The 72089-nt window shown below is 42.5% G+C and overlaps 3 protein-coding genes across 5 annotated transcripts in view; 2 read left to right on the forward strand and 1 right to left on the reverse strand.

Annotated features, from left to right (window-relative positions):
- Nucleotides 1-669: 669 nt before the first annotated feature.
- slc36a1 (solute carrier family 36 member 1) lies at nucleotides 670-43787 on the reverse strand. The gene is made up of 12 exons (XM_030145413.1): nucleotides 43648-43787; nucleotides 39736-39855; nucleotides 35822-35936; nucleotides 34564-34654; nucleotides 33842-33930; nucleotides 32511-32600; nucleotides 27600-27684; nucleotides 26204-26431; nucleotides 22326-22424; nucleotides 22045-22211; nucleotides 18817-18986; nucleotides 670-2312 (listed from the first exon to the last, which is right to left on the reverse strand). The coding sequence occupies exons 2-12, from the start codon at nucleotides 39770-39772 to the stop codon at nucleotides 2035-2037; spliced, it is 1449 nt and encodes a 482-aa protein (XP_030001273.1). The 5' UTR covers nucleotides 39773-39855; nucleotides 43648-43787; the 3' UTR covers nucleotides 670-2034.
- Nucleotides 43788-44850: 1063 nt separating this feature from the next.
- On the forward strand, nucleotides 44851-51705 carry atox1 (antioxidant 1 copper chaperone). Its single transcript, XM_030145426.1, has 4 exons — nucleotides 44851-45010; nucleotides 47016-47091; nucleotides 49436-49568; nucleotides 50241-51705. Exons 1-3 carry the CDS (start codon nucleotides 45005-45007, stop codon nucleotides 49558-49560), a joined length of 207 nt encoding a protein of 68 aa, XP_030001286.1. The 5' UTR covers nucleotides 44851-45004; the 3' UTR covers nucleotides 49561-49568; nucleotides 50241-51705.
- Nucleotides 51706-69964: 18259 nt separating this feature from the next.
- Nucleotides 69965-72089, forward strand: part of sparc (secreted protein, acidic, cysteine-rich (osteonectin)) — a 21218-nt gene continuing 19093 nt past the window's right edge. For 2 of the 3 annotated variants that reach the window (XM_030145424.1, XM_030145425.1), the window contains exon 1: nucleotides 69966-70088. The gene's annotated coding sequence lies outside the window, so the exon portion shown is untranslated. Of the gene's footprint in view, nucleotides 70089-72089 lie in introns of all 3 variants that reach the window. The other variant, XM_030145423.1, reaches the window with a different exon arrangement.

Genomic DNA, 72089 nt, shown 5'->3' on the forward strand with positions numbered 1-72089 from the left:
ACATCGATGGAAACGTCTCAGTCTGACACGATCCAAACCAGGGCTGTCCAACATACGGCCCACGGGCCCAAACCGGTCCGATCCGGTCCGAGGGATGAAAATGTGAACTGGAAAAAATTACACTGAAGTTATTAACGATAAATGATGTTCAAATCAGTTTAGTTCAGGTTCTACATTCAGACCTGTATGATCTAAAGTGGATCAGAACCAGTAGAATAAGAACAGAATAAACTAGAAATAATGACAAATACAAACATTTCTATTTGTTTTAATGTAAAAAAGTTAAATTACATGAAAAAACCTGAATAATCTGAACCAATCTGACACGTTTGAATAGAATCAGTGTAATTGGACCAAAGGTTCTGCCTGTTATTACATGTGTTTATACGTTAGAATGAACATGTGAACAGATAAATGTACAAAAATATTATTAAAGTTATTGTGAATATTGTTAAAATTACACAGATTTTTCTAATTAAGTTTCAATTTGTTCATGTAATCCACATTTTCAAAGGATAGTTTTTAGATGGAATCATTTTCATCATGTAATAGTTTGTGTTAGTCATCATTTCTACTTTGTTCTGTTCTTTTTCTACTGGTTCTGATCCACTATAGGTCCTACGGGTCTGAATGTAGAACCTGAACTAAATGACTTTAACGTCCATTTTGTAAACGGGTGAGTTTTGTTCATGATTGTTTTACCGAGTCTTAAAGTGAAGCTTTAACGTGTCCGGTCTAAATATTGCACCGTTTCACTTCATAAGGCAAAAATCAAAGTAAAAAAAAAAGTTCTAGATTTGTTCAGAGATTCCGAGGGTTAAAGGTGATTTCAGCGTCTGTGAGGTAGAAAAAACACAAACACACGACACCATGAACGTGGATGGAAACCAGGTGTGTTCGAGTCCTACCTGAAGAACCACAGCACCCCCACCAAGGTCAAAGGTCAAAGGTCGGAATGAAACACGACACCGAGCGCCGTACGAGTCCAAACACGAAACAAACGAGAAAAACCACAAAACCACGAAGGAACGAGTTCAGCAGAGTCCAAGGTTTCGCAAAAACAGACAAATATGACGGGTCCATGAACGCATCACAGTTTATCTGGAGATTAAAGACGAGAAAGAAGGAACCGATGGAGTAGAAGAAAAAAAACGACGAAGTCTTTAAAAACAGGTTTAACGAAGACGATCAGCAACGAAATGGACGAAAACAAACAAAAATGAATTAAAATATGAACAAAAAACAAAAATAAACAAAAATATGGATGAAAACAAACAAAAATGAACAAAAATATGGATGAAAACAAACAAAAATAAATGAAAATATGGACCAAAACAAACCAAAATGACCAAAATGCTCCAAAGGAGTTTTATTTGTTCATTAAATCTGTAAAACCCACTGGTTGAAGGTGGATTTTAAAGCTGATGTTTTCATACTGGTTCCACCTTCAGTCACTTAAACTGGACTGAACTGGATTCAGGATCAAACAGGTTTGAGCTTGACTTCGATCACATTAAACAACAGGACGTTTAATAAACATCGACTCGAAACAAAAACCATCTGATTATTTATGTCAAAAACAGATGAAAACCAGTTCAGTTCAAACCGTTTCCAGGTTTGAATGACGTCTGTGCTTTGAATCGTCTTTTTCCTCAGTTTCATCGTCCTGTCGTCTCCTTCTGGGTCAAAGGTCAAAGGTCACTAAACACAGATCTGGTGGTTTACGCCGACGCCGGACATTCACTCTTATTTCAAACTGGTGTCTTTAATCATCTGCTTCATCTGATTAGTGGAATCAGCTTTTTCTGCTTAAATCGTCTATTTTGTCTTTAATCGTCTTTCTCATCTTAAATCGTCTTCTATCGTCTTAAATCCATCCCGTTCATCGGTTCCTTTCGTTTTTCTGTACCTCGGTTCCTCAGACCCGCTGAACCGCCTTCGCGTTCTTTCGTCCAACAGCAGTTAAAACATACAGAATGTGCGCGGTGGCCTCCCGGGTCCCGCCCCCTCCACCGGGACTCCGCCCCCTCCTCCTCACTGCACCATGAATGACGTGGACAGCGTGTCCTCGTGTTTGAGTCCGTTGCGGGCGATGATCTGCTCGACGGCGATGTACGTCCCGGTCAGGAACCCGATCAGACCCACCAGGCTGATCAGGACATTCTTGGCCGTAACCAACGGTGACAGGCCTTCGTTGTGGAACGCCACGATCTGCAGGATGGGCGGGAAGATGAGCGCCAGGAAGCTGCTGCTGACGGAGCCGACCAATGAGATGACCAGGTCCAACTCTGGGATGAGGATGGCAAGAGCGCCTGCACACGAGGGACAAGACCCAGATCAGAACCACAACCAGAATAAACAACAACAATAATAACAATAACAACAACAATAACAATAATTATAATAAGAATCAACAGGGTTAAACCAGTGTTTCAGGACACACACACACACACACACACACACACACTTGTCTCTGATTTTCAATATTTGATCAGATGAAACTGTATTGATCCTTCAGGACATTAAGGTTCCAGTATCAGCACAACTAATGTAAACAGAGAAGAAATATTAAAACAATAAATAATAATAATAATGTAAAACAATAATAACAGTAGTGAAAAAACATGTCATTACATATTAGAAAGTACTGGTAGAAATAAATATTACAGTAATAAATAACTAAATGAATATAGACAGATTAGATAGATTAGATAGATAGATAGATATCCCCAAAACTAGGTCTAAAACCAGGTCTATGTACACCAGGTCTAAAGCAGGTCCAAAACCGGATTTAAAACCAGGTCTAAAGCAGGTGTACAACTGGGTCTAAAACCCGGGCTGGAAGCAGGTCTAAAACAGGGTCTAAAACATGGTCTAAAGCAGGTCTATGTACGCCAGGTCTAAAAGCAAGTGTAACCCAGGGTCTAGAAGCGGGTCTAAGTCCAGAACCTGCATGGTCTAAGTCCAGAACCCTGATGGTTTAATTCCAGAACCCTCATGGTCTAAGTCCAGAACCCTCAAGGTCTGAGTCCAGAACCCTCATGGTCTAAGTCCAGAACCCTCATGGTCTAAGTCCAGAACCCTCCTGGTCTAAGTCCAGAACCTTCATGGTCTAAGTCCAGAACCCTCCTGGTCTAAGTCCAGAACCCTCATGGTCTAAGTCCAGAACCCTCCTGGTCTAAGTCCAGAACCCTCATGGTCTAAGTCCAGAACCCTCCTGGTCCAAACAGATGTACAGTCACGTGTTTAAAGGTCAGGTTTTCATGATGTAACTGGACTGTTTTCACTGGGTTTATTTTGCTGGTTCTGATCCACTTTAGATCATCTAGGTCTGAACTGGACCTGAACTAACATGAGTCTGATCTACAGAACAGAGTCAGTTTAAGGCCTGAAGAACCCAACATCCTCTAGGACCAGAACCTGTCGACTTAAAGGAACCGTTTCAGTTCAGAACTCCATGGATCCAGACGGAACAAGTTCTCATCAGAACAGAAAACACCTGCTTTATTATGTGACAGTAAACGCATCATGAAACCATATGATGAAGATGAGGATGAGGACACTGGGTCTGTTCTGGTTCTGGGTGTTCTCAGATAAGAACCCTCTCCGTGGTCAGACACATCAGGGCACTGTGGCATAACGGATCCGGATGAGGGGCGGAAAATGGAGGCGTCGCCGTGGGAGACGGCGGCGGAGGGAGGAGATGGATGAGGTGGGGGAAGGAGACCACGCACTGGGAAATAAATCACAGACGCCTGCTGGGAGAAAATAAAGCCGTGGTCCTGGGATTGTTTTTCACATGTCGACAGGACCGCGGAGATGGTCGCCGGGGATGCTGGTTGCCATGGTAACATCCATAAACAGCCGCGGGGAAACGCATTCGGACAAAGCAGGAGATAACAACAGAGGGGCGTGAACGTGTGCACCTGAGCAGAAGTTACACACATGACCGCACCTGAAAGGACACAGCGGAGGTCAAGTGTCCGTCTGAACGGAGAGTGGCCGGTACCACTGATGAAAGACGCTTTCAACCGACATCAGTCACTCACTGCTGCATGTTCATAAAGTCTGACCAATTAACTGACAACAGGGCGGCAGCAAGGACGAGAGGTCATGTGACAAAGCGGACTGAAATGACATCATCATGGACTCCAGTAGAAGAAACCTGACAGAACCAAAGAGAACCACCATGAAGGGCAAAAGGAGGAGGAGGAGGAATAGGAGCAGTAGGAGGAGGAGTAAGAAGAAGAAGAGGAAGAGGAGGAGGAACAGAAGGAGGAAGAAGAGGAGGAGGAAGAGGAGGAAGAAGAGGAGGAACAGGAGCAGTAGGAGGAGGAGGAAGAAGAAGAAGAGGAAGGGGAGGAGGAAAAAGAGGAGGAAAAAGAGGAGGAGGAGGAACAGGAGGAGGAGGAGGAAGAAGAGGAGGAGGAAGAGGAGGAGAAGGAAGAAGAAGAGGAGGAGGAGGAAGAAGAGGAAGAGGAGGAGGAAGAGGAGGAGAAGGAAGAAGAAGAGGAGGAGGAAGAGGAGGAGAAGGAAGAAGAAGAGGAGGAGGAGGAAGAAGAGGAAGAGGAGGAGGAAGAGGAGGAGAAGGAAGAAGAAGAGGAAGAAGAGGAGGAGGAAGAGGAGGAGGAGGAAGAAGAGGAAGAGGAGAAGGAAGAGGAGGAGGAGGAGAAGGAAGAAGAGGAGGAGGAAGAAGAGGAGGAGGAACAGGAGAAGGAAGAAGAAGAGAAGGAAGAGGAGAAGGAAGAAGAGGAGGAAGAAGAGGAGGAGGAACAGGAGGAGGAGGAGGAAGGGGAGGAGGAAGAGGAAGGAGAAACCTAAATGTGGTTGACAGTGATGGTTGGTTTCCATGGAGACGTAGCTGCAGGTGGATGTTCAGAGGCTGTAGGTGGAACCCTGGGGTTCGTAAAGGGTTCTGGTTCTGGTCTTGGTTCTGTGTTCTGGTTCTGGTCTTGGTTCTGTGTTGTGATTGGTTTCATTGTGTGCTGCAGGTGCACGTGTGTCTGAACTGTAATTATAAAGTCAGTTGGAGGAAGAGCTCGTCTCCACATTCTCTAATTAAACTCAGACTTCTGTTGGAATTCAACTGTCAGTTAAAGTCTGTGTCCTGGAGGAAGAAGAGGCAGACGGTCAGTACTACTATGAACACAGACTGATGGGCTGAGCACTGACACTGACACACAAACACACACACACACACAAACACACACACACTAACACAAACACACACACACACACACAAACACACACACACACACACACACTAACACAAACACACACACACACACACACTAACACAAACACACACACACACACACACTAACACAAACACACACACACACAAACACAAACACACTAACAAACACACACTAACACAAACACACACACTAACACAAACACACACACACACACAAACACACACACTAACACAAACACACACACACACACACTAACACAACACACACACACACACACACAAACACACTAACAAACACACACTAACACAAACACACACACTAACACAAACACACACACACACAGACACACACACACAAACACACTAACAAACACACACACTAACACAAACACACACTAACACAAACACTAGCACAAACACACACACTAACACAAACACACACAAACACACTAACAAACACACACACTAACACACACACACTGTAATGGTCAAAGTGTGGACCAGATGCATGTTGATCTGATGTTCTACAGGTGTTTGTTCCACACATCCACTGGTCTGTGTCTGCAGTAGATCAGAACATGTTCTAGGATAATCAGCCTGGAAAGGATTGGACTGAACAGTGTTGTCCTTTGGACTTCAACTGTCCAATCATTAATGGGCATGTTTTAGACAGACACATTTAGGGACACATTCTGTTCTGTTACTGTGGATGGTTTGGGTTTTACTGGTAGAGCAGTGTTCTTATGGAGAACACTCCTGTTTATGTGTGGAACACATGTGTGCTCTAGTGGGAGAACGTCTGAAACACTTCAGTCTGGTTTCTCCCTCCATGGACAACAGAGTACTCAAATTAAACGTCCACTAAGAAAAGACAGCGTCCATTATCCCAGGGTTGGGGATAAAGGGTGGAGATAAAGACTAAGTGGACAGTTCCTCTGAGCGCTCGTCTGAAATCAGATGGATTCAGCCTTGAACGGAGTCTGTGAAGAATAATGAGAACCTGAGAGGGAGAACCACGCCACGCCTTAAGGTGGAACGAAAAAAACGCCCCGTTCACCTTCCGCTCCAAACGCCCCCTTTACCTTCCGCTCCAAACGCCACCGTTTCAACACCACGACTGGACTGAAACGGTGGAGCTGCTATATAAAATATAAGAACCACCAGTGTTCAATATTCATTTACAGCTGACTTCCATGAATAAATTCATATCAATACCTTTGAAAACTAGGCGTTTAACATAATTCGCACAGCAGTGAGCAGCAACAGAGAACAAAACAATCATGTTCTAGGATGAGATGGAAGAGTTTACAGCAGATTACTGAGGAAGAGAAGGAGGAAGAATGTCAGAAATAACACTCAACAGAGTTAAACTAAAAAAAAAACAAATATGACAAAGATAAAGTTAATCCTCCGGTGTCCAGGTGAATATATTAAATGTACTTTACCCCTGTGGTGTCCAGGTGAGTATATTAAGCACACTTTAATCCTCTGGTGTCCAGTTGACTTTGGACCGATACTCACCTGGTCTGGCTCAAGTCCTGCTGGATGAGCTGGCAGCAGGACGCGGACGGGACCTGGACTGGACCGGGACCGGCTCCAGGGTTTTCCACAGAGATAAAGGAATGAAAACCAGAAAACCTGATCTGGAATAAAGGCCAGGGTCTAGGTGGAGGCGTGTCCTCAAACACAGGCCGGTCAGACAGAAGATCCAGACGTGAAGGTCTGAGGCTCTTTTCAACTATCTGTGGTTCCTATCAGGCATGTGTTTATTTTACATGGATGAACACGTGACTGAGCTGAAGAAAATGCTGAAGGTCAACACATGGACCTGAGCAGATCTGCAGACCAACACTAGGTCTATCACATCATCTCCTGATATTTGTACCGCTGTCTTCTACAGTCACATGATAATTCAAACGTCCACCAGAGCAGAAGGTGAATGTGTGCACATGCCATCGGTAAAAACATAAGGTCAGTATTCTTTACTGTCACTCAGTCAGTGCGCTAACATTTAGCATAAGGCCACCAATGAGCCCTTACAGATGAGCATATTCCTGCAGCTCCACCCCTTTGGTCCAAATATGGTCACTTCCAGTTTAACCCATACAGACCCAGGTCTACTTAAGTATCAGTTCAGTCATTTTTCTCTCTATCTAATCTATCATATCACCTTTTGTTGCCATATTATTCTCTGTGTGTTGTATGTTTCAGTGTAAGTCCTGTATTTTCTATATTTATTCAATTCTCTGATCATGTAGATAAGGGCTGCACAATTAATAGTTAAAAGATTGCGATCTCGATTCACACATGTATGCAATCTCATTTCCAAACACGGACGATTTTTAAGCATTTTATTTCACGGCTGCATTACGAACAAATGCCCACAAACGCAGAACCACCGCCACCTCTTCCCTCAACCAATGGGAAAGCGTCTTTCCAACACATGACCTGCTGCTGTCAGCTGCAGTTGAGTGAAGAAAGAGTGAGTTACAGCGGAGGGACGTCTGCGGTAAAGAGAGTGAAATGGATGAAAACCCCAGTGGTAGTGGTGAGTCACCCACCTGAACTCGTGCCCAGTTAAGGTTCACATGCATCTGTGTTAATCTAATGTCGGTCTTTTCTGTCATCCAGATCCAACTGTGTTTTCATTTTCACTTCTCTGACTTCTGCTGCTGTTCTTCTTGTTCTCCTTTTCTTTTCTTTGCCGGTGAGGATAACTCAGCCTTTAATCAAGAATCAAAAGTCTCACCCTCTCTAAAAATTATGTAATAAAAATATTCCATTGTGCTGGCTGGGAAGTTTCTTTGCGCTGCAAACTTTCACAGATCAGCTGACATCGCTTAGCAACCAGGACTATAAGTGCAGCATTACCGCTGGTAGGGTTTATCCATGCACCACACCAAACACTTCAGACAAAAAAACCATCACCGTCATATATCATACATATGTATAATACATAATAGGCCAGGACAGGAGGGGAGGGAAAAGAGAAAAGAACAGAAAGTTTCACTTTCACTTCTGCAGGGGGTATGGACCGCACCACCCTGTACCCCCATTGTATAAGTTGGACGGAAACCAACGCACGCATAACCGGCCAAAATGCATGCGCTTGCAACCCCCCGCCGAACCGTGCACGTGTGCACACACACACACACACCCATTCCACACAGCCACACCAACAGATCAATTCCACAGCAAACACTGCATAAGTGACTGGATTACTGCAGAGTGATATGAAAGATGCGAATCAGAGGTAAAAGAACCCATTATTGCGGTGCAATAAACATTTTGTGAAAAAAATCGCGCCAGAGAATTGTGATTTCAATTCTATGCAAAAGAATCGTGATTCACATTTTTGCCAGAATCGTGCAGCCCTAATGCAGATGTTCATTAAAGCTCAGATTAAAGTTGATGGTTATTATATCAGAAACAGAGTCTCTGTCCGTGTTCCTCATACGTGACAGTAAACTGAATGTGTTTGGTTTATACCAGGATTTATTTATTTATGTCTTTTACAGATTCAAAGGTGAACATGACAGTACAGGACTGTTGATACTTCTATATGCTCATACTTTCTTCCATTAAAACACACAAGGAAATAAGTACAGTGAAACAGAAACAGTTTGAATTAAAGAGTCATGATCCACTAAATGACAGAGAGAGAGAGAGAGAGAGAAAGAGAGAGGGGCAGAGGGAGGGAGAGAGAGGAGAGAGAGAGAAATAGATAGCGATAGATAAGGTGTGTCACAATACTTACAGAGAACCCCCCCCCCCGTCTTATGAACTGTTTTTTTGTTTGTTTTTTTTTAAAAAGCTTAGATGTTTTTCAGTCCTAGTGATGTGTCTGCATACAGATGTGGAAACTGACCAAGTGTTGAAACAATTCGATTCAACTGGCAGGACATGAGGGGGGGGGGGGGGGGTAGGAATGACTGTGAACGTCTCCTCCAACACATATGGGTCAGTTTGTCCCAGTACAGTTAGCGTTACCGCACATGAACACATGGTCAGCTGACACCACCGACACCAGTGGTCCATGTTGTAAAACCTTAAACTGTGCCACTGTAGTCTTTCAGATGCACAGGATCATGTGTAGGACAGGTGTTTGGTCTCAGTTGTAGGTTGTGCAGGTGCACCAGGGCAGAACCTACCAGCACAAACACTGGTGGAGGTTACTGTGTACCGTTTAAAACAGCTGTAACACGTGACTGAGCTGAAAGAAATGCTGAAGGTCGACCCATGGACCACAGGTGCAGGTCTCCATGTGTACAGCTCTGACCTCCAGGGAGTTTACTGTTGTGTTTGTGCAGACCAACACTAGGTTCATCACATCATCTGATATTTGGAAGGCTGTCTTCTACAGTCACAGGATAATTAGAAGAGTCCAAACAGATGCAGGAAGCAAAGGCCAAACCACCGAGGATGATATCGTCCATCAGAGCAAAGGGTGAAGGTGTGCACACGTCATGGTTCTGAAAGGGTCCAGATATGACAGCGTTGCAGCGGTCCCCAGTGGTTCACCACCTCTGGACTGCCACGCTCCAGAACCAAACGCAGAACAAAGACCAAGAAAAGGAGGCGCACACCACAGCCTCACGTCCTGTCACGTTCCCATCAACAGGTCGACTCCAGCCCGTGGCAAAGTGACTGAGACAACAGCGGAGGGACGGAAGGGACCGGAACCAAGGAACAGCAGAGACCAGATCACCACGAGAACCAGAGAGAAAACAGAAGTGACCACCGCAGATGGAAGAGCAGAACCAGCAGAACCAACCAGGAACGCAGAATTGCGTAGGGATGCTAGGGACCCGTCCCTACCAATATCCTGCCACTACTGTTTAGTCCCTATCAATACAACCACTGTCCGTAGTATTTAGTCAATGATTATGGCACACAAAGGGTTAACGGTCAGTCTCTGCTAGAAGTCCTGCCTCTAACGCAAATGTCCCTCTCTGATTGGCTCTTTGGTTTCACTACTGTACATGTGATTGGCTGTTCCTGCTGTTACTCCATCTACTTGTAAAAGGAACCTGCTAGGTGGACCGCTGACCTAAGTTTTCAATATGTTAGTATTTGTTCTGTCTGGGTCACATCAGCTAGACAGATTTGAATATCAGTGGTGTCATTTACATGTACATTTGTACATGTGTTTGTTTGCGTGCGCGTACCTGTGCGTGTGTGCTCGGTAATTAGGATGTAAAGGATGTCAAAGAAGAGAAAACTGGTCATAAGACTTCTTTAGGAGTCAAAGTGTAAGTTAGTTCAAGGGTATAGAACTGCAGAGGCTCAACACAGATATTGAATAAAAGACAGTATTTTATGCCATACGGATACACTTTTTAACAGTTACTTTACTTATTATTTTTCAGGCATTTCTTTGGAAGAGCAACTGTTTAAAAACACACAAAGAACATTTGTGGGGAAAATACAATAAAACCTCAGATTGTAAATTTGATTCTAGATGTGATTTTATCCATATTTGTGGGAAATGAATTACATGTAATAACTGAAATTAAAAGTCTTTTTTGTTCAGGCAAAAACTGTCAAACTCTATGATCACTGTACCCCTAATCTGTTCATATGTCATGCATCAACATATTTTTGTCAGGTGACAAACAGTAGAGAGGAGGGAGGAGGTAGAGGAGGAGAAGCTGTAAATTCACAGGTGAGGTTCAATAACAATGGATATGTTTGTCATGAGAACAACATTGCAGAATGCATTAAATTCTTGTATTGTCTTTAGATATTCAGACATGCATTATAAAAATGTCAATTACTGAATTTTTTTCTGACTATGATTGTTTGCTTGTTTGATCAGTTCGACACGATCGTGAAATTATGATTGCAAATGCAAAAAAAATATCAACTTTCTGGAGTGCTGCCTTAGAGCACTTTTGTCTCCCCACCAATGTCAAAATCAAACCTACTCCCTTGGAACCAACCCATAAAGATGGAAGAGCAGAAACAGCATGTTGGTCCTCTGGATGGAACTATGAGGAGAAACCCCCCCCCCCCCAAATATATTTAAGAGATATATTCACTTCTTTATCTGTTGATGCAGGTCTGTGTTTTATTCTCACAGCTCCGCTTCAACTTCCCACTTTCTTCATTTCATTTCTTTCATTTCATTTCTTTCATCTCCTTGCCTCTGTTTCCTTTGTCCTCCACACCTCTAACCATGTAAATGACTCAAATAAAAGTCTACTCTTTCCCACTTTGCTTTGGAAGCCTGTGTTGCGCTTGTGGAAGTGTGTGCTCTTTGTACCAGTGTGTGTCATGTCTGATGTGCAGCGCTGCCACTCACTGGTTCTGTGATCCACACCAGCACTGAGCTCCGCCCCTCTCAGCCCATCTAAGCTAAATTAGAATAGAGTGTTCACTTCAAAAGGAATCTGTCGCCATTGAAATGAACTGACCTTTACAACGGTGCCGGAATCGCAGCGGAGCGGAGTTTTCTTTAAACCGTTGTGTCTTTTAACTCTTATCAGTGTGTTCAAGCTCAAAGGGAAACAAATATCAGCCTAAAACCTCAACGTGTTGGAGCCGCAACAACATCAAAGTTGATTAGGCAGTTGTCGCAGTTAAAGCACAGAACGTTTACTCCACCTGTAGATGGAACTGAAACACAGCAGTCTACACATTTCAACACTTGACATTTTCATGGTACGGGGCCCTCCGACGTTAACAAACACCACAGAAACTAATATTTAACGCCATGAGGAGCTTCTGTTTAGGGGTGTAAGAAAATATCAGATCTGCAATATATTGCAATATTTAATTTCACAATACTGTATCAATATTAAAAAGTACTGTATCAATATTTTTAGGTATTTATTCAAATGCAGATACTGTGGAGTTTTATTTTTGTTTTTTTTTGTTTTTCTTTTTTGTTTATATTTTACTTATTATGTACCACTCTTATTAAATTATGTTAGTTCCTTTGTTAGGATTGAACTAAAATAATGTTCTGATGTTAGTTCTGAACTAATAGAATATGAACATTTGAAGAGGATCTTAAACTGTAATGTTTGTAAAACATCATTTAAGTTTTAACACAGGAACATTTGGTGATATAGCGTTAGATCCTGTTCTGATCAAATAAAAATGTCTTTAGTATTTGTGCATATTTCTGGTGTAATTCAATTCTTCCAGGAAAAAATTGCCTTTTTTTAAGAGTATCATGATATATCGTATCATGATCCTAGTACTGGGATTTGTATTGATCGCCAGATTCTTGCCAATACACTCCCCTACTTCTGGTCCAATTCCTTTTCATGCAGAACAAGGAGACATTAAAGTTTCATGACAGATTCACAGGAATATGTGGTTGTTTTGGGACAGGAAACACTTTCAGATGAGCTTTCTCCAGGCAGATGACGCTGCTCTTTAAAGAAAACCCTTAACTCTTACTCTAAGCACCGGCGGCAGCTTCACTGGATGGTGTGGTTGGGCTTTCGGTTTATGTTTCTCATGAATTTTTACTGTTTTTTGTTGTAGAAGATTAAAAAGCAGCTGAGGGGTGATGGACCTGCTGTGACTTTGTCTTTGTACCTTTGAATCCCCTGGTTCCATGTACACTTAGATAACCTTCCAGCGAACGCTAAAACAGCCCAACGCGCTTCGCTAAAACAAAGCAGCGAGTGCAACAAAGACTGAAGTGCGTCCCCGTGGGCTGCGGAGAACCCACGTGTGTTGTGGATTCAAAGGCGAACGTCTCGGAGGCAGATTTCCTCCACGCAGACGCGGGCCGTGCATTGATTCCATCTCATCTGGTATTCTGATTCTGAAACTACGGCGTTCTTGTGCATCACAGATGTGTCGGTACAATCCCGCAGGAAGCAGGTCTGTTCTTGGATCAACACCTTCTTCAACACTTGTGATGAACGCCACACATGAAACCACGGCCTGCCTCACAAATGACCTGCAGACTTCAAGTGGCCCGCACATGCATGTATTCCCTTTTATTAGCTTATAAACATGCATGTGCAGAAACCTGCCGAGCGTGGCTAATGTCATCTGCATAATTCTCTTTAGGCTCCAATCACAGCTAATAAAAGAAATGAAGACGGTGCGGCGTACGAGCCCTGTGGTTCTGCTGTGGATAGAGCCTGTGCTTCATGTGAAGAACAGTGTGTGGAAGGAATGACAATGAACACACACTGGACTGACTGGGAGGAGATGGCTTCCCTCTAACACCCACAATCCTCTGCTTCTATACAGGAGGATAATTCTAAACCCTACTGGGGATTCTGAGCTCCTCTGATTCCATTTTGTATTTGTTCTCCGCTGTATAAACACTTCAGGGTTCACAAGCACTTCTGTAGAGCGTACGAGTACTGTTCACATCCAAAGAACTACGGGACAGTATTGGTATTTCTGTACGAAGCATCGCTCCTTCACTTTAGACACAGTTCATTCATAAAGACATGGGAGTCCCAGATTTAGCGGCAGAGATTGGATCCAGGAATCAGCGACTGACGATAACCAGGTACGATCTGCAAAGGTAGACTTAATTCAGTTCAGTCCAGTCCAGTTTGATTAAATCCAATCCAGTTCCGTTCAGTCTGGTTCCAGTTTGATTAAATCCAGTCCGGTTCAAGTTTTATGAAGTCCAGTCCAGTTCTGTGTAGCCCGGTTCCAGTTTGATTAAATCCAGTCCAGTTCTTTCCTTCCATCTGTAGGTGAGGGCAGGAACGTAGATCGACCTATACATCGACAGCTTTCCCTTTTGGCTCTAGACCTCCAGATACATCCACTCCTCCACTCTTCTCCGACCCCCAGAGGGTGCTCCATCCTCTTCTGACTGAGGACCATGACCTTGGACTTGGCAGTGCACCCCCCCCCCCCCTTCTCTATATTTGCCTGTGAAATCATCAAAGGGTTCATTGATCCCACAGGAACCACAGACCAAACCCAGTAATAACCTCATCCAGTCCACAGTCACGTCTCCAGGTTTCATTTACTCCTTCTATCTAAACATCTAACCTCCTCATGTCCACGTCACAGTCGGACTCATTAAAGCCCTTCTCCAAACCCCCCGCTGGTCTTTAACTACATCCTTCTTCTTTTCATTGATCTGACGTTACCTCTGATTCCACAGGGATCTACGGTTGGACTCTAGTATCTGGTTTACCCCTCACAGATGGTTGTCTCCTCTTCTTCTGCCTCCTCATATTGGTTCTCTAGTGGTGGATCTGGTACCAGGATGGGCCCATCCCATTGGTTTGGAGATGCAGAACCTCATTCCACAAGAATCCAGTGTCCACTAACAGGACTCTGATCTTATGATTATGGACACATCTTCCACTGCAGACCCAAACCTCATCCTCCTACTAAAACATCCATGCATCCTTGAAGAACCAAAGCCCACAGAGTCCAGATCCACCACCCACTGAGCACAGATCCACATCAGCCCTCCTGAATCTGAGGTCTGGGATCTTACAGAGCCTCCTGTTGGGTCTCCATAGTCCAGGAATAAGTCCAGGTTAAAGACACAGAAACTGGAGCTTCAAACGTTGGAGAACTCCAAATCTACATGTTCCAAAAATATCACAAACGCAATGATCAGGGTAAACGTCCTATCATTATTTAGCTCCTGCTAAAAGGGTGGTTTTGGCCTCACCTACTTCAACTCACACACTTCAAACATCATAATAATAATAATAATTAAAGCTGCAAGCAGCATTGGGCGGGACCTCGCACCGGGCGTTCCGCCTCCCCCGCGATCCGCCTCCCGTGACCGTCCACACCTCAGCTCCACTCACACCTCTCCGTCCCCATACCAGTTCCCACCCTTTAGTGTCCGTCCTCCTTACATCTGTACAGAACACCAGCGACCCTCTGCTGAAACCACCATCACCTTTAAAATGACACTTTTATTTTGGAAAACCTACTGTGTGTATGTGCATTTGTTTTGTATGTGAGAGAAAGAATCAGTTTGAAAAATGAATTGAAGTTGTATGAATAATTGAGCATAAAAGTGATGATGTCTCACATTTAAGGCTTTTATTTTGGAAAAACCCTATTGTGTGAGCATGTGTGTCTGTGAGAAAGAGTACTTTTGAATGAAGAAACATTGTACAAAGAGTTGAGCGTTTGATCATAAAAATGAAAAGAAGTTATGTAATAGAAATTTTGTATTATTGGTATTTGGGGTTTTATTTTGAAAAAATGTACTCCGTGTACTTTTGAATGTGTGCAAAATTTCCAGTATCCAAAATACAATGCAGTAAAACCTGTTTTAAGATGGAGAAAAAAAAAAAAAAAAAAAAAAAAAAAGTTTGGATTGTCTAGGACTTGAACCCAGGTCCTCTTGCTCCATAGGCAGCTACATGAACCACTACACTAAGGACAGCCATAGACAGCTGCCCACCAAGAAGAATTTTATAGGGACTTTGTCATTGTTAAAAGTGAAAGTAAACATAGTCTTCAAAAAATCGCCATAATTCCATAACCATAGGTCGTATCTGAAAAATTCTTTCACTTTTGGATTCTGCAGACTTGTGGGAATTGAGTGAGGTATAACTTTTTATTCAAAAGTCTGGAATGACTGAGTACTAATTGCAGAAACGTAGAGTAACTTTCAAAGGCAGATTGCCAACTTCCTGTTGGAGTTAGCTCATGAGTGTCAGTGTATGATTTGTCGGGCTCAATCAGACCAACATTTTGGCATTTGTTTCATGTTTCTGTGACATTCCTACTGGCCGCTAGGGCCGATTTTGTGTGTTTTTTAGTACATAGGTGGCGCTACAGAGTCCATTTTAGCATGCAAGGGGTTAATTTTGATATTGTATGAAAGTGTTCACCAGTCATGACATACATGGCAAATTTGGTGAGTTTTGGAGCATGTTAAGGGGGTCAAATGGCAGTCTAAAGTGGAAAAAGTATGAAAAGAAACAAATTGTTATAAATCAATAACCGTACATCCTATCTCAAAAATTTTTGGATGTGAGAGTTGTGCTGAGTCCCGTGAACGCGTAGATACGTCACATGTGGGGAAAAACTCCAAAATGAAAAATGAGTTCCAAACATCGCAACTTTGCATGCTTGTAAAAAAGAAACTAAGACAGTTATGGAAAAGGTGTGAAATCGTTGTATTAAGGAGGGTTCACTCTATCTTTTGGCGCTATTTAGAATACCACAAATGGTGTCATCGGAGTTAGTTTTAGAAATTTTATTTTGAAAGGCATATTGTGAAGTTCCTGTTGCAGATAGGTCATGAGTGTCAGTGGATGATTTGTAGAGCATGATCCAACAAAAATTTTGGCACTGGTTTCATGTCTGTACGACATTCCTACTGGCCACTAGGGCAGTTGCTGTTTTTTTCACATAGGTGGCGCTAGAGAGGCCATTTTGGCACCTATGGGGTTAATTTTTTCATTTTATCAAATTTTTCGCCAGGCCTGACATGTGTGCCAAATTTGGTGAGTTTTCGTGCATGTTCAGGGGGTCAAAATCCAGGTCAAAGTGGTGTGTGAATAATAATAATAATAATAATATAAAAACGAACGAAAAACAATAGGGCCTTGCTTGCAGGCAAGGCCTCTCACTGTGTGAGAGGGCCTTACCTTTCGGCTCGGTCCCTAATAATAATAATAATAATAATAATATTATAATTATTATTATTATTATTATTATTATTATTATTATTATTATTATTATTATTACACACGATGTCCACAGACCCAGATGTTTTGAGGCTGACATCAGACTCAGTGTAACTCCAACTCTAACATCTGTATTCTTTGTTGATTCATGTTTGGTTTAAATACTGACTGTGATTCCTTTACTGACCTGCACTGTCACAGAAGGACAGAACCCACAGAGTATGACCTCATCAAATGGGGTCACATCAGTTCTGATGTCATTTATAGTGTTATACCCACGCATTTTACACCTTTCAAGTGTTATTCAACACCATTTGATCATGTGTCAATGTACTACAAGATCTCCAGCTTATATAACCCTTAACCCTAAACCCTAACCCTTAACCCTTGACGGACAGACAGACAAATGGACAGATGGACAAATGGACAAACAGACGAACGCGCATAAACGGGTGAATTCATTTATAAATAAACTGTACCACAGAGTAATTACACAGGAGGTGTGTGTTACAGGACATGAATTGGACTCAGAGGACAAATGTCTTCACCAAATAGCACAGACACACGTCTTCACCTGCAGACACACAACAACTGTCCAGTCCAGGGGTGTCAAACATAAGACACTTTCCCACCAAACGGTCCAATCCGACCCATGGGATGAGTTTACTAAGTACAAAAATGACATAATATTTCAGACTGATGACTACTGCCAACAGTAACAGATACTTATGAACAAACAGAACTGCAATAAAACCAAGTTCATCCACTAAACTGGACTCAAGTGTTTACAGCCAACAACTACAAGTCCAAGGAAAATGAGGTCACTTCCTGTTGTGTAGTCGACAGGTAAAGGAAAACCAGGAGATGGTTGGTGTTCAGAAGGTGATTGGATCAGATATATAAACCGCCAGGGTTAGACTGGTTTGGTCTGGACTGGTTTGGTGTGGATTAGACAGACAATAGTCTATTATATATAAAAAAACCCACACACATCACTGTATGCAGACGATACACTATTATATATATAAAACAACACAGATACCTCTGCATGTAGACTGTACACCATTATATAGAAGCAAACAACATATACCCCTTTATGAAGACAATACACTATTATATAGAAGAAAACCACACATACCCCTGTATGTAGATGATACACTATTATATAGAAGAAAACCACACATACCCTGTATGTAGACGATACATTATATAGAAGAAAACCACACATACCCCGTATGCAGATGATACACTATTATATAGAAGAAAACCACACATACCCTTGTATGTAGACGACACATTATATAGAAGAAAACCACATATACCCCGTATGCAGATGATACACTATTGCACAGAAGAAAACCACATATACCCCTAAATACCATTGTATACAGATGATACACTATTATATAGAAGAAAACATCATACACCCCTAAATACCCCTGTATGCAGATGATGTTCTAAACCCACATATAAGGTTCAGATTCTTTATTTGTCCGTATACAGATCACATATGAGGACATGCACCATACAGTGAAATTGACGTGCATTTAATCCACCACTAGAACACGGCACCACATCCACTGCAGACTAGGAGATCACGATATCAAGTCCCCGAGGAGCAAATAGGGGATAAGTGCCTTGCTCAAGTACACATCAGCCAACAACTTTTTGCCAGTCTGGGGAACTGAACCAGTGACCCTTCAGTCACAAGCCAACTCTGCAGCCTCCTAGGCCACGGCTGTCCCTATATATAAATATAAATATCCGTGTATGCAAATGACATTCTATTATACATAAGAAAACCACACATCACTTCTCAGAAAATGTGACATTTTCATTTCATTTCATTATTTTTTCAACAGCAAACATTCGACTGACGTCTGAAAATAGATACAAAACAGCAATGGCCGACGCTGTAAACATCCGCTGTGTCTGTTATTGTTGCTTCCATCCCCTCAGTCTTCACATACAGAACATCCTGCTGTCTTTGCATGATCTGACTTGTGTACTTACAGGTGAATATGACCAGGACAGTGCGCAGCAGCAGGTCCACCGCTGTCTCCCACCTCTCAGACACTCGAGCCACCACCGGAGGGATGAGGATCTCAGCTGGAACGTAGAACTGCAGGGCGAAGGTGATGAAAATACCAAAGCAGTACAGCAGCTTCACAGCCTGGTACGTCCTGCAGAAAACCACAAGACAGAGTCAGACTGCGGAGGAACAGAGATAAAGAAAGACCGGAGGGAAATCCAGGTGGAACACCGACCATGGCACAGCCAGAACAAACACCGCTCAAACACAACGAGCCTCCCACAGAACGCCAATCAGCCCCAGGAACAAACTCAACTGGACGTCCGTAAACTAAAATCAAACACTGTCTGACTTATTCAGGGATTAAAGCAAAAATTTTTCATCTGACTGAAAATTTTCTGGTCAAAATCACTGGCCACTATTAAAAATGATGCAATACAATACTACTATAGCGTACAAGTTTATATAGTCAAATTTGGCAATACTGTAAAACACACTGAATGGGAGAGTGTACAGGTGTAGAAGATTAGTAAGATGGATAGAAAAAATGTCATGAGTGGTAGTGGTGGGGGGTCTGGGGGTCCTCCCCCAGAAAATTTTTAAAGCTTCAGGTCAATTTTGGTGCTCTCTGGTTAATTTTGAAGGGTATGAAAACCTTTGAAGCAAGTGAAAATAACTAGAAGAAAACCTTACTGCAAAAAATGAGTGAAAAACTTTTTATTTAACAGTTTAGGAACTCCTAAAACATAACTCCAACAGCACATGAATTTTGGGGAAAATGTCTGTGTAAATGTAACCCTAACCAACTAATCTTTTATTTTTTCTGCTTTTTGGCACTAAAACCAAAAGTTTCAAGCTTGGTCATTCCGGATCTATTTTTACATCTATTTTTCACGCATCTCTCAATAGTTACCACTTCAGCACCTTCCTCTACAAATGTGTCCATGATGTCGTATATGCTAGCCAAAATAATCTGTACGTCGTCAAACCTGCGTCCACAACCCCCTCCCACCAATATCATGTTCTCTTTTGATTGGAAGAAATTACGTCAACTGAAATTACGTCAACTGAAACAGAAATTACATTCCGTTACAGATACTCTCTGAGGGTATTTAAAATACAGTGGCTTTGCAAATACCAAGGGTGTTACTCATTCATTCAATTTTATCTTCGTACTGTACCACACAGATAGAAATAAGATGCTAAACGGGTCAAAATAAAGCACTTATGAAGTCGGGCGCGTAACCACGTAAAGGCGGCCTTACACTGTGCGAGTTCAGAGACGATTTCTCACTTGTGCGACTATTTCTGGGATCGGGCCAGATGTGCCTCTAAATCATGTGTCGTACGTCGTGCAGTGTACATGGGGTAAAGAGAAGCGATTAGCACCTCACGACCACCTAATGACCAGCAATCGTGCGTTCGCAAGGAAAACGGAGCTGTTTGAAATCCTGCTCGCTCCTCGTGAGTGTATCGTACTGTCAAAGCAGTGCCACGAGCCGATGGGCCTCAAATTCTCACACTGTGCATGCGCGAACACAGACGCGTACAGTAGCGTACAAGCTAACAGTAGCTGGCTATTGTCCTAGTGCAGTTTAGCTTTTGCAGCTTACCTCTAATTCCTGCTGTAGGATTGACAGCCCATACTGTCCACGTCTGGACAACCAATTCCTGCACCAAACACATCGTTGTCTTTTCTTCTTTTTTGATTCCTCACAGATAATGGCACATATTGCCAAAGCAGCTCGTTGGTTTTTGTTCAGCACTACCATTTCGTGGCTCACACCAATACACAATCGTCTATGCACTTTTACGGATTCCTTGGCATTTTAACGTTGTATTTCCGGATACAACACTCGAACGTGTGGTGTGTCCTGTGGTGTATGGTCCTACAGTGTGAGCAGTCAGGTCGCATACGAGCGTCGGTCCGTGCAGTGTGAGAGCATGAATCGTGAGCCTGACTGTACGACTGATTCGCACAGTTTGAGATGGAGCTTAAGGCCGCGGCGCGCACAGCCGCACGCACGGGAAGGGCACATACACACACACACACAAGTCATATACCGGCAAGAGGAGATAAGCTATGAACCCAAACATGAAGGTACATGTAGATCCATTCTGTCTTCCTCCCTTTTCACTGTGGTTCTTTCATAATGAAAGCTACTTGTTAGCACTAAACTAAAGTTAGCGTCTGGAGGCTGAACTTCGGTAAAGCTGAACTTGTCCATGTGTTTCTGAGGCACAGAATGAGCAGCGTTTCCTTCCAAAGATAAATAGTCATCAATCTCTCCTCCCGACATAAAAATAAAGAAGTCATCTTATTATCATCACTGTTAAACCTATCAGCCCCCTGTGCGTGGCGTGCCTGTGTTAAACACCTGCAGACCCAGGACAGGATCGCGGTGCTGACTGAACTCCGCGAAACACGTGGGGAAGTTACTTCAATATGACTTTTTTCCCCCCTCAATTTTTCCATTTGACGGAAATCTGTCGTGGTGACGGAGAACTTTAATCCCTGGACTTATTTTATAGACACAGACGCTGGTCATTATAGTTTGAACCTGATTGAACAGCCAATCCAATCTATTCCATCAATTAGGAGAATCAGCCCAGTCACAGGAGCGTCTTCAAACACATCTGTCTGCAGCTCCATGTTCAGCTCCAGTTTGGTTTAACCGACTCTATTCTCCTGAAAACAGATGGAGCTTTTACACCAGCCTCACTTTAACACTAGCCTCACTTTAACACCAGCCTCACTTTAACACCAGCCTCACTTTAACACCACTTAAACACTTTAAGCTCCGCCCACTTCCACCCCTCCCCCTCAGCCAATGCAGACCTCTACCCTCATGTGTTCTAGACCAATAGAAGAATCCACCCTCAGATCCCAGCTGATGATTGGTTCTGTCTGTAGGTTCTGGTACCATCAGTTAAATGACAGCGTCACTGGAGACACGACCGTCCTTAAAGGGTTAAACCACTGGTCCAACAGGGACTGGACTACTGTGGAGTAGTATCCTGTGGTGTCCTGTAGTGTCCTATCCTGTCCTGTGGTGTCCTCTAGTGCCCTGTAGTGTCTTCTAGTGTCCTCTGATGTCCTCTAGTGTCCTCTAGTGTCCCATAGTGTCCTATAGCGTCCTCTAGTGTCCTGTGGTGTCCTCTAGTGCTCTCTGGTGCCCTCTAGTGTAAGTGTGGAGGTGTGTCCTCACCAACAGTTGGGCAGGTTCAGTGTGATGCTTCCTCCGATGTGTTCTCCAAAGCACATGTAGCCGATGGTTCCCAGGCTGATGTAGAGGAACGTGACGATGCTCATGCCCACGTACAGAACCAGGCTGAAGCTCTGAGGACGCTGCATCTTATTCTCCAGAGGAAGAACCTGCAGATGTCGATCAGAACCAGTCCAATAATAAAACAATGGATCTGAAGTGGATCAGAACCAGAACTCATCTACATTTGCGTCAGTGTCTGCGTCTGCGTTGTTGTCACTCACCACTCCGATGCCTTCGAAGGCGAAGATGGCCGTGCCAAAGAACAGGGGGTAGTCTTTGGCCCGTCCCACTGCGGGCAGGTTGATGGGGTAGGTGATGTGCTGGGGGTCAAACACAATGAACATCAAGTACATGTTTGGACTCATTCATGTCCTTATTCAAGATTTTACTCTGTCAACTGGATCCTGTATCCTGATCTTGTTTATAAAATATTTACACATATATATACAAATATACAAACATTTAGAGAATATTTACAGATAAAATACAACTATCAATCAACTATATAGACTGGAAAATATAGACAAAAACAACAAAATTGGACAAAAACACCTCAAATCACACCAGTAGAACACTAGTCGAACACTAGTAGAACACCAGTAGAACACTAATAGAACACTAATAAAGCACTAGTAGAACACCAGTAGAACACTAACAGAACACTAGTAAAACACCAGTAGAACACTAATAGAACACTAATAAAGCACTAGTAGAACACCAGTAGAACACTAACAGAACACTAGTAAAATACCAGTAGAACACTAATAGAACACTAATAAAGCACTAGTAGAACACCAGTAGAACACTAATAGAACACTAATAAAGCACTAGTAGAACACCAGTAGAACACTAACAGAACACTAGTAAAACACCAGTAGAACACTAATAGAACACTAGTAGAGCACTATTAGAACACCAGTAGAACACTAGTAGAGCACGAGTAGAATACCAGTAGTACACTAATAGAACACTAGTAGAGCACTAATAGAACACCAGTAGTGCACTAATAGATTACCAGTAGAGCACTAATAGAACACTAGTAAAACACCAGTAGAACACTGATAGAACACTAGTAAAGCACTAGTAGAACACTAGTACAGCACTAGTAGAACACCAGTAGAACACTAATAGAACACTAGTAGAGCACTGGTAGTACACTAATAGAACACAAGTAGAGCACTAATAGAACACTAGTAGAATCCTCCAAAACAGGACTACCACTGTTACATACAAGTATTGACAAGAATTCTTCACTAAAACACTGATAAAAGTCATAAAAATCTTCCACGTCTCTCTCACCGACTGCACTCTACTGCTCTAAGCTCCGCCCACTTCCACCCTTCCCCCTCAGCCAGTGCAGACCTCTACCCTCATGTGTTCTAGGCCAATAGAAAGAACCCAACCTCAGATCAAAGATCACGGTTGGATTCTGTCGACAAGTTTAGGAGTTACAGTCATTTAAATGACGGTGTCACCGGAGACACAACCGTCCTTAAAGGGTTAAAGGGGACTGACATTGGTCCTTAAAGGGTTAAAGGTGACTGACGTGGGTCCTTTAAGGGTTAAAGGTGACTGACGTGGGTCCTTTAAGGGTTAAAGGTAACTGACGTGGGTCCTTTAAGAATTAAAGGTGACTGACGTCGGTCCTTAAAGGGTTAAAGGTGACTGCTGTTGGTCCTTTAAGGGTTAATAAATCATCTTAAAGTGCAGTTGTTGTTCCGTCCGTCCATGAGTCGGTTCTAGATGTAGATAAATGCATTAAATCCTCATCAGCATGAGGGTCAGAACATCGGAGGTCAAATCAATCTGAGAAACCAAAGCCTGTTTAGTTTGGATGTGCAGCCTCTACGCTCCAGTTTTCCCAGAATTCCTTGCTCAGGTGATTCATCAGGTGCACAATTGCCCCCCAGGTCGCTGGATCCTCCTGATGCAACAAATTGCGGCTTCTTTTTTTTTTTTTTTTTCCCAGGTTAGACTATTTCCGTGGAGATAGATGTGTAAAGGACAGAATGTGCCTGATGAAAGCGTCTGGAACCAAACAGGTAATCTGGACCCTGTCAGGACCAGTGGACCACTTATCCATAACCATAACAACCACACCCACACCCCCACCCCCGTCCAATCAGCTGAGAGGAAACACAGACCATTCAACACCCACCAGACAAATGCACACTCTGAGAACACAGAAAAGGACACACCGGAGACTACCACAGAACACTGGACCAGAACCAGAGAATAGGTCCACTGTCCCTGTAGGTCCGAGTCTGTTCTATGTGGATCAGAACCAGTTGAATGTGTTCTATGCCAGGTTCTGGTCTATGTTCCAGTCCTGGTTCTGTTCTCTAAATCTAAATTTGTCAAAACTGTTACAAACTTTGTGGACATTGACCCAAAGAAGAAACAGATCAAATCTGACGACGAAAACAACAAAGATGAAGACAACGACAAAAACAACGGCAAAGACAATAAAGACGACGATGAAGACGATAAAGACAATGACAAAGACGATGACGATAAAGACGACAAAGGCGATAAAGACGATGACGAAGACGATAAAGACAATGACGACGATAATAAAGACGACAAAGGCAATAAAGACGATGACGAAGACGATAAAGACGATGACAATAAAGACAAAGACCATAAAGACGACAAAGGTGATAAAGACGATGACAAAAACGGCAAAGACCACAATGAAGACAATAAAGACGATGACAAAGACGATAAAGACAAAGATACAGACACAGGGTTAGTTGGACATGGGTCCATGCGCTAATGTCACTAATATTAATTGACAACTCACATAGTATAAGAAATATGAGCAGAAGTACCACAAGTGGGAGGGGCTAATCCATTCCCCACCACCGCCCCCTCCTGTTGTCATGTGCGTCTGATGTTACTTCCTTCATATTAATAGTGTTTGTTAACCGGCTCATTAATCTAACATGTGTTAATTATGTGTATATTTACCGCCCTGCTACATTATTCATTTTCTCTAAACCAATCAGAAGTTTCCTAACTCGAACAAGTGCTTGAACCTTCTTCTGTTTAAGAATCATGTTTGTTTGTTGTATGTCGACAGAACACCAGGTTATACACACACACACACACACGTCCGACTGCCTATATGTTCTATTCCATATGTTCTATCCTCTGTGTTCTATATGGTCTATCCTCTGTGTTCTAAATGTTCTCTGTGTTCTATTGTATGTTCTGCACTGTTCACTTCCCTTCCTTGGTTCCTCTCCATGTGTGTGAATCCCAGAGCGTCCATGTCCGTGCTCTGACACTGACGTCTTTTCCTTCTAATTTAATTTCCTGGTTTAATTGATCTCCTCTAAAGGCCTTCATGTAAATCCACTGGTACAGGAACGGTTCCATCGCACACATGTGACTCTTTGACCACGTTCTAATGTGTCATTTACATTCAAGTCAGTCCATGATGAAGTTCCAGGTCAGAGATGTCAGAGGAGCGTCAGTGGGAGTGCGATTAGAACAGGATTTAAATAAAGACTGTGTAAAGAACAAAATAAAACACAGTAAACTCCTGAGGGATTCAGATCATCAACCATCCGCTTATTTATCAACATATTTTAATTAACATATTGATAATACAATGTTTAGTAAATGCTGGACAAATTACTGTTCTGCGTTAATATATATTAAAAAAATAAATCAACATAAAATGGGGAATGTATAAGAAAATAAACAGAAATGAATATAATGACAAAGAAAACATGAAAAATAAAACTAAGCAAAATAATCACGAAAATTAACAAAATAACCAAGAATAAAAAATACAAATGGAAAAAAACAAACAAGAAATTTAAAGTAATCTAAGCAAAATACCAAAAAATAAACATAAAATAGGAAAAATGCAAAAAAACGAATAAAAATTAACACAATGATTAAGAGAAATGCTTTTGTAAATGAGGACAATCATCCAAAAATCAAAAAAAAAAAAAAAAAAAAAAATCAATAAAATGAACAAAAATAAGCAAAATAAATCAACAGCCTGACCAAACTAATCAACAGACAGACCAGTCTAATCCATATCCTGGTGGAAGGCCTCAGTAGTGCGTCGTGCATGTGTTCTTACTGTCAGTGAGTAGAAGTAGATGAGGAGCAGACTGGCCGTCATCACCAGGTTTGCCACCAGGGACAGGGGGGCCAGGTACTTCAGGTTGGGGGTGTACACCAGCAGGACGAACGCCGGCAGGAAGCACAGCATGTAGAGGCGGGAGTCGAAGCTGGGCACCAGCACCGCCGTCTGATTGGTGGAGTTCATCTGACAGCTGAAGGTGGTGGCGTTGGCTGCCTCCACCACCTGGAAACACAAACAGGACAACGGGGTCAAAGGGGTGTGTGTGACAGAGGGGTAAAAGGGGGGTCCTACGGGGTCACAAAGGGGTAACAGGAGGGTCACGGGGGGGGGGGGGGGGGGGGTCACAGAGAGGGTTACAGGAAGGTAACGGGGGGGTTCATGGGGGGTCACGGAGGAGTTACAGAGGGGTCAAAGAGGGGGAGTCACAGAGAGGTAATGGGGGATCATGGGGGGGGGTCACATGGGGGGGTCAGAGGGGGTCATCAGGGGGTCACAGATGGGTCACGGGAGGGGGTCATAGGGGGGTCAACAGGGGAGGTAACAAAGGGGTCACAGGAGGGGTCAAGTCCAACAGGTCTAGATAGGACTCCTTGTTGTCCTTCAGCTGGTTCTTCAGCTGGTTCCATGTGTTACAGTTGGACTATCTTCACACTGACCACATCTGGACGAGCCTGTCTTTACTTAAGAACAGAGGGGGTCAAACATACGGCCCAGGGGCCAAACGGTGCCCCCCAGAGGGTCTAATGTGGTCCACAGGATGAATTCCCTTGTGTCCATGGGGGGTTGAGGTGGACTGTCCTCATGGACTCTATACCAGTGACTGAAAAAACTACTGTTCTGGTTTTATTATTGTTAATGGAAAATAAAGGAAAAAAGTTCAATAAACATAATAGAAAAACTATAACATGACAATAACCTATAAATAATCCTGACTCCAAATACTGTCCTTGGTTTCAGGTGAAAAAAAGTTAAATTAAATAATGAAAACATTTACAAGCTATTAAATCATAATATGTGAATAAAATGTCCTGAAATAAACATTAGTGTTCTTTTCTAAAATCTTCATCTGTGTGTTCGATTCATCTGTAGATCCACTCATCTGTGCGTTCTGTTCATAATGAGATAAAACCTAATGTGTCGATGAAGAGTCAGATGAGGAGGATACTGAGGACAGGAGACACAGGTGTACGACATGGATAAACAGCACCATCTGGTGGATAGAAGGAGAACTACAGGAGAGGAGAGACAGGAGAGGAGAGGAGAGGAGAGGAGAGGAGAGGAGAGGAGAGGAGAGGAGAGGAGAGGAGAGGAGAGGAGAGGAGAGGAGAGGAGAGGAGAGGAGAGGAGAGGAGGACTGTCACCTATACATGGGTGTGTTTGGTTTCATCACCTGTTTGACGTTATCACTGAGGAAGACGAAGTAGACGCAGCAGAATCCAAGCTGAGTGATGATGAGGAACAAGTTCACTGTCCGTCTGAGACACAGAGAAGAGAGTGAAACACAAGTAACACATATGTGGAGAAAGGAGGAGGAGGAGGAGGAGGAGGAGGGGGGAGAGGAGGTGGAGGAGGAAGAGGAGGAGGAAGAGAAGGTGGAGGAGGAGGAGGGGAAAAGAAAGAAGAGGAGGAGAAGGAGAAGAAGATGAAGGAGAAGAATAAATACGAGAAGAAGAAGAGGAAGAAATAGAGAAGAAGAAAGCAGAGAGAGAGGAGAGGAAGAATAAGGAGGAAGAGAAAGAGAAGGAAAAGAAGGAGAAGAAAAAAAGAAGATGAAAAAAAGAAGAAGAAAAAGAAGAAGAAAAAGGAGAAGTATGAGGAAGAGAAGGAAGAGGAGGAAGTGGATGGATGAAAAGAAAGAAAAGAAGGAGAAGGAAGAGGAGAGGAAGGTGAAGAAGAAGAATAAATTAAGGAAGAGGAAGAAAAGAGAAGAATAATGAGAAATAGGAAAGAGGAGAAGAAAAAGGAGGAAGAGAAGGAGAAGAAGGAAAGGAAGAAGGAAAGGAAAGAAGAAAAAAGGAAAAGAGAAGGAAAAGAAGGAGAAGGAATAGAGGAAGAAGGAAAAAGAAGAGGACAAAGAGAAGAGGAATGAAAAGAAGTAAAAGGAAAAGAAGAGAAGAAAAAGGAAAAGAAGGAAAAGAAGGAAATGAAGAAGAAATAGAAGGGAAAGAAGGAGAAGAAGAAAGAGAAGAGGAAAAAGAAGAAGGAAAAGAAGGAAAAGGAGAAGAAAGAGAAGAGGAAGAAAGGAGAAGAAAAAGGAAAAGGAGAAAAAGAAGGAAAAGAAAAAGAAGAGAAAGAACAGTAAGATGTAAGAAAAGAAGGAAAAGAAAGACAATAAAGGAAAAGGAAAAGAAGGAAATGAAGAAGAAAAAAGGGAAAGACGGACAAGAAAGAGAAGAGGAAGAAGAAGAAGCGAAAGAAGGAGAAGAAGAAGAAAGGGAAAAGGAGAAGGAAATGAAGAAGAAAAAGAAGGGAAAGGAGAAGAAAGGGAGAGGAAGAAGGAGAAGAAAAAGGAAACGAAGAAGAAAAAAGGAAAAGAAAAAGAAGGAAAAGAAGGAGAAGGAATAGAGGAAGAAGGAAAAAGAAGAGGAGAGAGAGAAGAATGAAAAGAAGTAAAAGGAAAAGGAGAAGTATGAAAAGGAAAAGAAAAAAGAGAAGAAAAAGGAAAAGAAGGAAATGAAGAAGAAACAGATGGGAAAGAAGGAGAAGAAGAAAGAGAAGAGGAAGAAGAAGAAGGAAAAGGAAGAGAAGAAAGAGAAGAGGAAGAAGGAAAAGAAGAAAAAAAAGCAAAAGGGGAAAAAGAAGGAAAAGAAAAAGGAGAAGAGAAAGAACAGTAAGATGTAGGAAAAGAAGGAAAAGAAAGACGAAAAAGGAAAAGGAGCGGGAAATGAAGAAAAAAAAAGGGAAAGACTGAAAAGGAAGAGAAGAGGAAGAAAAAGAAGGGAAAGAAGGAGAAGAAGAAGAAAGGGAAAAGGAGGAGGAAATGAAGAAAAAGAAGGGAAAGGAGAAGGAGAGGAAGAAGTAGGAAAAGGAAAAGAAGGTAAAGAAAGAGAAGAGGAAGAAGGAAAAGAAGAAGAAAAAGGAAAAGAAGAAGGGAAAGGAGAAGGAAAAGAAGGAGAAGAAAGGGAAGAGGAAAAAGTGGGAAAGAAGGAAAAGGAGAAGAAAAAGAAGAGGGAGAAGGAAAAAAGGAGAAGAAAGAGAAGAGGGAGAAGAAGGAAAAGAAGAAAAAGGAAAAGAAGAGAAAGAAGGAAAAGAACGAAAAGAAGAAAGAGAAGGACAAGAAAAAGGAAAAGGAGAAGGAAAGGATGGAAAAGAAGGAAAAGGAGAAGAAAAAGGAAAAGGAAAAGAAGAATGAGAAGGAAAAGAAGGAAAAGGAGAAGAAAAAGGAAAAGAAGGGAATGAGGAAATAAAAAGGAGGAGAAGGAAAAGAAAAAGAAAGAGAAAAAGAAAAAGAAAAAAGATGACAAAGGAAAAGAAGGAAAAAAGACAAAGTAGGAAAAGAAGCATGAAAAGAAGAAAGAGGACAAGAAAAAGAAGGCAAAGGAGAAGAAGGAAAAGCAAAAGAAGACAGAGGAAAAGAAGACGGAAAAGATGGAAAAGTAGAAGGAAAAGAAGGAGAAAGAGAAGAATGGAAAGAAGTAAAAGGACAGGGAGAAGAAGAATGAAAAGAAAAAGGAAAAGAAGAAAGAACAAAAAGGAAAAGGAAATGGAGAAGAAATAGAAGGGAAAGAAGAAGAAAAAAGGGAAGAGGAAGAAGGGAAAGACGGAGAGGAAAGACAAGAGGAAGAAGGAAAAAAGGAAAAGGAGAAGAAAGAGAAGAGGAAGAAGGAAAAGAAGGAGAGGAAGGAGAAGAAAAAGGAAAAGGAGAAAAAGAAGGAAAAGAAAAAGGAGAAGAGAAAGAACAGTAAGGAGTAGGAAAAGAAGGAAAAGAAAGAAGAAAAAGGAAAAGGAGAAGAAGGAAATGAAGAAGAAAAAGAAGGGAAAGATGGACAAGAAAGACAAGAGCAAGAAGAAAAAAAAGGGAAAAAAGGAGAAGACGAAGAAGAAGAAAGGGAAAAGAAGGAAATGAAGAAGAAAAAGAAGGGGAAAGGAGAAGAAGAAAGAGAAGAGGAAGAAGTAGGAAAAGAAGGTAAAGAAAGAGAAGAGAAAAGAGGAAAAGAAGAAGAAAAAGGAAAAGAAAAAGGGAAAGGACAAGAAGGAAAAGAAGGAGAAGAAAGAAAAGAGGAAGAAGTAGGAAAGAAGGAAAAGGAGAAGAAAAAGAAGAGGGAGAGGGAAAAGAAAGAGCAGAGGGAGAAGAAGGAAAAGGAGAAGAAAAAGGAAAAGAAAAGAAGAGAAAACAGGAAAAGAACGAAGAGAAGAAAGAGAAGGACAAGAAAAAGAAGGAAAAGAAGAAGGAAAGGATGGAAAAGAAGAAGGAAAAGAAGGAAAAGAAGGAAAAAAGAAGGATAAGGAAAAGAAAGAGAAGGAAAGTAAAAAAAATGATGAAGGAAAAGAAGGAAAAAAGAAGGAAAAGAAGAAAAAGGAGAAGGAGGAATACGAGAAGAAAAAAGGAAAAGAAAGAGAAGGAAAAGGAAAAGGAAAAGGAGAAGGAAAAGAAGAAGAAGGAAAAAGAAAAGAAGGAAAAGGAGAAGGAAAGGAGAAGGAAAAGAGGAAGAAGGAAAAAGAAAAGAAGGAAAAGGAGAAAGAACAGTGAAAAAAAGGAAAAGAAAGAAGAGAAAAAAGGAAAAGAAGGAAATGAAGAAATAGAAGGGAAAGAAGGAGAAGAAAGATAAAAGAAGAAGGAAAAGAAGGAAAAGGAGAAGAAAGAAGAGGAAGAAGGAAAAGAAGGAGAAGGAAATGAAGAAAAAGAAGGGAAAGAGAGAAGTAAGAGAAGAGGAAGAAGAAGAAGGGAAAGAAGGAGAAGAAGGGAGAGAAGGAGGAGAAGAAAGAGAAGAGGAAGAAGAAGGAAAAGAAGAGGAAAAAAGGGATAAGAAGGAAATGAAGAAGAAAAAAAGAAGGGAAAAGAGAAGGAAAAGAAGAAGAAAGAGAAGAGGAAGAAGTAGGAAAAGAAGGTAAAGAAAGAGGAGGAAGAAGGAAAGAAGAAAAGGAAAAGAAGGGAAAGGAGAAGAAGAGGGAAAAGAAGGAGAAGAAAGATGCGGAAGAAGGAAAAGAAGGAAATGAAGAAAAGGGAAAGGAAAAGAAGGAAAAGAAGGTAAAGAAGACAAGAGGAAGAAGTAGGAAAAGAAGGAAAAAGGAGAAGAAGGAAATGAACAAGAAGAAAAAGGGAAAGAAGGAGGAAAAGGAGAAGAAAGAGAAGAGGAAGAAGGAAAAGAAGGAAAAGAAAGAAGAGGGAGAAGAAGGAGAAGGTGAAGAAAAAGGAGAGGAAGGAGAAGAAAAAAGATGACACAGGAAAAGAAGGAAAAGAAGTAAAAAAGAAGAGAAAGTAGGAAAAGAACGAAAAGAAGAGAAGGACAAGAAAAAGGAGGAAAAGGAGAAGGAAAAGAAGGAAAAATGAAGGAAAAGAAAGAGAAGGAAAAGTGAAAGAGGAATGAGAAAAGGAAAAGATGGAAAAGAAGGTGAAGAAAAAGGAAAAGAAAGAGAAGGAAAAGAAGGAAAAGAAGAAGGAAAACAGGAAGAAGGAAAAAGAATAAAGGAAAAGGAGAAAGAGAAGGAAAAGAAGGAAAGGAGGAGGAGAAGAAGAAGAAAAAGGAAAAGAAGAAGAAAAAGAAAAAAGAGGGACAAGAGGAAAAGGGTGAAGAAGTAAAAGTAGGAAAAGGAGAATAAGAATGAAAAGAAGGAAAAGAAGAAGAAAAAGAAGTGAAAGAAGGAGAAGAAAGAAGAGGAAGAAGTAGGAAAAGAAGAAAGAGAAGGAAAAGGAGAATAAGGAAAAGAAGGAATAGAAAGAAAAGAAGGAAAAGGAAAAAGGAGAAGAAAGAGAACAAAGAAGCAGGAAAAGAAGGAAAAGGAAAAAAGGAAAAGGGAAAGAAAAAGGAAAAGAAAGAGAAGGAAAAGGAAAAGAAAGAGATGAGGAAGAAGGAAAAGTAGGAGAAGAAAAAGGAAAAGAAGAAGAAGTAGGAGAAGAAGCAGATGATGAGATGTAATTGGTCCAAATGTAAATTCTGTTTGTTTGGATCCATGTGTGTTTAAATCCTTCCTTCAGACCCAGTTAAACACACACACACACACATGTGTATATATATATATATATATATATATATATATACACACACACATATATGTATATATACACATACACATATACGTATATATACACATATACATATATACATATATATATATAAATAAAACAGGTGGATGTTCTTACTTCCCCCACTGTGAATGTCTTCTGAGCCACGACACGTTCTCCATCCCGTACTGCATGGCCTCACCATAGGTCAGAGACGACCGGTCCACCCTGGACACACACACACACACATATATACATATATATATATATATATATATATATATATATATATATATATATATATATATATATATATATATATATATATATATATATATATATATAAACATATATACAGGTTCTGTTCTACCTCTGTATAAACTACCAAGTGTTTATATTCAGGTTTTCTGTGATACTGAAGGAATATTTACAGTTTTTAGAAACAAACTCAAACACTAAACTAATTCACTCATAGGTCCGTTTGAATCAGAAGAACCCACATTAAAAAGAGATTGTGTTCTCATGTTCTTATGGTTCCTTCTGTCTAAACACAGTATGTCAGTGTTTAAGGTGTAAACTGACGTCTGTGGTTCTATAGGTGGTCTGTGGTTCTACAGGTGGTCTGTGGTTCTACAGGTGGTCTGTGGTTCTACAGGTGGTCTGTGGTTCTATAGGTGGTCTGTGGTTCTACAGGTGGTCTGTGGTTCTACAGGTGGTCTGTGGTTCTGTCATAAATGTGTGATCCAGGTCTGACCCAGACTGAACTGGGCCTGTAGTAGAAGCTGCTCATTCATGTTCTCTGGTTCTAATCCTCTTTAGCAGGGGGAGGGTGGGGGGGTGGCTCTTTCTCAGTCAGAGGTCAAAGGTCAGGAGGATGAGCCAGGGTCACGTTCACCGACACACAGCAGTACTGAAGACTAAAGTCCACAGATAAGGACTGTTACATAACACACACTAGATTTACTGCACATCCACTGGAACCCACAGGACAGACACCAGAGGGACAGGGGGAGGAGTCTAATATGAGGGCGGAGTCTAATCTGATGGGCGTCGGCATCAGGGACGCAGACTAAAAAAAGGACCAAAGGCCTCGAAGAACCTGCTCCCAAGAGATGGAGGAAAAGACAAAGACCTCTGCACATTTACAGACTGGACACCAGATGTGTCCACATGTGTCCAAATGTGTCAGACACTTGGGATTTGGGATGAACATGAAGATATCCAATCAGAAACTAAAGACATAGAAGTTTATTTAATAAGATTTGAGTTTATTTAATAAGATTTAAGTTTATTTAAAAATACTTTGATGTTTTTAAATCCTCAGTGAATGAGCTGATTTGACAGTTTTCGTGTCATTTCCAGGTAAATAAAGGTTCTGTGGTTAAATGGATGGTTCCTCCTTTAATGAACCTCTGTTAGTGTTGCTGTGTTAGTTTTCAGGCTGCAGTGTGAACACAACATGGACTCACTTTGCACTGAGGTGATGAGAACATTTGACCAGGAGCCTCATGCAGTGGACGGCAATGATCCCCATCCCCAGGAGACTGAGGGGTCCGAGCTGCAACACAACGACAATGACGACAACAACACAGACACACACAAAAAAAGAGAAACAGACACACACACACACACACACACACAGACAAAAGAAGACAATCCAACAGTCAGTCAGGTGCAGAACACCAGTCCCAGTTACAGATCAGTTTCTGAATGTTAAAAACAGCTTCTCTAAACCACAGGGGTCCTATTTACTTTGACCTTTGACCTTAACATGTCTTTAACCCTTTAATTCAGACAATACAACATTTACGACACTAATTTACTGATGGTTTATACCAGTAATTGAATTAAAAGAGAAGTCCAGACAGTACTGGTACCAAACAAGACTGTGAACCTGGTCCAATGTGTCCAGACGGCACCGGCATCAAACAGGACCGTGAACCTGGTCAAACGTGTCCAGATGGTACCGGTACCAAACAGGACCATGAACCTGGTCAAACGTGTCCAGATGGTACCGGTACCAAACAGGACCGTGAACCTGGTCCAACGTGTCCAGACAGTACTGGTACCAAACAAGACTGTGAACCTGGTCCAACGTGTCCAGACGGTACTGGTACCAAACAAGACTGTGAACCTGGTCCAACGTGTCCAGATGGTACCAGTACCAAACATGATGAAGTGTTGTTCTCACCACCAGCCCGGCGTTCTTGACAGCCAGAGGCAGACCCAGCAGACCGGTACCGATGTTCCCCTTCAGCAGGTGGATCAGGGTCTGGAAGAAACTGGACACCAGAGAAGAACCGTCAGTACCCCTGAAGACCAGTGCGTACGAACAGAGAGTGGACCTGTTCTGTTCAGTTCCATGATGTAATGGAACTACTGTAAGGAACGATGTTCAAAGGGATCATGTGGATGAAGTTGTTTATTATTTTTCTTTTCAAGCCCAACAGACAAATCTAACCGGAGTTCTGAAAATGAAATGTCCGCATGTTACTGTTGTGCATCTGTCTGTCTGCATCTGTTTGCATCTACCCGTCTCCACACACGATGGGAGCTCGTTAGGTTCAAAAAGCCAACTGTGTCGGATCGGGTCCGGGCTGCTTTCACACCTCATATGAACCACACCAGGGTTCGTATGGAACCGCGCCAAGACCACCTTCAGCTGGGTCTTGGTTCGCTTGTTTGGTCCGGAACAGAGTTCGAGGGTTTTTATTCACACCAGCCAAAAAGGTCCAAACCAAGGGAGCAAACGAACTCTGGTCCGTTTTAAACAAACCAAACAAGGCAGGTGTGAATACACCCCTAATGGTACCAGAGGCAGGTTCTAATGGTACCAGAGGCAGGTCCTAATGGTGTTCTCAGACTGGGTTTGTGTCTTTTGCTGCGTTTCCACTATGTGGAACCGGCTCGACTTGGCTCGGCTCGGCTGGACTCTGGTACCAGGTCCTATTCCTGGTTGACCGTTTCCATTACAGGATACTACAGACTTTACAGTACCTGAAAGTCATAACGATGCGGCGCGTTACTTCAGTGTCGTCTGCTCAGAGTTGCTGATAAACTCACTTGTTGTGTGTTGTCTAATCAAGCTCACGCTGAATTTTTACGTCTGAACCTCCTCAACCAACCATGGTGTAGTTTTACAGACTGTCATCAAGTGGATTAAACTACCGACATATTTACTGTAAACTTCTGCATCTGTTTTTTTATAAAAGGGCGGGCCACAGAGACAACTCTGACCAATCAGTGGTCTGCAGTGTGTACACATCACCTTTTAGTATCTGGTCCCCAGTCCTGGAACCTCGGCAGAGGTGATACCAAAAAACTAGTGCCAGGTACCAGATTCCAGGCCCTTTTTCGTAATGGAAACGCAAAAAGGCCAAGTCGAGTCGAGTAGTGGAAACGCGGCATTTGTGAGTCTGCCTGTATTGAAGCGGCGGTTCTGTACTTACGAGGTTCCCGTGCGTCCTCCCATGCGCTCGTAGTTCCGCTGAGGTCTGGATGGACCCGGAGGTGACGGACACAGAGCATCCATTTCTGACGGGTTGTGGTCAGGAAACAATGAGCCTTAAGGAAGAAAAGAAGCAGAGGAGAACCCGGAGGTGCAGTCAGCTGATGTTTACGCAGCGTCTGAACAGAACAAACAAACCGACGCCTGAACACACCTCCGACGCTCCACCAGGACGCGCCGATAACAGCGGATCCATGGAGCGGTACTCTGATAAGAACAGCAGGTTCCATTTCAGATGAGACCACAAACACACTTTACATTAACCCTTTCATGCACATGCTCCATCCACAGCCTGAGTCCACATGTTTTACTAGAGTCATTTAAACCCATTTTCCATGGAGTTACAAATGTGTACGGACCGGTCTGGACATGACTCCAGATACAAGTAAAATAAATAAAATAAAAAGATGAATAAATCTGTTCAGTCCAGACCACCATTCTGCTGTTATGATACTGGACAAAACAGGTAAAAAAACAAGAAAAAGAAAAATCTGAATAAAACCTCCAGATCCATCCTCCATCTCCATCCACACACTTGGTTTTTTTAACTTCTCTCTGTCAAATATTTAGCTTGTTTTCATCTTCTTTGGTCAGACTTTTCCATATTATCACCTTAATGTTAGTGTCTCTGTGACCCATGCAGAGTTTTTAGCGTCTGCCTCCAAACTCCAGAGTGTTTAATTAGTTTTAGCTTTTCTTTAACCCATACAGAGCCAACCATACTTTTATAGGAGTTCCAAACTATGTGTTTCCTCTATATTTAACTTTTCTTAAGTGATTTATCACCATTTATTCTAATATCATCCTGTCTTTTGCATGTTTCATTAACTGGTCATGTAGATGTTCATTAAAACTCACAGTAAATTCAAAGGTTACTGTGTTAAAAACAGATCAAACTGAATAAACAGTGTCTTTTTCAGTCCAATCTGTCAGTAACTGAACATAAACCCCAGTGTGTCCATCCACTGTCATTGATCCAACTCCATGGGTTTTACTGGGGAATCAGTGTTGGAGAAGATGGAGAGAAGGTGTTTCCATGGTAACTACGGAGCCTCTGAACATCCAAATATCTGATGACAATGAAAAGATGAAGAACTGTATTTTACACCAGTTATTGACATGTATTGATAGGATTAGTGGATCAACAGGTATTAAACAGTTTAGATCAGTAGATGGTTTAGGTTAAAGGCCGACATTTGGGTCTTTAAGGGTTAAAGGCGGACGTTTTGGTCTTTAAGGGTTAAAGGCGGACGTTTTGGTCTTTAAGGGTTAAAGGTGGACGTTTGGGTCTTTAAGGGTTAAAGGTGGAACTTTAAGGGTTAAAGGTGGACGTTTGGGTCTTTAAGGATTAAAGGCGGACATTTGGGTCTTTCAAGGTTCAAGGTTCCTTTATTTATACCCGTAGGTAGATTTGTTTTGCATAGTGATTGCTTTTGGCATTAAAACAAAAACACACATTGAACCTGTTCGGCAGGTACTTGATCGAGCGTCTAGACAAGACAAAAAGTGCTCAGTGTTCCACCCTTCATCAGTATAACAGTGTAATACTTTAAAATTGTGAAAAGGAAAGTTGTCACTCACACAATAAAACTTCACCAACATGTGCTGCTGTACTTCTGAAGGATTTGACCCTTTCTAAATTCACATATGCTGTCAAAACATTTAATCTAAAAACAGAACAACTTTGTGCACATAAATCCACCATCCCCGTCACTTCTACAGAGTCATCACACTGGAGTCAAATGCAGAGGCACCTGTTCAGGTCTGACTCCAGCTGTCTGAGCGCATGCACATATAGAACACATATGTTTGTGCTTGTCCAGGATGTGAACCACTTTACTAATGCCTCTGCTGAAGCGCTGGTCTTGGTCAGTTTAGTGAACATGGACTGTTGTTTCTGGAGTTTAGTTTTCAGCTCTTTTACCTTCTCTTTACGGAGGCTGATTCCCACCGGAGAATCTCCAGAAAAGTTGCTGTGAACTTTGGTGACATTCCGCTCCACGTTGCATCTTTAACCGACTGCCAGGCTCCACCCACAGATCAGACACACACACTTGTCTTTCACATTTGTCAAACAGAAGTCCGTGTCTTGTTGGTGAAAATAACTCCCTGACTAAACTCCGCCCACATCGTTGTGGGGCTAAACCCATTTCCTGCCTGGCATCTGGCTCCTCCTGGGCCCCGCCCCTCTCCAATGACAGACAACAAACCAGCGCTAAAGTTTGACAGACAGCTCGCTAACCGTTTCATCTCGGGAGGGGGGCAGGACACGTGTAATTTTGATTGGGTGGAAATTTAGACTTGTTTAACCAAATGACGAATCAGCTTTGTGTTCTTAAATTATTGACCCTTGGTGAGATACCGGTAGATCGCGAGCAACGTGTTGGAGACATCTGGACTAATTCTATTTTTAGAACAGGCCTGCGGGCGACTCATGTGGTCCTTGCGGGCGACCTGGTGGTGACCCCTGTCCTAAAGGATGGGAGTCCTTATTAAGAACTGATGAAACCATCCTCTGGACCTGTTTAGTGTACAGGGAGGCGGGACAAGACTGGGACTCACCAATCAGGCGACTGGATCATCTGACTATTTGATTAAGTGAGTTTTTCTCTGCAACTGAGGTCTGACCGAACCACGGCACCAGGCAAAAAGATAAAACAGACTCAATAAAGAAACGATAAAACACAGTTCAATGGTTCGGTCAGTGTGGAAGTGTTCCAGTTTCCTAAGGCAGTGGAGGCGCTGATGGCCCTTTTTACACACAGATATGCAGTTGTCCTTAACTCAGTTTTTCATCGATTATAGTCCCAAGGTAATTTGTATGATTGGACTTGCTCTATAGTCTGACCTTTAATTAAAGTGACTCCATGCCTGTCCTGTTGTTTTCTAAAATCGATAATCATATCTTTTGTTTTGGATAAGGGTTAAAGGTGGACATTTGGGTCTTTAAGGGTTAAAGGTGGACATTTGGGTCTTTAAGGGTTAAAGGTGGACATTTGGGTCTTTAAGGGTTAAAGGTGGACGTTTGGGTCTAAGGGTTAAAGGTGGACGTTTGGGTCTTTAAGGGTTAAAGGTGGACGTTTGGGTCTTTAAGGGTTAAAGGTGGACATTTGGGTCTTTAAGGGTTAAAGGTGGACATTTGGGTCTTTAAGGGTTAAAGGTGGACGTTTGGGTCTAAGGGTTAAAGGTGGACGTTTGGGTCTTTAAGGGTTAAAGGTGGACGTTTGGGTCTGTAAGGGTTAAAGGTGGACATTTGGATCTTTAAGGGTTAAAGGTGGACATTTGGGTCTTTAAGGGTTAAAGGTGGACGTTTGGGTCTAAGGGTTAAAGGTGGACGTTTGGGTCTTTAAGGGTTAAAGGTGGACGTTTGGGTCTTTAAGGGTTAGACTCTGCAGTGTTTTTAAGCCTGTTTTTATGTAGAACTGTTATAAAACTGTCCTCTTCCACATTTAAGTCCCACAGGTTGAACCATAATCAGCTGTAGACCTTAAATATAAATACATTGATGTGGACATTCATTGGTTTTGTGGTTCATATGATCAAATCCAACACCAAAGTGGTAAATAAGTGGTTTTGTATTTGAGCATATTTGGATGTTCCTTTCATCCTGAGGGTTAGGGTTAGGGTCCCTTTGGTGGTACCCTGGTGCCATCAGAGGGTTTGGACAGGTGAAATGAGAACACCTTGGATGATTCACTGTCTACATGATGATTATGGATTAACACACATTCTAATCCCACAAGTCTGGAGGCTCAATTCTGACCCCTGCTCTGTCCCACTATCAAAACCACCTGGGTCTGCGGTACTGTACGGACCCAGTATCAAAACCACCTGGGTTTGCGGTACTGTACGGACCTTCTCCTCGGATGTCGACATCACTGGAGGCCATCATGGTGGATCAGGTGGTGTGGTGTTTTCCAGCCTTGCAGATCCTAATGCAGACGGATCAGAGAGTCCAGCATCGAAGGCTTCACTCTGAAACACACAGATGAGAGTGAACACAGGAGAACGGAAATACTGAAGAACGGAAACACAGGAGAACGGAAACACAGAACAACGGAAACACAGGAGAAAGGAAACACAGGAGAACGGAAACACAGAACAACGGAAACACAGGAGAAAGGAAACACAGGAGAACGGAAACACAGAAGAACGGAAACACTGAAGAACGGAAACACAGGAGAACGGAAACACAGAAGAACGGAAACACAGGAGAACGGAAACACAGGAGAACGGAAACACAGGAGAACGGAAACACAGAAGAACGGAAACACAGAAGAACGGAAACACAGAAGAACGGAAACACAGAAGAACGGAAACACAGGAGAACGGAAACACAGAAGAACGGAAACACAGGAGAACGGAAACACAGAAGAACGGAAACACAATTGAGAGTGAACACAGAACGGAAACACAGAACACCTGAGGTTAGGACGCATTCAACAGGATCCAAATACAGTCTAAAAAAACTCCAAAGGACTCCAGATGGACTCCAAAATGACTCTAAAAAGGACTCTCACATTCCAGTTTGTTCATGTCCGTCACATTTTTTAAAAGATACTGTGTATTTTTTCATAATATAATTTGACTTTTTTCATCCTAAACCACAGAGAAAAGTTCATATTTGTGATTCTTTTCAGGTTATTGTGTTCTTATTGGACTGGTCTGAACGTCCCTGGTTCAGATGAACAGGTGTGACTGGATGTGGACCTGGTTTTGGTCTCCTGGTCCTGGTCTCCTGTGTTCAGTCTGTAGTTCTTCTTGTCCCAGTGGGTTTGATTAGGTCTGTTCACAGCCTGTTCCTCTTTCTGAGGCTGTGGTTGGTCCACAGCAGAAGTGTGACCGTCTACATTATGAACTCGTCAGCAGCTTTTCACCTCACACTCACACTTCTGTCACTAGTTCATTAAAACCTCATCATAACGGAGGTCAAGAACATGTTCAGCTTCAGCTTCTCTACACCAACACAACACATTTACAAGACAGAAACACAAGGATCGACACTAAATACTAAATGTACACTCAGACAGGTGACAAATTAAAGGAAAATAAGACACCAGTGGGTGTGTTCTGAAGGGGTTGGACCTACATGAGCCTGCACTGAAGCAGCAGATACAGCTGAAACACAGACCTGAAACCAACCCTGGAATCAAAGCCAAAACATGTAAAGACACATCGCATTCAGCCTGAAACCAAAGAAGTGTCACTACAGAAATATGAACACCACAACCACTAAACTATCACCGATCGAACAAATGAAAGTTCATAAAAGACACAATAAAATAAAGGACAGAATATGAAACCACTGAGCCTTTTATCATCTCACAATATGAAATGGATTAAAGCCCTCAGGGAGGTTCATCTGAACTACAGCTCTGAACTAATTCAAATTAAATCAGACTAAACTAAATTAAATGCTACATATTCAGCAGGTCCAGATACACACCCATCATATCAGGTCCCAGCCATAATGAAACTGTCAAAGGTCATTAATGGTCAGATCTGTAAAAACTAATCTAGAACAAATACAGGTTTTGTATCAGCAAAACTAAACTAAAACACTTCCTTTCCCACAGAAATGTTCAGTACAGATTAGCTCATCTGGAGATCTGTGGTACTTCAGAAAAGATCCAAATGTGACATGTTTATTATTTACACCTTATTTTATTTACATGTATTTGTATTTTTAACAAAGCCGTACACACTGATCCACACGTTTAAATGCAGGTGTTGAGGTCAATAAAAGTCTAAATCCATCCTGAACGGTTCATAAAACTGAAGGATAATCCAGTAGATGTTTGGACCTCATGGTCCAGATCTAAATCCTTTCCCTTCAGTTGAATAGATCCCTAAAATCGAACACATGCATCAGGACTTGGATCCATGGATGGACAGTTTAGAAGTCATCTGTGTTTTGGTCAAAAATATCATCAGAATTTAACAGAATTTGGGACATTTTAAACTTAGAAAATGATGCCAAACCCAAACCTGCACCAGTGGACTGGAACCCATCAGTACATGTGAATAAATTCAACTGGGATAATTCTGACCTTTGTCGAAAACGGCTTCAGTCCAAACACCTGTGAACATGTCCAGTGTTGAAAAGCCTCATTACTGTACACCTACAGGACAGAGTTCAGTGTTAAACAAAGTGTGTGTCTGAGCACAGGATCTGCATGTCCGGAATATTCTGGGTCCGTCCTCCTGTCCTCCACATAAACCACTGGACCAGACTAACCCTGACCCTGTTCATGTGTCCTATTCAGTCCAAACACATCCAGCCCATAATACACTGGTGTCAAACATGGGGCCCAGGGACCAACACCGGCCACCAAAGACTCCAGTCCAACCCCTGGGATGAACGTGTGAAACGCAAAAATGACACTGAAGACACGAACAAACAAGGATTTTGAAACCATTTTAGGTTAATTCAGTCTGAAGTGGGTCAGAACCAGGAAAATACAAACTGTTATAGTAAAGGAGTGTCCCACCTGCTCCACAAACAGACTCAGGAACTGTTTCAACCCCCAGGACATCAGACTGTATGGGGGGGGTCTCTGTCTCAGTGATAATGATAACATCAGCCTGCCCAGGGACTACAGGTGGAAATTAGCACTAGTGCTAGAACCTGGCACACTACATCTCTCCTTTTTAAGGTTAATGTATATTGTGCATTGTCCCTGTCTAAATAAATAAATAAAATGAAAAAATGAAGTCATGTCCACATTAGGACTGATCCAATGAGACCGTCAAATGTCCAAATACCTTCTGTAGTTGGACTGACCCTACCTTCAAACCACCACAGGTCCCTTAGATCAGTTTCACTTAAATCACTGTTTCACTTAAATTACTGTTTCACTTTATATCACTGTGTCCTGAACTGTGTAAATACCATCAGAGGTCTTCATTTACAGAACTGTACAGGAAGTTCTTTAGAGGAAGTTCTTTAACAAGTGTCTTTTACAGTAAATATACTAACCTGATTACTAACCCACCTATTTGGTTTGGTTTTGGTCTTCATGTGCCGGATGTAAAGCTGATGAATACTTGAACTACCCTCAGGATTAATATTTATCTATCTATTATCGATTGGACAGTTAAAAAGGTCTACATTTATCAGAACTGTGCAAATACACACACACACACACACACACACACACACACACACAGCCCTTCCAGTATTATGATCTAGGTGTTATCCATTGGACCGGTTCGGCCCACTTCAGCTCATATTAGTCTGACATCCGTGCTATAATCTGTCCGCTACTGTCACACTAATCTTTGTCCCGGGTCGTGTCGGTCACAGTAACAGGTACCCGGTAAACACCCGGACCGAACATCAGACCGAGAAGTGTCCCGTGAACACACATACACACACACCATTCAATGAGCTTAAGCTTAATAGTGTTAAATAGGTCCTATAAACAGAGCTAAATGTAGCTTAAAGTGACAGAACCGGAACCAGCCGAACACACGGAGCTACAGCTGTACTATCTGGGGTTAGCCGAACTAGTCAGGACTGTCAAACACACGTAGCCTGGTCTGGAGCCTGGTTTTTAGCCCGGGTTTTAGCCTTGTTCTTAGCCTGGTTTTTAGCCCGGTTCTTAGCTTGTCTGTGGCTCTGAATCTCCGTTTCCATCCTCCTCGGTCCATCCGTACCGTGAAGCTAACCTAGCTAAACACCTAAACACAGCCGTATTTATGTGTGTCACTACCGGGTTGGAGCTCCGTTAGCCCTCGGTCCGAGCCGCCGCAGACTACACCCACCTCGGTCAGACGGTGTGTGGCGTCCCGTGTGCTGGGCTCCGGGTTCGGTATGTCCGTGGCTATCCCCGCACGGCCGCTGTTTTCATACCGACGGGCTCACGTCAAAAAAGACAGCCACACGGAGCCAGCCGCACGTCACGTGACCGCCCAAACGCTGCCGTGCCGTCCGACGTGGCGTCACCATGGAGACGGATTATGACAGTTTGACACTTACGGCCGTTAAGTACCTTTAAAATAAATCATTCTGACAAAAATAACACTAAACTGGACCTAAATACAACTGGAAACCACAGATATATAAAAATACCGCGGGTTAACGTCAGCTAGTCCAGAGTTTGGACAAAATACTGCCGTTATTTAGACATTCTGTGAGAAAACTCTTCAGTATGTGAAGGAAAAACGTGTTTCATGTTTTACTTCTTGTGTTTTATATTTGGTTCAATAGCTGAGTACAACAACGCAACGGGTTTTTTTCCCCCCAACTTTATTAATCAAAATCTGGTTATACATTCAATCACTTTCATAGAAAAATACATATCTTTTTCCAGACTGAGCAACAATATCTAACTTAAGTGAACAATATTAGTAAAGAACATCATAAAATAAAATAAAATAAAATAAAATAAAATAAAATAAAATAAAATAAAATAAAATAAAGTCACAGGTCTAATCAGGAATCAATACATGAAATTTTCATAAACAATCAAAGCTCGGTCGTTTTTCACATGTCTCAGTGTCTATTTTGAACTTTGTTATTTCATTCTTGTTAAATAAGAACAGTGGGGAAAACAATGCAACGTAATAATGTCTGAATCTTCTGCCTTTTAACAGTGGGGTTTCGTCGAGTTACATAAAATGTCACAGGAATCAAAACGGAAGTCAACTTTAACAGAAAAGGTAAAGTCTCTAGTTCCTTGGAAATTAGTTATTTACATTATTTATTTATTCATTCATTTATTTTCTGATTATTTTGTTAATTTTTATTCACTTCGTAGTTATCAAAGATGGAATATTTTAGCATTTTTGATCATTGTATTTTTTATTGCTACAATTTTTCTCGCTCTCTTGATTTATTAGTTCGTGTTTGATAGTTTTATTCTAATTTAATAATATCATATATGTTTATCTTACACTCATTTTATATTTCTGTACTTTCACTTTACCCTACGTCAATTGGTGAATTTTATTGTGAAAGTTTGCCACCGGAAGTGCCTGTGAGTTCCTGTTAGCATTAGCTTGACTCCAGGTAGTGATCGATCTGCCGGTGTTTCTCCTGATCCGGTTGGTGTTTCCCATCAGCTGGAAGTCAAAGTTCACATCTGGACCGACCGCCGGGTTTCGACACATCTCATTAAACATGACCGTAAGTAGTTACAGCTCATTTTAACGTGTTTTGAAGTTTCCGCGATGTTCACACGATGGTCGTATTGCTAAGTAGCCGGTAAGCTAGCTCTATCAAACTAGGTTTAGTTTGGATTAAAAAGTGCATTCTTAACAGTTTCCTTTTGAACCAGTGGGCTGTGGAGGTCACAGGACGATCCATTCTGCTGTTTGACTTCATTGAGCAACACTAGTAAAATGTTGGAACATTTCGTTGAGCTTCAGATCGTCCAGTTTCATTGTATTAATTCGACTATTATTTAATCTGCGCAACAGTGAAGGAGCTGATGACTTTATGGACTTCAGACTAATACAGTTTATTTTACAGACTCAACAGCCTGTGTGTTCATCTGCTCTGGATAGTTTCTAACATGTGACACCTGAACTGTAGTTTACATACTGCTGCCTACTTAAAGTGTATGTCTGTAAATACTTCACATATCACAGGTCACATGTGTACACTCTCCTGAAAAGAGGAAAAAAGACTTGATCAAGAATACACGTCGGCTTGAAGCAGAGGTTATAGTAGTTATTCCATTATCATAATGTATTTTTCCAGTTAAACCTGTTGAATACCTGCATCCTTTAATGGACCACCAATAAACGAAGACGGATGCGAAATGAATAAAAACATAGGAACAGTTTAAAGCTGCACGATTTGGTCACATACTCATATTACAATTACACTGGTCTACAATGTCTTATAAACAGTCTACCTCAGGTTAAATGTGTCAAATCTTACAGACTTTAATAAGATAAAGTGAAAACAAATGACCAAAGTGATGTTTATCGGATGTTTTCAATGTATATGATAAAGTGTTATTATTATAGATATTAGTTTGTGTCCATTTATCCAGTTGATTAGTGAATGTTCCAGTGTAAAAGACCTGTAAACTGAATATACTGTCATGTACACACAGTGTTTTGCTCTGACACAAACATTCCTTTGGACTCAAACCCATTCTATCATTAAGTGATATCTCAGTTTTAGTTTTTTCACTACTTGTGTATTTTATTTTATTTTATTTTTTTTACATGCAGACCAGTGCTTGTCATCTTTCCTGGTTATAACTGAAAATGCACGGATCACTCATTTAAAGGTGTATTTTCAACTCAAACATAAAAACACCAGCTGATCTACTTTTGACAGTTCTAGTTCAGTTATCTGTGCATCAACTGCATCCATGTGTCTCCCCCCACTTCCCCTTTTCTCCCCCTCTCCCCCAGTCTATCTCTATCACTCTCTCTTGTCCTCCTCCTTTACCCTCTATCTTTAACCCTAACTGGTCAAGGCAGATAGCCATCCTCCAGGAGTCTGGGTCTACTCCAGGTGTCTGCCTGTTAAAAGGAAGTTTTTCCTTCCACTGTCACCAGTCTCAAACATTTGCTCCTGGAGGATTCTGTTGAGTTTCTGTAAATTGGCTTAGAGTCTGGTTTCAACTAACTCGATATGTAAAGTGTCATGAGATAACTTTTGTCATGATTTGGCATTATATAAATAAAATTTGATTGATTGAAAAACATACATTTGCATTGAAAATGCAAAAACCCAAATAATACAATGTTCTACACAGATCCACAAAATATGACCAGATGTCACAATTTCCATCATTTTTTCCTCCATCACCTGAAGTTCTCCTAAATCCAGACTAAAGTGCAGCCTCTTGTCATTATGTTATTGGGAAGCGATATTTCAATTATAATTGAATTAACTGCACAGCTCTTATTTTGTTGGATATAGGGAACAGTTGTAAGCTGTCAGTCTATGTTTGGACACATGGAATGAATGTTTTCATCAACTTTAAAGGCTTAAGATGCTTTTGTTGATGCAGAAAACGCCCTTAAATGACATCTATGATCAGTTCCAGTATCGCTCAGTTGTATAAATGTGTGTTGTTCTGTCAAACTAGTGTGTATGTGTACGTTTGGTGAAATAACCCTGTCTTGTACCTGATGGCATTACACATGGTTTGATCTCATCTGAACAGAAACACGAGTTTGAGGTGGCCATGACATGTGAGGGCTGTTCAGGAGCCGTCACCAGAGTCCTCAACAAACTTGGAGGTAAGACTCCCATTGGTTCAAGGCTGCTCTTACACCTGGACTCAGTTCAGTTTAGAGCAGTGGTTCTTAACCTTGTTGGAGGTACTGAACCCCACCAGTTTCATATGCGCATTCACCGAACCCTTCTTTATTAAAAAATAAAATATGATTTTTTTCAAATGCAAGACACAGGTATATGTTTTACTGGTGCACAAAATGAACCGTGCATTAACATCACTGTGTTCAAAGTACAAAACCAATACAGTGCATGAACTCACAACAAATTCCATACCTTTTCACAGACATGACCTTTTTTAATACTACCACACTGAAATGGTTTTAATTTTTAACCTTATGTATTCCATTAATGAACTTATTGTATTTATGCTATTTATCATTTTTAACATTTTAACACACACCCATCACCTAATTTCCATCAGGCTACAATAATAATGAATATTTACTGTAAATCAGTGTGACTTCTGCTGTTGCCTTTGAGAGACCAGTTCAGAAATGCGTGGCTTCACCTTGGCAAGTGCCACTCTCTTTCTCCATCCGCGATGGTGCGTCGGTCGTCACATGATTGTAACTGACCAGTGCGGTGACCAAAAAATGTAAACAAACGCTACACATGGCTGCCTCCGTGGTTAACAGGAAGTAGCAAAAGTCATAACAACAATGTGGAAAATAATTCATCGTCAGACGAGTGGAAGAGATTATAAACACTTCTGGATGTGTTGTAGTGCTATAAGCAACAACAATACTCCGCATATATGGGATGTCAATCAGAGAAAGAGTCTCCGAAGCCGTTTGTTTACATATACGGACCTAGCCCGACACACACACCCGACTAATGAGTCGAGTGTGTGTCTTGACCTCCGCCGAACCCCTGAGACTGACTCACCAAACCCCTAGGGTTCGATCGAACCCAGGTTAAGAACCACTGGTTTAGAGGAAGTGAAGCCGACCGAACTGGACATGTGCACTTTACAACACAGCTCCTGTTCACGCACAACGCCCTCATACTTCTAACTACAAACTAACTCTGTTGGTTGACCTTCAGCAGTTCCTTTTAACTGAGCGTTCTCCAGTAACTTTGGATTTGTCTGCATTTAAAACTAGGTTGAGAACCTGCAGTCCAGAATGAACAGTATTAAAAAACATATTGTAAAAACTTTAAAGCCTGTGCAAGTGTGGAAGCCCAACATTAGATGACCGTGTCATCGGCATAGAAGTAGCACATGGCATTTGACAGGTGATCACATAGACTGTCGATATAAACGGGGAATAAAAAGGGTCCTAGGACAGAGCCCTGTGGAACACTTTTAGCAACATCAAGGAAAGAGAGAGTGGAACCAGCCCTGTGGACACACTGTGACAGATAATCAGCTGACCAAGTGGGTTTGAGATGAGCGTCTGAAGTCGTGTTTGGAGCACAACGTCATGATCCGCAGCATCACATGTCTGATCAATAAAAAGGCCAGAGCAATATTTACTACCATCTAGTCCCTGAATAAAACCATTTTCAACCTTAACCCATACAGACCCAGGGCTGCTTTGGTGGCAGTTCCCAAATTATTATTCCTCTATATTTAACCCTTCTTCAGTGATTTATCACCATTATTGTAATATTATCTTCTTTGTGTTTTTTTTTTCAGTGAAAATCAGGTATTTCCCCATATTTAATTCACTGATCATGTAGATTTTTGTAAAAGCTCAAATTAAAGTTGAGGATTATTATATCAAAAGCAGAGGAAACTGTTTAATCAATGTTGGAGAAGATGACAGTGTTTCCACGGTAACTACAGAGCCTCTGAATGCCCAAATATAGTCATATCTGATGACCATGAACAGATGAAGAACTGTATTTTACACCAATTATTGACATGGATTAATAGGATTAGTGGATCAACAGGAATCAAACAGTTTAAATCAGTTGATGGTTTAGGTTAAAGGTGGATGTTTGGGTCTTTAAAGGTGGACGTTTGGGTCTTTTAAGAGTTAAAGGTGGACATTTGGGTCTTAAACCCCTTTAATTGGTCAGTGATTAAGGTTTTTTCCAGGACACATAGTTCAGGTCCACTCAGACGGAAAAGTCCCACCCATGTCCACCCATGTCCCTTATGGGACTGAGCAGAAGCTGCAGATGAACAGTGTTAAATATGAACATGTGACACCAGGGAAGTGAACACTGTCACAGTGAAAATAGTAAAAGTGCAGTTTGGTCTCATGACTCGTTGGCTCCGGCGGTGGAATCATCCAACAGGTCACATGACCAGCAGCTGATGTCAGTAAAATGCCAACGGCCTCAGGGACACTTGTGTTTTTGTAGAAGTCAGCGTCTTTGTGTTTCCTGTTCTCTCAGATGTGAAGTTTGAGATTGACCTGCCCAAGAAACTGGTGTGGATCGAGTCGGACAAAGACGTGGATGTCCTCATGGAGACGCTGAAGAAGTGTGGGAAGGAGGTGAAATACAACGGCACAAAGTGAACCAGCAGGTGATGGAGGCAGGTCACATGACCCGGGTTAGCCCACAGTCAGCTTTATTATCCTCATAAATGTTCATCCACAGAAGAAGTACGATGACACTGGTCTGAACCCTTTAACCCTTTAAAGGTCAGGACTGGGGGACCATCGTCATTGGGCCTTAAACAGACATGTGAAACAGTAGCCACTGTTTATTTTAGTCAATATTTAGTGTGTTTTACTATTTTCTTTATGTGTTTGAGTATATTTGAAGCCTATTGTTTGTGTATTTTTGTGGTTCTTTTGATGGTGTTGCTTAAATGTTGATCGTCCACTTGTCGTAGTTTTTCTTCTTTTCTTCCATTTAACACATTTTCCAAAACCCAAACCCAGTAAATCTGGTGTAAATGGAATAAACCCATTCACAGACACCAACCTGGAGGGAGAACACAAGTGTGGAACGCCGACAGTGGGTTCCACCTATCAGAGTTCTGCAACACACAGCCCCGCCCCCAGGGATTCCAGGGATCTGACAAGTCCCACCCCCTTTTAGGAATTGTAATCAGGGAGGCTTGGGTGGAGGGGAAGTTTTTATCGGGTAATTTCAGCGTAAATGGAGCTTTGAAAACAGAAGGAGGAGGTCCCTGCAGGTTCTTCGAGGTTCCCTGTGTTTAATGGACCTTCTGTCTTTGTGTTCTCTCCAGGTTTCTGCTGATGGTTCTAAGGGCAGATTCTACTGGAGTTGAAGTTCTTCACCCGTTGGAGGAGTCTGATCCTTGGCTCCAACACACAATCCCCACATATCCCCGCATGTCCCCCCGGTCTTCATTGTGTCCTTCTGGGTTTAGGGTCTATGTACCATTACATTTACACATGCTTCTACTGTTGGAATAATGGGATCATCTGTAGGTTCATGTGTCGTCCATCAAACAGACCTTCTGTACCTGCCACAGGTGGACCTACTCCATGTAGCTCCAGCCTCAGGTTCAGCTGCTGTTCCAGGTTCAGAGTAAAGATGTCCACAGTCTAGGACCTTAACAAAGATCATGAAAAGACACTTTGAACATCCATGTGAAGGTTTAATCTGACCCAGGTATGAACCGTATGTGACTCTGCAGACATTAGTTTATGTTTTTACCCCTTTGGTCAACTTCAGACTGAAGGAGTATTGGACTGGTTTTGTCCTCCATCTGTCTGTCTATCTGTCCATCTGTTTTTCCATCCGTCTGTCCATTCATGGTCATAATCTCATCCTCTGTTGAATTCATTCATTTATCTGCTCCTCATTTCTCCTGTGTTTACATCTGGAACAGTAGAAAATTGAACAGGTGACCTTTGACCTCCTGTTTCCAGGTCACATGACCTTATACAGTTCTATTACTCAGTACTTTCACATATAAATGTGGATGGAATAAGTTTGACTCAAAGACAATCTGATATAAATTAGAGGAACTTTAACAGGATCTGATACTGATTTAACTTCTTTAAACCTATTCAAATGTGAGAATAAACCATTTAGATCAGGGACGTTAAAGTCCAGGTAGTTCAGGTTCTACATTCAGACCAGTATGATCTAAAGTGGATCAGAACCAGGAACAGAAGAACACAAACTAGAAATAATGACAAGCACAGATTTGAACTGGGTGTGGTGAAGGTCACAGAGGGTTTGTGTCTACGAGAAGATCAGCATCAGGTCTGCAACTGGAACACAAACAGCAACAAACACAAACATGGATGTAAGCATAAACATGAACATACAGGCTTAGTGCCATGGTTCTGTCTTGGATCTCCTCTGTCCAGTTTCAGTGTATTTCCAGATGTTTCCAGTGAGCTGTGCTGCGTTCACTGTGTTCACTGTACTGCGTTCGCTGTGTTGTGTTCACTGCGTTCACTGTGTTGGGTTCGCTGGACTGCATTCGCTGTGTTGCATTCACAACCTGCGTTCGCTGTGTTGCGTTCACTGACCTGCTCCTCCTTGGACCTGGTGGACTTGAACCTGTACAAACAGCTGCTGTGTCTTCTGTTGCCAACACCATGTTGTCGTCTGTGTCGTCTGCGCCTTCATTCTAATCCTGTTTTTAATCCTGTTTCCACCTTCTGGGTTTTTCTACTGATCCGTCTCCATTTGTTTAACATGTGCACGGAGGAAATAAACCATGTTTACCTCTGTTTACTGGGTGGTTTACTTTGGATCAGCTGTTCTGGGACTGACCCTGGAAAACACGGACTACTGTGAACGTGTACTGTAATAATGGATTATGGATTATTATGATTATGGTTTATGGATCAAGTTGATGAAATACATAAGAAAGTAAAAACAAACTGAAGTAAATGTGGACACTGTGGTGGTGTTTAGATGATGAGTTTGAAGGTTAGACTTGACTGATCCAACCACAGGAAGCTGAACAGATGAAAGGAGCAACAAACAAAGAAAAAAAAGACAGGAAGGAAAAAAGTACAAGTGAGAAATTAAATGGAAAAGACAATGATAAATGTTTTTATATAAATATAGACGTTACCAGTAAAAGTTATGTTTTCATTTAACTCAACACTGAACTGTTCTGACACCACAGTTCTGTTACATTTGACAGATTTAAGTAAGCGTCCAGTTTCTTCAACTCTCAAAAAAAATAATCAATTTGACATTTTTCATTATTACTGAAAACTGACCTGAACATTTTAGATTAAATTTGATAATAGTATAATTAGAAAAAATATAACAGCAGGGAAAAAAAGTAGTAAAACAGGAAATTATACATCAGAAATAATCATAATTATGATAGTAATAATATCTCTTATATATCTCTAATATGTCTTTTATTTATTTGTTGTGTTTGAAAGTTCTTGGTTTATTGTGTCTTTTTGTTGTTATAACTACACTGTAAAAAAAAATGTACAAAAATAAGAAAATTCAACTCATTATTAGGTTCAAATGTCTTATTTTAGGACATTTATGTGACAGCGCAGGAAGAAAAAAATACACTTATGTTTTATTAAAATCAGAAACTAGTATCTAAGGATTATAGAATGGAAACATTTAAGCAGAATTTACTTGTTTCACATCTGCACAATAAGACTTTTATTGTACTAATAGAGTAAATATTAAAATTATATTAAATATTATTTTAAATTAGTGGTCATATCTCAGTGGGTTCAGCTCCAGATGAAAATACTTGGAACAAATTAAATAATCTGAACCAGATTAAGTCTAAATAAATAAATAAATGTAAAATCGGACCTGTCGGATAAATATTCAGGTCCGTTTAGCTACGTCACAGATTCATTTTTTACAGTTTGTATTTGTTATGGAGCAGGTCAGTGAAGATCATCTGGTGAAATACTGGTGAAAATATATAAACAACCACTGGAACATGAACATGATGGTCAGATGTTCCACCACTGGGGGGTGCTGCACCACCAGGTGATTCTAAGACTAATGGTTTAGAACAAAAAACAGCTTCAGACTTTTCAGTTTTTAACAGAAGATTTTGGATCCAAGACCCCTGAGAAAAGAGACACCTGTGTCCAACGGCTCCACAGACTGGTGGACAGACTGATGGACACAGACTGGTGGACAGACTGATGGACACAGACTGGTGGACAGATTGGTGGACAGACTGGTGGACACAGACTGGTGGACACAGACTGGTGGACAGACTGGTGGACAGACTGGTGGACACAGGCTGGTGGACACAGACTGGTGGACAGACTGGTGGACACAGACTGGTGGACAGACTGATGGACAGACTGGTGGACACAGACTGGTGGACAGACTGGTGGACACAGACTGGTGGACAGACTGGTGGACACAGATTGGTGGACAGACTGATGGACAGACTGGTGGACACAGACTGGTGGACAGACTGGTGGACACAGGCTGGTGGACACAGACTGGTGGACACAGACTGGTGGACAGACTGGTGGACACAGACTGGTGGACAGACTGATGGACAGACTGGTGGACACATAGTGGACGTTGGACAGATTCCATTCTCCTGTGTTTATCTGGAGCAGATGCTGAAGTGTTGAGGACATCTGAGACGTAGACTCAGCTATTGTCCAATCCCACGTCAATAAAACCCAGATGTTGAACCAGTGTTTCCATGGAAACGGACCAACATGACCCTCAGACAAATGTTCAACCAGAACACACTGACTTTCACATCCACTGGTTTTATTGGAGTGTTTAGAACCATCTGGACACTGACGTGTCCTCCCCGTCTGACTCCTCCCCTGTCTGTCTGTCCCTCCGTCTGACTCCTCCCCTGTCCATCCCTCCGTCTGACTCCTCCCCCGTCTGTCTGTCCCTCCGTCTGACTCCTCCCCCGTCCGTCCCTCTGTCTGACTCCTCCCCCGTCCATCCATCCTTCTGTCTGACTCCTCCCCCGTCTGTCCGTCCCTCTGTCTGTCTCCTCCCCCGTCCATCCATCCATCCATCTGACTCCTCCCCCGTCCGTCCGTCCCTCTGTTTGACTCCTCCCCCATCCATCCGTCTGACTCCTCCCCTGTCCGTACGTCCCTCCGTCTGTCTCCTCCCCCGTCCATCCCTCCGTCTGACTCCTCCCCCGTCCGTCCATCCATCTGACTCCTCCCCCGTCCGTCCATCCGTCTGACTCCTCCCCCGTCCGTCCATCCATCTGACTCCTCCCCCGTCCGTCCATCCGTCTGACTCCTCCCCCGTCCGTCCATCTGTCTATCAGGCAGCGATCACAGACACGTCCACAGCTGCTCCTCTTACATCCGGTTCCACTCGAACACTGTCGCCGCGGACGACAGAGAGTAGGACGGACACAGCAGCAGCGTAGACCAGAGTGGAGCAGCAGATGTAGAAGGTCCAACCAAGGTGTTTGAGAAGGTCTGGTTCCACCTGAGCCACCGACGTCAGGAAGGAGATCAGACAACAGGCACAGAAGACGACTGGAGATGAAGAGGAAAACAAACAAACAAATAAGGAGACAGAGAAGAAAACAAACTTCATGTAAGATCATCGAGTCCATTATCAGAACAAACTGAACTACTTCTTCTTCTTCCATGGTCCATGTAGGTACATGTAGGCCAGTGTAGGTCAATGTAGGTCAGTGTAGGCTCGTGTAGGTTCATGTAGGTTAGTGTAGGTCCATGTAGATCAGTGTAGGTCCGTGTAGGTCAGTGTAGGTTCATGTGGGTCCATGTAGGTCTTGTACCTGAGGTGATGTTCATGAGCAGAGCGCTGATGGCCTTCTTCCCACTGTTCAGAGCAGGTCGAACAAAAACCAGAGTCAGAAGAGACGACAGACTGGACAGAGACAGAAACATCCAGGACAGACTGTATGGACCTGAAAGACAGCAGAGACAGACCACTACGGACCAGAACAGACCAGTACAGACCAGAACAGACCAGTACGGACCAGAGCAGACCAGTACGGACCAGAACAGACCAGTACGGACCAGAACAGACCAGTACGGACCAGAACAGACCAGTACAGACCAGAACAGACCAGTACGGACCAGAACAGACCAGTACAGACCAGAACAGACCAGTACAGACCAGTACAGACCAGAACAGACCAGTACAGACCAGTACGGACCAGAACAGACCAGTACGGACCAGAACAGACCAGAACAGACCAGAACAGACCAGTACGGACCAGAACAGACCAGTACGGACCAGAACAGACCAGTACAGACCAGAACAGACCAGTACGGACCAGAACAGACCAGTACAGACCACTACGGACCAGAACAGACCAGAACAGACCAGTACGGACCAGAACAGACCAGTATGGACCAGAACAGACCAGAACAGACCAGTACGGACCAGAACAGACCAGTACAGACCAGAACAGACCAGTACAGACCAGTACGGACCAGAACAGACCAGTACGGACCAGAACAGACCAGTACGGACCAGAACGGACTAGAACAGACCAGTACGGACCAGAGCAGACCAGTGAAGACCAGAACAGACCAGTACAGACCAGAACAGACCAGTACGGACCAGAACAGACCAGTGCAGACCAGTACAAACCAGAACAGACTAGTATGGACCACTACAGACCAGTACAGACCAGAACAGACCAGAACAAACCAGTACAGACCAGTGCAGACCACTATGGACCAGAAAAGACCAGAACAGACCAGAGGAGGAGCGCCAACCTCTGGAAACAGGATTCACACCGTTAATGGGTCAGAAAAAATGAATAAATACATAGATAGATTGATTGATTGAGTGATTGATTGATTTATATTAAATGTGTTCCAAACAGAAGTGTGTAATGTTGGTTTTTCCATTCAATCCCAAATGTACTGATGAGTTTCTTCATTCTGGTAGATGTCAGTCAAAGTCATTCCATAAACATGAACATAAATCTGTGTTGTTTTGAATCTAGAATGCTCGTTCCCTCTCTATCTCCTACTAAATTCTAAAATGATTGGGTTTCCTGGTGTGTCCACACATACACACACACGTTTGGTTTAAACTCTTCTTCTCTTGTTCTAACATCCATCAACATCTGTTTGTTGTGGTCATGTGACTCTAGTTGGACTCAAAGGTCTTTCCATTACAGTTTTGTGTCATATACCAATTTAACTGTGAAAAACCACCTCTAACAACAACAACTATTCAGAAAAAAAAATAGCGTTTGGATGAAATTGTTGTTTTCCATTAGACACATTTATATGAATCAGTTCTATTCACACAGTTTAAGGGTCAGTGGAAAAAGCAGTGGTGTTCTGCTTCGTACCGAGCCAGGCCGGGAAGGTGGCGCAGCTGGAGAAGCCGTGGTAGGAGCTGCAGAGGCTGAACAGACCCTGGCTGGCCCCGCCCACCTCCACCAGCCACTGAGGCGAACACAGGCTCATGGTGTAGAGGACCACCTCCACCGATAACAGGGTGGACAGCACCGTCACCGGGTTCCTCATGTGGGTTAGTCCTGTTGGGTTCATAAAGGGGTCTGAGCTGCTGTAGAAGTCCAGACCGCTGGTGGAGGTCCGTCCACAGCTGAACCGTGTCCTGGTCTGCCTCCACAGCTGATCTAATCCAATTAAAGCCCGCTCCACCTGATCCGCTCATGGACGGAGCCGATGGTTCCTGACAAACACCGGCGTCTGCTGTGCAACTGTTGATAGGATTAATGTGAAATAAAGGAGTGTTTGCTTTGACCTGAGGCTGATGTTTACTGACACGTGAGCAGCGACGAACAGGCTTCAGGTGGACCAGTCCACTGGATGAACACACCTGAGGGTTAACACACCTGAGGTTTAACACCTGAGGTTTAACACACCTGAGGTTTAACACACCTGAGATTTAACACACCTGAGGGTTAACACACCTGAGATTTAACACACCTGACATTTAACACACCTGAGGTTTAACACACCTGAGATTTAACACACCTGAGGGTTAACACCTGAGGTTTAACACACCTGAGGTTTAACACACCTGACATTTAACACACCTGAGGTTTAACACACCTGAGATTTAACACACCTGAGGTTTAACACACCTGAGGGTTAACACCTGAGGTTTAACACACCTGAGGTTTAACACACCTGACATTTAACACACCTGACATTTAACACACCTGAGGGTTAACACACCTGAGGTTTAACACACCTGAGGGTTAACACACCTGAGATTTAACACACCTGAGGTTTAACACACCTGAGGGTTAACACACCTGAGATTTAACACACCTGAGGGTTAACACACCTGAGGTTTAACACACCTGAGATTTAACACACCTGAGGTTTAACACACCTGAGGGTTAACACACCTGAGGTTTAACACACCTGAGATTTAACACACCTGAGGGTTAACACACCTGAGGGTTAACACACCTGAGATTTAACACACCTGAGGGTTAACACACCTGAGGTTTAACACACCTGAGGGTTAACACCTGAGGTTTAACACACCTGAGGTTTAACACACCTGAGGGTTAACACCTGAGGTTTAACACACCTGAGGTTTAACACACCTGAGGGTTAACACACCTGAGGGTTAACACACCTGAGATTTAACACACCTGACATTTAACACACCTGAGGTTTAACACACCTGAGATTTAACACACCTGAGGGTTAACACACCTGAGGTTTAACACACCTGAGGTTTAACACACCTGAGGGTTAACACACCTGAGATTTAACACACCTGACATTTAACACACCTGAGGTTTAACACACCTGAGATTTAACACACCTGAGGGTTAACACACCTGAGGTTTAACACACCTGAGATTTAACACACCTGAGGGTTAACACACCTGAGGGTTAACACACCTGAGGTTTAACACACCTGAGGGTTAACACACCTGAGGTTTAACACACCTGAGGGTTAACACACCTGAGGTTTAACACACCTGAGGGTTAACACACCTGAGGTTTAACACACCTGAGGGTTAACACCTGAGGTTTAACACACCTGAGGGTGAACACACCTGAGGTTTAACACACCTGAGATTTAACACACCTGAGGGTTAACACACCTGAGGGTTAACACACCTGAGGGTTAACACACTTGACATTTAACACACCTGAGGTTTAACACACCTGAGATTTAACACACCTGAGGTTTAACACACCTGAGGTTTAACACACCTGAGGGTTAACACACCTGAGGTTTAACACACCTGACATTTAACACACCTGAGGTTTAACACACCTGAGGTTTAACACACCTGAGATTTAACACACCTGACATTTAACACACCTGAGGGTTAACACACCTGAGGGTTAACATACCTGAGGTTTAACACACCTGAGGTTTAACACACCTGACATTTAACACACCTGAGGTTTAACACACCTGACATTTAACACACCTGAGGGTTAACACACCTGAGATTTAACACACCTGAGGTTTAACACACCTGAGGTTTAACACACCTGAGGGTTAACACACCTGAGGGTTAACACACCTGAGATTTAACACACCTGACATTTAACACACCTGAGGTTTAACACACCTGAGATTTAACACACCTGAGATTTAACACACCTGAGGTTTAACACACCTGACATTTAACACACCTGAGGGTTAACACACCTGAGGTTTAACACACCTGAGATTTAACACACCTGAGATTTAACACACCTGAGGTTTAACACACCTGACATTTAACACACCTGAGGTTTAACACACCTGAGATTTAACACACCTGAGGTTTAACACACCTGAGGTTAACACACCTGAGATTTAACACACCTGAGATTTAACACACCTGAGGTTTAACACACCTGACATTTAACACACCTGAGGGTTAACACACCTGAGATTTAACACACCTGAGATTTAACACACCTGAGGTTTAACACACCTGACATTTAACACACCTGAGGGTTAACACACCTGAGGTTAACACACCTGAGATTTAACACACCTGAGGTTTAACACACCTGAGGGTTAACACACCTGAGGTTAACACACCTGAGATTTAACACACCTGAGGTTTAACACACCTGAGGGTTAACACACCTGAGGGTTAACACACCTGAGGTTTAACACACCTGAGGGTTAACACACCTGAGATTTAACACACCTGACATTTAACACACCTGAGATTTAACACACCTGAGGGTTAACACACCTGAGGGTTAACACACCTGAGATTTAACACACCTGACATTTAACACACCTGAGGGTTAACACAGCTGAGGGTTAACACACCTGAGATTTAACACACCTGACATTTAACACACCTGAGGTTTAACACACCTGAGGGTTAACACACCTGAGGGTTAACACACCTGAGGGTTAACACAGCTGACATTTAACACACCTGAGGTTTAACACACCTGAGGGTTAACACACCTGACATTTAACACACCTGAGGGTTAACACACCTGAGATTTAACACACCTGACATTTAACACACCTGAGGGTTAACACACCTGACATTTAACACACCTGAGGGTTAACACACCTGACATTTAACACACCTGAGGTTTAACACACCTGACATTTAATACACCTGAGGGTTAACACACCTGAGGTTTAACACACCTGACATTTAACACACCTGAGGTTTAACACACCTGAGGTTTAACACACCTGAGATTTAACACACCTGAGGGTTAACACACCTGAGGGTTAACACACCTGACATTTAACACACCTGAGATTTAACACACCTGACATTTAATACACCTGAGGGTTAACACACCTGAGGTTTAACACACCTGACATTTAACACACCTGAGGTTTAACACACCTGAGATTTAACACACCTGAGGGTTAACACACCTGAGGGTTAACACACCTGAGGTTTAACACACCTGAGATTTAACACACCTGAGGGTTAACACACCTGAGGTTTAACACACCTGAGGTTTAACACACCTGAGGTTTAACACACCTGAGGTTTAACACACCTGAGGGTTAACACACCTGAGGGTTAACACACCTGAGGTTTAACACACCTGAGGTTTAACACACCTGAGGTTTAACACACCTGACATTTAACACACCTGAGGGTTAACACACCTGAGATTTAACACACCTGAGGGTTAACACACCTGAGGGTTAACACACCTGAGGTTTAACACACCTGAGGGTTAACACACCTGAGATTTAACACACCTGACATTTAACACACCTGAGGTTTAACACACCTGAGATTTAACACACCTGAGGGTTAACACACCTGAGGTTTAACACACCTGAGATTTAACACACCTGAGGGTTAACACACCTGAGGGTTAACACACCTGAGGTTTAACACACCTGAGGGTTAACACACCTGAGGTTTAACACACCTGAGGGTTAACACACCTGAGGTTTAACACACCTGAGGGTTAACACACCTGAGGTTTAACACACCTGAGGGTTAACACCTGAGGTTTAACACACCTGAGGGTGAACACACCTGAGGTTTAACACACCTGAGATTTAACACACCTGAGGGTTAACACACCTGAGGGTTAACACACCTGAGGGTTAACACACTTGACATTTAACACACCTGAGGTTTAACACACCTGAGATTTAACACACCTGAGGTTTAACACACCTGAGGTTTAACACACCTGAGGGTTAACACACCTGAGGTTTAACACACCTGACATTTAACACACCTGAGGTTTAACACACCTGAGGTTTAACACACCTGAGATTTAACACACCTGACATTTAACACACCTGAGGGTTAACACACCTGACATTTAACACACCTGAGGGTTAACACACCTGAGATTTAACACACCTGAGGTTTAACACACCTGAGGTTTAACACACCTGACATTTAACACACCTGAGATTTAACACACCTGAGGTTTAACACACCTGAGGTTTAACACACCTGAGGGTTAACACACCTGAGGGTTAACACACCTGAGGTTTAACACACCTGACATTTAACACACCTGAGATTTAACACACCTGAGGTTTAACACACCTGAGGGTTAACACACCTGAGGGTTAACACACCTGAGATTTAACACACCTGACATTTAACACACCTGAGGTTTAACACACCTGAGATTTAACACACCTGAGGTTTAACACACCTGACATTTAACACACCTGAGGGTTAACACACCTGAGGTTTAACACACCTGAGATTTAACACACCTGAGATTTAACACACCTGAGGTTTAACACACCTGACATTTAACACACCTGAGGTTTAACACACCTGAGGGTTAACACACCTGAGATTTAACACACCTGAGGTTTAACACACCTGAGGTTAACACACCTGAGATTTAACACACCTGAGGTTTAACACACCTGAGGGTTAACACACCTGAGGGTTAACACACCTGAGGTTTAACACACCTGAGGGTTAACACACCTGAGATTTAACACACCTGACATTTAACACACCTGAGATTTAACACACCTGAGGGTTAACACACCTGAGGGTTAACACACCTGAGATTTAACACACCTGACATTTAACACACCTGAGGGTTAACACAGCTGAGGGTTAACACACCTGAGATTTAACACACCTGACATTTAACACACCTGAGGTTTAACACACCTGAGGGTTAACACACCTGAGGGTTAACACACCTGAGGGTTAACACAGCTGACATTTAACACACCTGAGGTTTAACACACCTGAGGGTTAACACACCTGACATTTAACACACCTGACATTTAACACACCTGAGGGTTAACACACCTGACATTTAACACACCTGAGGGTTAACACACCTGACATTTAACACACCTGAGGTTTAACACACCTGAGATTTAACACACCTGACATTTAACACACCTGAGGGTTAACACACCTGACATTTAACACACCTGAGGGTTAACACACCTGACATTTAACACACCTGAGGTTTAACACACCTGACATTTAACACACCTGAGGTTTAACACACCTGAGGTTTAACACACCTGAGATTTAACACACCTGAGGGTTAACACACCTGACATTTAACACACCTGAGATTTAACACACCTGAGGGTTAACACACCTGAGGGTTAACACACCTGAGGTTTAACACACCTGAGGTTTAACACACCTGATGTTTAACACACCTGAGGGTTAACACACCTGACATTTAACACACCTGAGGGTTAACACACCTGACATTTAACACACCTGAGGTTTAACACACCTGAGGTTTAACACACCTGAGATTTAACACACCTGAGGGTTAACACACCTGACATTTAACACACCTGAGATTTAACACACCTGAGGGTTAACACACCTGAGGGTTAACACACCTGAGGTTTAACACACCTGAGGGTTAACACACCTGACATTTAATACACCTGAGGGTTAACACACCTGAGGTTTAACACACCTGACATTTAACACACCTGAGGTTTAACACACCTGAGGTTTAACACACCTGAGATTTAACACACCTGAGGGTTAACACACCTGAGGGTTAACACACCTGACATTTAACACACCTGAGATTTAACACACCTGAGGGTTAACACACCTGAGGGTTAACACACCTGAGGTTTAACACACCTGAGATTTAACACACCTGAGGGTTAACACACCTGAGGTTTAACACACCTGACATTTAACACACCTGAGGGTTAACACACCTGAGATTTAACACACCTGAGGGTTAACACACCTGAGGGTTAACACACCTGACATTTAACACACCTGAGGGTTAACACACCTGAGGGTTAACACACCTGAGGTTTAACACACCTGAGGTTTAACACACCTGAGGTTTAACACACCTGACATTTAACACACCTGACGTTTAACACACCTGAGGTTTAACACACCTGAGGTTTAACACACCTGAGGTTTAACACACCTGAGGGTTAACACACCTGAGATTTAACACACCTGAGGTTTAACACACCTGAGGTTTAACACACCTGAGGTTTAACACACCTGAGGTTTAACACACCTGAGGGTTAACACACCTGAGATTTAACACACCTGAGGTTTAACACACCTGAGGGTTAACACACCTGAGGTTTAACACACCTGAGGTTTAACACACCTGAGGGTTAACACACCTGAGGTTTAACAGACCCCAGATCCAGACCACAGGCCCTGGTGGAATGTGTTGATAGTTGTTGTTTTGTCGCGTGGCTCGATCAAAAGGTTGATTTTCATTCTTTCATTGAAAGAGTTCCTGAACGTGGATCAGATGAAGTAAAAACAAACCCAGGAGAATCTGATGGAACCTGATAGTGAAGATGTGCCTTCAACATGAACATGCATGAACACAGACGCAAACAAACAGAAGGAGCCCAGAGGAGAAGGAGAAGCATGAAGGAACAGGTCTGCAACAAAGGCAAGTATGTGCAGAATGTTCAGGACTTCCATAGAACAGGACCAGGACTAGGACTGGGACCAGGACTGAGACCAGGACCAGGACCGGGAACAAAAAGGAAAAGAAAAGGAAAAGGGAAAGGAAAGGAAAATCTGCAGAGTGAATCTAAAACACCTGGTCTATATTAGTTATATTTGTTTATTTGTTTATTTTTTCCTTCTGTCATCTGTCAGTTATTCACACACACACTGGTTCATACTATTAGTCTTTTTGGTTCAAGGTCAAATGTTAAATGTGTCAGTGTGTATTTTGTATTCACTTGGTAGAAGGGTGTTAGCGTTAACACTGTTTATTATGGGATGGATTTAGTGGATGGATCAGAATTTAAATGATCAGACACAAATGAACAACTGTAGAATTCAAATAATCTGAGCTTTAAGAACAGGAAGTGGAAAGTGTGTTTAATATACTGACCTGGACACCACAGGGTTAAAGTGTGTTTAATATACTGACCTGGACACCACAGGGTTAAAGTGTGTTTAATATACTGACCTGGACACCACAGGGTTAAAGTGTGTTTAATATACTCACCTGGACACCACAGGGTTAAAGTGTGTTTAATATACTCACCTGGACACCACAGGGTTAAAGTGTGTTTAATATACTCACCTGGACAGCAGAGGGTTAAAGTGTGTTTAATATGTTCACCTGGACAGCAGAGGGTTAAAGTGTGTTTAATATACTCACCTGGACACCACAGGGTTAAAGTGTGTTTAATATACTCACCTGGACACCACAGGGTTAAAGTGTGTTTAATATACTCACCTGGACACCACAGGGTTAAAGTGTGTTTAATATACTCACCTGGACACCACAGGGTTAAAGTGTGTTTAATATACTCACCTGGACAGCAGAGGGTTAAAGTGTGTTTAATATACTCACCTGGACACCACAGGGTTAAAGTGTGTTTAATATACTCACCTGGACACCACAGGGTTAAAGTGTGTTTAATATACTCACCTGGACACCACAGGGTTAAAGTGTGTTTAATATACTCACCTGGACACCACAGGGTTAAAGTGTGTTTAATATGTTCACCTGGACAGCAGAGGGTTAAAGTGTGTTTAATATACTGACCTGGACACCACAGGGTTAAAGTGTGTTTAATATACTCACCTGGACAGCAGAGGGTTAAAGTGTGTTTAATATACTGACCTGGACACCACAGGGTTAAAGTGTGTTTAATATACTCACCTGGACACCACAGGGTTAAAGTGTGTTTAATATACTGACCTGGACAGCAGAGGGTTAAAGTGTGTTTAATATGTTCACCTGGACACCACAGGGTTAAAGTGTGTTTAATATACTCACCTGGACACCACAGGGTTAAAGTGTGTTTAATATACTCACCTGGACAGCAGAGGGTTAAAGTGTGTTTAATATGTTCACCTGGACACCACAGGGTTAAAGTGTGTTTAATATACTCACCTGGACACCACAGGGTTAAAGTGTGTTTAATATACTCACCTGGACACCACAGGGTTAAAGTGTGTTTAATATACTCACCTGGACACCACAGGGTTAAAGTGTGTTTAATATGTTCACCTGGACACCACAGGGTTAAAGTGTGTTTAATATACTCACCTGGACACCACAGGGTTAAAGTGTGTTTAATATGTTCACCTGGACACCGTCCTGGCCTCTCCTTCTGATGCTAACGCCTTCTGTCTGCTGTCTTCTTTGAGTCCAGATAATGAGCAGTTCTTCTTCTGTGGTTGATCCTGTGGGTCCTGTACAGATCCTCCCAGACCTGGACCTGGGCCTGGTCCAGACCTGGTCCAGCACTAAGCTCATCCCTGATGTAATTACAGCCTCCATCAGGGTTCATTGTGGGTCTGGTTGTGTAGTTGTGGGCGTTGAACCGTCATCTTTTCACCACATGAACACAGTGAACTGGACACAAACACCAGCAGACGTTCAGGAACACATGAAACACCACAGACAGAACACATGAAACACCCACAGACAGAACACATGAAACACCACAGACAGAACACATGAAACACCCACAGACAGAACACATGAAACACCACAGACAGAACACATGAAACACCCACAGACAGAACACATGAAACAGCCACAGACAGAACACATGAAACCCACAGACAGAACACATGAAACACCACAGACAGAACACATGAAACCCACAGACAGAACACATGAAACACCCACAGACAGAACACATGAAACAGCCACAGACAGAACACATGAAACCCACAGACAGAACACATGAAACAGCCACAGACAGAACACATGAAACACCCACAGACACAGACAGAACACATGAAACACCACAGACAGAACACATGAAACACCACAGACAGAACACATGAAACACCCACAGACAGAACACATGAAACACCCACAGACAGAACACATGAAACCCACAGACAGAACACATGAAACACCACAGACAGAACACATGAAACCCACAGACAGAACACATGAAACACCCACAGACAGAACACATGAAACACCACAGACAGAACACATGAAACACCCACAGACAGAACACATGAAACACCACAGACAGAACACATGAAACACCCACAGACACAGACAGAACACATGAAACACCCACAGACAGAACACATGAAACACCACAGACAGAACACATGAAACACCCACAGACAGAACACATGAAACACCACAGACAGAACACATGAAACACCACAGACAGAACACATGAAACACCACAGACACAGACAGAACACATGAAACACCACAGACAGAACACATGAAACACCCACAGACAGAACACATGAAACACCACAGACAGAACACATGAAACACCACAGACAGAACACATGAAACACCACAGACACAGACAGAACATGTAACCAGAGCAGGTGGTGGGTGGTTTCCATGGTAACAAACCCCTGGATGTTCAAGGGTTTGGCCTCTGTCAGCTGTTATCGACGACCTACAGTTTTACATCCTTTAACCCTTTAACCCCTGAACCCTGACTTCAGGTAAAGGTTCATATTAATAAGATGAATGTAAAACAAATGAATTGGTTGGACGATCATTTTCACCATTTTATTCATTTTGTTGCTTATTCTCTCCATTTTTGTTCATGTTTTATGTTTTATATACATATATATATATATATATATATATATATATATATATATATATATATATATATATATATATATATATACATATATATAGTCGGCCCTACAATGAACTGGCGAGATGTCCAGGGTGTACCCTGCCTTCGCCCATAAGTAGCCCGTGACCCAAGTGAGGATAAAGCAGGTTCAGAAAATGAATGGGACAAACGGAACAAAAATAACAAAAATAATACAAACAACAAAAATAATAATTATCTATATATATATATATATATATATATATATATATATATATATATATATATATATATATATATATATACACACACACATACACACACACACACACACAAACTGTATATATATGTGCGTGTGTGTGTGTGATAAACACAATTTAAACAGTAATTAGTTGTTAATTGCTGATTAAATTGTAATTCATTAATTAGTACAATATGTACTTATTAATATGATAATTAACATAAATAAGTGTGAACTATTCTTGTGTGTGTTAGTACATGTGTGTCTTTAAGGTGGAGTGTGTTCCTGTCTGTCCCACAGCTTAAGGACGTTGTGTCCTGGTCCCAGCTGAAGGTGAACAGATGCTGGTTGATGCTGTGGTTAAATGTGTGTTTGTCCAGGAGACAGGTCTGTCCACACCAACAGGTTTAGGACACACAGGAAATGAAGATGACTCCTGGGATCCAGCCCACGTGGATTTACAGCTGAAGGACCAGGACTAGAGACACATGTCCAAAGGGCCAGGACGGTGAGGACAGGCAGGACGGTGACTGGATGCCAAACATCCACCAGTGAAAGGACACCCCATCTCCTGTCCCCCATCCCCTGTCCCCCATCTCCTGTCCCCCATCCCCTGTCCCCGGGGCTGCTGGACTTTATAGAGGAAGTGGTGGTTTCAGAGGCAGCTTTGATGTTTGTTCTGGGGTTGAACCACAGTGTGGAAACATCTGAGGGGGATAGAGGCTCCTCATGTGGACGGACAGACAGAAGACAAACAAATGACAAACTGTCCACGCTGAGGACACCCCCCTTAAGGTCTCCACACAACATCTGCTCATTTGTGTTTGAATCAATTTGTCTTTGAGCTCCTTCAACTTTAAACTGGTCTGGTATTGATTACAGTTGAATTAATGAAATGGTTTTAATATTGAACAGAGACAGGGAAGAGGAGGAGGAGACAGGAGGAGGAGAAGGAGAGAGGAGGAGGACAGACAGTAGGAGGACAGATCCTGTTTTCACTGAGGTCTTTCTGTCCACTTGTTGTCCTCCTGTGTTTAACACAGTCTGTTGTTGATCTTTTTATTTGTAAACACAAACAGAAATGATCCAATCAGATCAGACCATCCAAGGGTCCAAACTGAAGAATGTCCACCTCTGGACTTCATCCATGAAGACGCTGAAGGACACCAGTCCAACCCTGGGCCAAATGTGTGGACCATCAGCTGATTGGTTTAAGGTGGTCAGCTGTCATTTAAGGTGGAATTGATGCTAATGCTGACGCTAATGGTTTCCTTAAACAACCCTGGTAGAGGGTTTTTCTGAAACCAGGACGTTGACCTTTGACCTCTGCAGTCACATGGTCTCATCTATGACCCCGGGTTGAACTCTGGATTAGTTTAATGAGTCGTTAAAATCGTTAAAGTTTGGTTTTATTTGGTTTTGTCTTTAGTGTCTTTATGTTGTTTTCATCGTTTACATCTTTATATTTATTCATATTTTGGTGCATCTTTTCACAAGTGTTTTTTCTTTTTCTTTCTTTCTTTCTTTCTTTCTTTCTTTCTTTCTTTCTTTCTTTCCTCTTCTTCCCTGTTCTGTTCTTGTCTTTTCTTTTCTCTCCTGTTCTTTCCCTGTTCTCTCCTCTCTCCTCTTTTCTTTCACTCCTGTCTTTTTTCCACTCCTTCCAGACTCTTTCCATCTGAACACAAACGTGTTCAATCCTGTTCAACTCAACACAATAATTAAACTTAATGCACGTTAATCGCAGCTGAAACGTCAAAACCAGGAGACGAACGAACATCTGCCACGTTGACACAGAGAAAAGAGAGGAATAAAGAGGAGAGAATCAAAGGGGGGGGGGGGGGGAAGAGAGAAGGGGGGGGGGCAGAGGAGGAGGAGGAACAAGAGGAAGACGTGGAGGAGGATTGGAAGCACAGTCCACCCTCCTCCTCCTCCTCCTTCTTGCCCCCCCCTCCCCCCTCCAGCTGTTCTGCATCCTATCCTCCTCTGTGGGAACAGACAGAACTGATCCAGATCCAGACCAGATCCTGGTTCTCAGTGGACCCGGGTTCTGCTTCCGTCTGACTGAACATCACAGGTGTGTGAGAGGAGTCCCACAGACCTGGACCTGGACCAGGACTGGGAATACAACCTGGACCAGACCAGACCTGGACCTGGAGCAGGACTGGGAATACAACCTGGACCAGACCTGGACCTGGACTAGGACTGGGAATACAACCTGGACCAGACCTAGACCAGACCAGACCTGGACCTGGAGCAGGACTGGGAATAAAACCTGGACCAGACCTGGACCAGACCAGACCTGGACCTGGACCAGGACTGGGAATACAACCTGGACCAGACCAGACCTGGACCTGGAGCAGGACTGGGAATAAAACCTGGACCAGATCTGGACTAGGACTGGGAATACAACCAGGACCAGACCTGAACCAGACCAGACCTGGACCTGGACCAGGACTGGGAATACAACTTGGACCAGACCTAGACCAGACCAGACCAGACCTGGAGCTGGAGCTGGACCTGGACTGGATTTGACTGAACCTGGTTCGGACAGAGTTATACTAACAGAGTTAAACTAACAGAGCTACGTTAACAGAGTTCAGCTGAAAGAGCTGAACAGAACTAAGCTGACAGAGTTAAACTAACGGATCTATGCTAATGGAGCTAATTTTAATTAAACTTGTTGATTCCATAAATCAGAGGAAAATCTCTGACTTCGATCCTTTATTCCAGTTCTGATCCAGTCTGTGGATCCAGAAGGACCGAACCTGACCCTGACCTTAACCCTGACCCTAACGCTGACCCCTGTAGGTCACAGTTTGAACATTAATACAACAGAATGGATCAACTGACGAACTAAACATCCAATCTGAAATATGCACTTTTCTGAAAAAAACCCTGTTGTTTCCTTGTAGAATATTGTTTATGTAAAGTCATAGAATCCAAAAACAGTGAATTATTTATTGTTGTTTTTTTTTGTTTGTGTTTGTCCTTTTGTCAGACTAATAAAGACTTTTTTTTTTTTTTTTTTTTTTTTTTTTACCAAATATTCTGCAAGAAAAGCATATTTTTCACTTTGGAAGTTTTGGTTTTTGATGGAATTGGAAAAGTAGTACCTGAAAACGTTTATGGAAACTGATTTTACACAAAAGTCTTTATACACTGAAGTGAGAACAAACAGCTGATGTGGTAAACAATGACGTCACATGACTGATCAGCTGATGTGTTTATTCTGAAGTTGACTTTGTCATGAACATCATCCTTTTCAGGCTCAGATTCAGACACGCAGACCCTCAGACCCCTCCCACCGGGTCAGGGGGAGGGGTTTGGAGGCGGAGGGAAGGTCCTGGTCCTGGTCCTGGTCTGGGACGTCCCCCTGGAGGTGGTCTAGTGTGTGCGGTGTTGAGGCTTTAGATCGACCTGAATTCAGCTCAGTTCTGCTGGTTTTCCTGAAGCTCCAAGGTAAGAACATCTGTGTTTGTCCATGTCTGCACCGGACCGAACCGGACCAGGCCGGGCCCGGTTTAAGTCTGAACTGGATCCGTTTTAAGTCTAATTCGGACCCGGTTAAAGTGTGAACTGGACCCAGTTTAGGTCTGAACTGGACCCGGTTTAAGTGTGAACTGGACCCAGTTTAGGTCTGAACTGGGCCTGGTTGGACCCGGTTTAAGTCTGAACTGGACCCGGTTTAAGTCTGAACTGGATCCGGTTAAAGTGTGAACTGGACCCGGTTTAAGTCTGAACTGGACCCGGTTTAGGTCTGAACTGGACCCGGTCGGACCTCTTTGTGCAGGTTTTGTCTTAAATGTGAGTGTGTTTTCTGTGCATCCTATGAAACCTGCAGATCCTTTTTATGTGGCTCTGGTTCTGGTTCTGGCTCTGGCTCTGGTTCTGGTAGAAGCTGTTGTTTATTCTGAGCTGCTTTAAGGTTCAGGGTAAACATGTGTTTCATAAAACTGTCCCAGTGGACTCTGTCATTAGGACTCAAACATCTGAGGGACGCCCTGCAGGTGAAAGGGGGGGGGGGGGGGGGGGTGCCACATCGGCACCGGGGTGGGGGGTGAGGGGGGGCGGGTGGCGGTTGTGGCTCTGGGAGGAGAAGTTGCCAACGTGGGTCATTGTTTCTGCTGTTGGAGCTGTCTGTCTGTCTGTCTGTCTGTCTGTCTGTCTGTCTGTTTGTTTGTTTGTTTGTTTGTTTGTTTGTGTTTTTTCCACATGCTTTTAAAGACCATTCTCACATTAAAACTGAACAACAGGAGCTTTTCTCCAACAGTCATCCTTCTATCCCTCCCTTCCTCTTACTCCCTCCCTCATTCCCTTTCTTTCTTCCTCCCCGTCTCTGATTACTCTCATGTGCAGGAATGTGAGTTGCCATGGTGACGGGTTACCAGCTGTTTAACACGGCTCTGTGAGTTCGTTCTGTCGTCTCCAAGCGTCCGAACTGTTCCTGCATGAACGGAGGCAGCGCTGACCTCAGATCAGTGCAAGACACAGTCCAAAAAAAGTACCTAGCTGAGAGTAAAAGTACCCAACTATAAAAGAACCCACATGAGAGTAAAAGTACTCATCTGAAAGTAAAAGTACCCATCTGAGATTAAAAGTGCCCAACTCTAAAAGTACTCACCTGAGAGTAAAAGTACTCATCTGAGATTAAAAGTACCTATCTGAGGGTAAAAGTACCCAACTTTAAAAGTACCCATCTGAGAGTAGAAGTACCAGTCTGTAAAAGTACTCATCTGAGTGTAAAAGTACCCATCTTTAAAAGTACTCATCTGAGCGTAAAAGTACCCAACTCTAAAAGTACCCATTTGAGAGTAAAAGTACCAATCTGTAAAAGTAGTCATCTGAGAGTAAAACTACTCATCTGAGAGTGAAAGTACCTATCTGAGAGTAAAAGTACCCATCTGTAAAAGTACCCATCTGACAGTAAAAGTAAAAGTTTTGGACATTGCAGTCCCATTAACACTGAGTCAGTGAATAAATCCAACATTTACTTAATCATTTCTCTTTTTTACATAATAGATTAATTGGACTGAATTTAACGACTTAAATACATTTAAAAAATCATCCATCAGTTTATTGAAAAATGAAAGACAAAATAAAGGAGGAAAGGACAATAAACAATACAACAAACAAGAACAGACGTAAAAGATGAGAAAAGACCAAACCAGTGCGAAACAAAACAAAGTCCAAATATGAAGAAAAATGTTAAAATTGTCAAAAACATAAACGACATAAACGCTGCAGTCAGATGTAAACCACATGAGACTCTACGACCATCGATGACGTTCCACCTGCTGCAGATTCAGGAGGGAGGCGGAGCTTCTGGGGGAGGGGGGCGGGGCAAGGGATCATGGGAAATCCCCCAGCCAAGTTGGCAAAGGCCACGAAAAACTGTAAAATTGACAGGAAGGAGGGATTGAGCTGATGTCTGGAAGAAAAAAAGGACAGTGAGGACGGTGG

Source organism: Sphaeramia orbicularis, chromosome 10 (genome assembly GCF_902148855.1).
Source record: "Sphaeramia orbicularis chromosome 10, fSphaOr1.1, whole genome shotgun sequence".
NCBI lineage: Eukaryota > Metazoa > Chordata > Actinopteri > Kurtiformes > Apogonidae > Sphaeramia > Sphaeramia orbicularis.

Bases quoted from the DNA above. Each gene is read 5' to 3' on its own strand.
- slc36a1 (XM_030145413.1), bottom strand. From the start codon at position 39,772: ATGATGGCCTCCAGTGATGTCGACATCCGAGGAGAAG. The intron at 35,937-39,735 runs GTCCGTACAGTA...TTCTTCCTTAAG, and splicing joins TGTCGACATCCGAGGAGAAG to GCTCATTGTTTCCTGACCAC. The intron at 2,313-18,816 runs GTAAGTACACAA...CCTCGTGTGCAG, and splicing joins TGTCCTGGTCATATTCACCT to GCGCTCTTGCCATCCTCATC.
- atox1 (XM_030145426.1), top strand. The intron at 47,092-49,435 runs GTAAGACTCCCA...CTGTTCTCTCAG, and splicing joins AGTCCTCAACAAACTTGGAG to ATGTGAAGTTTGAGATTGAC.